General features: G+C 34.9%; 8 protein-coding genes and 1 non-coding gene across 17 annotated transcripts in view; 3 read left to right on the top strand and 6 right to left on the bottom strand.

Annotated features, from left to right (window-relative positions):
• LOC18611477 overlaps positions 1–11,794 on the top strand; it is a 12,109-nt gene extending 315 nt beyond the window's left edge. Inside the window, exons 2-23 of the mRNA XM_018114147.1 lie at positions 431–503; positions 686–1,273; positions 1,853–1,950; positions 2,041–2,112; positions 2,212–2,349; positions 3,259–3,377; positions 3,469–3,759; positions 5,084–5,171; positions 5,315–5,420; positions 5,511–5,621; positions 5,834–5,997; positions 6,088–6,202; positions 6,672–6,896; positions 6,983–7,173; positions 7,767–7,934; positions 8,088–8,193; positions 8,573–8,710; positions 9,212–9,370; positions 9,452–9,652; positions 10,005–10,199; positions 10,347–10,418; positions 11,358–11,794. Of these exons, the coding sequence (XP_017969636.1) occupies positions 456–503; positions 686–1,273; positions 1,853–1,950; positions 2,041–2,112; positions 2,212–2,349; positions 3,259–3,377; positions 3,469–3,759; positions 5,084–5,171; positions 5,315–5,420; positions 5,511–5,621; positions 5,834–5,997; positions 6,088–6,202; positions 6,672–6,896; positions 6,983–7,173; positions 7,767–7,934; positions 8,088–8,193; positions 8,573–8,710; positions 9,212–9,370; positions 9,452–9,652; positions 10,005–10,199; positions 10,347–10,418; positions 11,358–11,480 (3,516 nt within the window). The 5' untranslated portion in view covers positions 431–455 and the 3' untranslated portion in view covers positions 11,481–11,794. The remainder of the gene's footprint in view (positions 1–430; positions 504–685; positions 1,274–1,852; positions 1,951–2,040; positions 2,113–2,211; positions 2,350–3,258; positions 3,378–3,468; positions 3,760–5,083; positions 5,172–5,314; positions 5,421–5,510; positions 5,622–5,833; positions 5,998–6,087; positions 6,203–6,671; positions 6,897–6,982; positions 7,174–7,766; positions 7,935–8,087; positions 8,194–8,572; positions 8,711–9,211; positions 9,371–9,451; positions 9,653–10,004; positions 10,200–10,346; positions 10,419–11,357) is intronic.
• On the bottom strand, positions 16,714–18,294 carry LOC18611476 (mitochondrial uncoupling protein 5). The gene has a single exon (XM_007047745.2). It carries the CDS (start codon positions 17,917–17,919, stop codon positions 16,954–16,956), a length of 966 nt encoding a protein of 321 aa, XP_007047807.1. The 5' UTR covers positions 17,920–18,294; the 3' UTR covers positions 16,714–16,953.
• Positions 19,741–19,822, bottom strand: TRNAS-GCU. The gene has a single exon. It is a non-coding gene; the product is annotated as a tRNA-Ser (tRNA).
• Positions 22,821–28,750, top strand: LOC18611475 (ubiquitin carboxyl-terminal hydrolase 17). The gene is made up of 11 exons (XM_007047743.2): positions 22,821–23,352; positions 24,506–25,472; positions 25,564–25,652; positions 26,025–26,110; positions 26,195–26,357; positions 26,451–26,565; positions 26,691–26,848; positions 27,223–27,307; positions 27,398–27,610; positions 27,715–27,776; positions 27,857–28,750. The coding sequence occupies exons 1-11, from the start codon at positions 23,090–23,092 to the stop codon at positions 28,479–28,481; spliced, it is 2,826 nt and encodes a 941-aa protein (XP_007047805.2). The 5' UTR covers positions 22,821–23,089; the 3' UTR covers positions 28,482–28,750.
• LOC18611474 (IMPACT family member in pol 5'region) lies at positions 29,795–31,902 on the top strand. The gene is made up of 5 exons (XM_007047742.2): positions 29,795–30,205; positions 30,289–30,404; positions 30,489–30,594; positions 30,693–30,746; positions 31,430–31,902. The coding sequence occupies exons 1-5, from the start codon at positions 29,903–29,905 to the stop codon at positions 31,586–31,588; spliced, it is 738 nt and encodes a 245-aa protein (XP_007047804.2). The 5' UTR covers positions 29,795–29,902; the 3' UTR covers positions 31,589–31,902.
• LOC18611473 (transcription factor bHLH131) lies at positions 32,227–33,980 on the bottom strand. The gene is made up of 3 exons (XM_007047740.2): positions 33,283–33,980; positions 32,938–33,189; positions 32,227–32,774 (listed from the first exon to the last, which is right to left on the bottom strand). Exons 1-3 carry the CDS (start codon positions 33,298–33,300, stop codon positions 32,370–32,372), a joined length of 675 nt encoding a protein of 224 aa, XP_007047802.2. The 5' UTR covers positions 33,301–33,980; the 3' UTR covers positions 32,227–32,369.
• On the bottom strand, positions 35,245–48,905 carry LOC18611470 (GPI ethanolamine phosphate transferase 2). Of its 9 annotated transcripts, none has more exons than XR_001927606.1 (19): positions 48,506–48,905; positions 48,312–48,405; positions 48,162–48,206; positions 47,902–48,069; positions 47,500–47,584; positions 47,287–47,393; positions 47,109–47,189; positions 45,481–45,533; positions 44,152–44,254; positions 42,767–42,898; positions 42,195–42,291; positions 41,486–41,711; positions 41,294–41,387; positions 40,061–41,080; positions 39,415–39,507; positions 38,961–39,244; positions 38,208–38,739; positions 38,048–38,114; positions 35,245–35,711 (listed from the first exon to the last, which is right to left on the bottom strand). XR_001927606.1 is itself a non-coding variant. In XM_018119793.1 (17 exons), the coding sequence occupies exons 1-17, from the start codon at positions 48,628–48,630 to the stop codon at positions 38,604–38,606; spliced, it is 2,943 nt and encodes a 980-aa protein (XP_017975282.1). In that variant the 5' UTR covers positions 48,631–48,905; the 3' UTR covers positions 38,021–38,603. The 9 variants fall into 9 exon arrangements, 1 of the variants encoding a protein (XP_017975282.1); XR_001927610.1 differs by having other exon boundaries at positions 38,048–38,739; positions 40,061–40,174; positions 40,547–41,080; XR_001927595.1 differs by having other exon boundaries at positions 38,048–38,739.
• On the bottom strand, positions 36,399–37,133 carry LOC18611471. The gene has a single exon (XM_018116884.1). The coding sequence runs from the start codon at positions 37,131–37,133 to the stop codon at positions 36,399–36,401; it is 735 nt and encodes a 244-aa protein (XP_017972373.1).
• Positions 48,999–64,906, bottom strand: LOC18611469 (kinesin-like protein KCA2). The gene is made up of 23 exons (XM_007047735.2): positions 64,454–64,906; positions 62,914–63,037; positions 61,995–62,081; positions 61,677–61,847; positions 61,424–61,530; positions 60,625–60,756; positions 60,335–60,513; positions 59,772–59,933; positions 59,043–59,134; positions 57,900–58,051; positions 57,275–57,448; positions 56,586–56,732; positions 56,186–56,368; positions 54,950–55,021; positions 54,689–54,744; positions 54,372–54,588; positions 53,632–53,823; positions 53,345–53,536; positions 52,763–53,116; positions 51,752–51,850; positions 50,719–50,859; positions 50,466–50,624; positions 48,999–49,720 (listed from the first exon to the last, which is right to left on the bottom strand). The coding sequence occupies exons 1-23, from the start codon at positions 64,682–64,684 to the stop codon at positions 49,265–49,267; spliced, it is 3,879 nt and encodes a 1,292-aa protein (XP_007047797.2). The 5' UTR covers positions 64,685–64,906; the 3' UTR covers positions 48,999–49,264.

Below are 70,117 nucleotides of genomic sequence, written 5' to 3'. Positions count from 1 at the left end.
TACTCTCTGATCACTGATTGGCATGTGAAGTCGAATTACAGAATCTTATTTTGTCTGTTTGGTTGGTGGGAATTCTCTAACAAAATAAAAATGCCGGTGGCAACTTATAGTTTTTTCCACCTTTTTCCGTTGATTTTCCTTTCATGTATCAAATAACAATTAAACAAAGTGAGGCTTTTACATTTTGGATTATTTTTTTTTTCTTTTGCTGGTTTTGGTAAAGTTCGAGTTTTTCGTATGGAGTATTGGACTTTTGTTTTTTACCACACTGCTTGGCTGGCAAGACAGATAGAAAAGACGCCGCATTGGAGTGTGCTAGTTTTTGATGAGCGATTTAGTTTGCTTTTGCTCTTTTACTTGTGTGTCTTGGCTTATTAGTTCTTCAATTGTCGTTTGGGTGTTAAAATCTCTCTCAATTGTTGGATTTTAGGTGAAGAAGAAGAAACTATACTACAATGTTCACGCGAGGCCTTGACAATGATGTGCTAAGATGGGTTCGCGAGGTGAGTCATTTCGATTATATACTTGCAGATTCATATATCTGTGCGTTTGTTTAGGTATTTGGTGCAAACATATCTTTATGTGAATATATATTTCGGTGTTTAGTGATGTTAATGTTTACAGTAGTTTGAGTGTGGTCTGAGGTGCTGGAGAGTCTGATCTTAATGTTTTAAACTTGTTTTAGGGGGGTGGTGCCAAGAGCAGAGATGTTTTTAGTATGGCAATGACTGCGAGACAAAGACCTGATCCTATTCCCAGTTTAAGAAATGCTGGATGGCACTCTGGATTGCCTCCAGCGAAATTCCATAATGGACATATATCTTCAGGTGTAATTCCAGTGTCTGGGGGAATATCTGTTAGTGGCAATGATGGTGGTTCAGGATCAGACATGGACACGTCATCTGATTCAGATGAGTGTCCTTATGACAGGCAGTACTCATTCATATCATCTCCACAAGATGATAAGGTGCCAACTGTTGCAGCTGCTACACGTGCTGCTTCCTCGCAGAAATTGGAGGCTTGTGGTAATAGTAAAATTGAGCTGAAACTAGGAAATAGTGCTCAGAGACCAGCACGGGTTTGTGGTGGGAACCCTTTTGGGAAGCCTGACAGTCAAGAAGAGCAATTGTCAAATTCTGCCAGTAGCACTGAAGTTTCATTTATGCAGTATAGAAGCAGTGATGGTGTTGCACCTCATAGAGAAGCATATAATACAGAGAGTTATTCTTCTACTGTTACTTCTAGGGTACGCAATGAAATAACATCTAAACAGGTTTGCATCTTTCAATGAACTTGTTTTGGATGCAAAAGCTTTTTCAGTACTCTGTGGATCAGTGCATTGTGATGCTAGCATTCTGTTACAGCTAGGTTTTAGTATGTCCTTTCTCAGAAATTTGCTTTTTTCATTAGGTTCCTCCTTTTACTTTTTCTTTGTTAAGTTGTTGTTCATTTGATTAAGTTGCTTAATTTGTGCCACTGAAGCTTTAAAGTTGAAAATTACTTGGCATTTTTTTTTTCCTTTTTGTTCTTGGTTATACAAATTTAGGGATATATGTAGCCTTTTTTTTCCTAATGCAAGATATATTGGGTGATACCACCAGGTCAATGGGTAGGCCACCTGGGGTTTAACATCCCAAGTGTTAATTTTCTGAACTTTCTAATTGCTTGAACCGGTTACGGGCCTGAAGATGTTTAAATGGCTTTATTAAGAGGTATTTTGTAACTTGAATACATGTGCAATCTGGAATTGATAAGATTGAAATAAGAGACTTCTGTGATGCTTGACTTAATTTTATTGTTAATCTAAAGTCATTACACTTTGTGTTGTACTCAACTATCTAAGTGCATGTAGGTTTTTCATAATGGAAGAATGCAAAAAAAGAAGCCTTCTTATGATGATACCATTGTTCAGGATAACACCAGGGATGAGATTCTCAACCCATCTGTCAGGTGTGTATGTCTACATCTCTACCCTAGTTGCCTTGCTGTTATAAACCAAAAGTCATCAAGACACTACAATCATGCAATTATGTGTTACAGGACTGCAGACAGTGGAGGAGTTGATGAATCTGCTAGTAGTTTAACCACTCGTCACCCCATTTTTCATGCAAGGTTAGTTAAATAGCTAAGCTAAGCACACATTTCTCTTGGTTTAGACATTATACTTTCGTACAGTTTAGACAACTGACTGCATTGATTAAACTGTTCCAGTGGGCTTGGCCCATGGTGCGCAGTGCTATCTTATGATGCATGTGTTCGTTTATGCTTAAATTCATGGGCCAAAGGTTGCACAGAAGAAGCTCCCTACTTCTTGAATGGTGAATGTTTACAGTTGCGGAAAGCATTTGGGTGGGTGCATATATTCCCTTCTTTGTTTCTTTTGTATCTATTTTTGGTACTTATACATTATTTGTGGGAAGGGAGATTTGAACCCAGCTCTTTGAGCAGGGGGATACATACACCTACCATTGAGCCACATGCTCGGGTGCTGGCACTTGTGCATTGTTGATTAAAGGTTAATATGTGATAAAAGACACCAGGATAACTCTTGAATGGAAACTAAGATTAGTTGATTGAAACTGATCTGATAGTGTAGTTCTAATAACTTGATCTGCTTTCTGGGATGAAAATATGATTTATTATGCACATTATGAAATATGGGGTTTTATATAAGGATTGATGGAAGTGGGCTTACCATGTGGTACTGCTGTCATGGTTAGCTCCTTGCCTTCCATCAGAAAACATGTTATAATCTTTGGAAGAATTTGCGATGTGGGGTGGTTATCACTCATGATTGATCAAAAAACCATAGAGGTGATTTGATTCTTGGAAAATATTTCATGTCCAACGTAACCAGCAGGGTAAAGTTGCTAAATATATGTAGGTTTTCTTTGTTTACCGTTGAAGGAATAGACAGAAGTTGATGGTTAGCCATGAATTTGTTAATATCCATTCTGTAAATAAGCATTTTTAGGATGTACTACATACATACAACCAGATTTATTGCATCTTAACCAGAGCACTTTGTAGAAAAGCCCAGTGTTCATGTGAGTGCACATGCCTTCATTTGTGCATCTGTGCATGCAAGGTTCAAACTTTGTTGCCTGTATTTGGATATGCCACACATTCACATCATGCTCTTATTTGTTAACTTAAGCAGGTCTTGCTACTGCTTTATGATGTAATGCTTGCTGAATATAGTTTTTTTGCTGCTTGACTTTGACTGCCTGTCTCTGACTATTTGATTTAAATTTCTAGTTTACAGCAGGTATTATTGCAACCAGAAGAAGAGCTGTTGGCAAAACAATCTTCTGAGTTAGTCAGTGAGGCAGCAGCTCGTAAATCGAAGAAGACCATTGGCAAAATGAAAGTGCAAGGTACTGTCATGTTTCCAAAAGTATTTCACCAAGTCTTTAGTACATTTTGCATTTTTTAGCCTACAAATTTTATCCTCTTCCTGTTTGACAGTGCGTAAAGTAAAAATGGGTTTAGACCCTCCTCCTGGCTGCAATCTTTCTATAGTAAAGATGGAATCTCTTCATCAACATTTCTCCAATGTAAACTCAATGTTGTATTCTGGATGGGAAGCACTTCGGAAAGTTCGTGTGACTCCCAATACTCCTGCAAATGGTTCTCTTTCAAGGCAAAGTCTAGCTTATCTGCAGGCAAGTGGTCAGTATATAAAACAGGTCACCAAGCTCTTGAAAACTGGTGTGACTACTTTTCGCAGCAGTTCAACATCATATGAAGTAGTTCCAGGTATTTAAACCCCTTTTATGATTTGATATTTAGCACTACTAATGTTTGTTTGCTTGACGTAGTCAACAAGTTTTAACATCTAATGCTGTTTTTTTGTTTGAAACGGCAATCACTTGCATACTTGATGATTCTAGAGTAGTTTGATCAAGATCAGACATCTGCATCACTGACAATGATTTAGAAATCTGCTGCGATGAGGCCAATACTATGACATGGTAGACAAATTGGTAATCAGGGTATTCATTACTCTTGAACATATCCGATGTCCATACAGTTCAGTGGTTTCAACATCCTTTGCTTGGTCATGATGTTTCTCCTAATATTTGTTGCTTCTCTCATTATCACCTAATAACTCCTTAAAGTTTCCAAGAAAGAATGTATCACTAACATTAATGTGGTAGTCTCTACAGTTACTCCATAATTTTAGTGAATTAATGTTGTGGTATATGAAGACATGTCAAACTCATCTTTTAATGATCTCAACAATTGGTACCAATTATGTGAATCTTTGGCACTATCAAGGAGTAAATAGTTAATGTTTAAGAAATAACTTGACCAGGGTGAAATGCTGCTTAGGTATCCATAGCAGCTATCACCTGCAGCACCCTGCGGCAACTTGTCTGATACATGTGAGTTACAGGAAGCAAAATGCCACACATGTAACTACTGTAATGTTTCATTCTGAATGTTTAGATGACTGCCTTTGTTTCCTCAATTTAATTTCATTGACGGAGTGCAAAATAGAACCTGTCCTTAGTGATTGCAAATATCTAGCTATGGTAACTAAAGTTACAGTCAGCACTCTGATATTTTACACTGGGGGGTTGCAAGGGGATTTGTTTCACCTTCATCATCATTGTGTGAGAAGTTTTTTCAATAAAGCTTTTATCATATCAAGTAAGCAAAACCATATAATATTTGGAGAAATTTGAACTAAGAGAAAGTACTTTCTGAGGTGACTTGCTCTCACTCTAAGTTTGTAGTTGTACTTTAGCTGGCTGAGAATAAGAAGGCCATTGAGGAATAAATTAATTGTTTTGGTTATCTGATAACACTCTAGTTATAGGAATGTATGTCAATACATGAGACCTTGCATTAAATGTTCTTAGCAAGGATATGGTCCTAAGTAGAGCATGATTTGCATAATAGGATCTATTTTACCACCAACAGGAATATTGAGAAGGCTTAGGTTGTTGTTGTTGTTGTTGTTGATGATTAGTCTCCAAGAATAGGATACTATTTTCAGGTGCATTATCTCTTGACAGATTGATTTTGTACTTGCTTTTTGCACTATCTAACTTAAGGTGATAATTTTAATTCTCAGAAACATACTGTTGCTTGTTGAAATTGAAAAGTTCATCTGAAGAGGATGCGATCAGAATGCAACCAGGATCCAGTGAAACCCATATGTTGTATGTAGCTTCTCTGGCCTCTTATATATCTTTACCTCCCCCATATCCTTTCCCTTCACTTCTCCAAAAGGCTTGCTTTCGTAATACTTTTTTCCCTGCTTCATACTATGTTGAAATTACTTTCCTGATATTTTGCCACACAGCTTACCTGATGGTCTTGGTGATGATTTGATTGTCAAAGTTCATGACTCCAAGGGGCAGTATTGTGGTCATGTACTAGCACAAGTGGTTTCTATTGCTGATGACCCTGTAAGGACTTTTTGAATAAGTGCCTAGTCTTTAAGGCTTAGGTAGGAAGGCAGATGGTTACGCTGAAAGTTTAAAACATTGGTTATGCAGGGTGACAAGCTTCGATGGTGGCCATTATTTCATGAGCCAGAACATGAACTCGTTGGCAGAATTCAACTGTATATACACTATTCAACCAGTCAAGAGGAGAATAATATTAAGGTACATGCAAAACGTAATCATCCAATAAATTTTAAAATGGCTCCACTTAAGTTTTTTTTTTTAATTTTAATTTTTCTTTTATTTAACTGGTAGATTTATAGTTATGAATGTCTTGGCCACTAGCTACCTTTTTACTATTTGAACTGAAGCATGATGGCAAAAAACAACTACATTAGAAGTGCCAGTAAGACTGACTTTTTTTTGTCTTTTAGTGTGGCTTTGTTGCAGAAACTGTGGCATATGATTTTTTGTTGGAAGTTGCAATGAAAGTTCAGCACTTTCAGCAAAGAAATTTGTTGCTACATGGCCCTTGGAAGTGGTTGGTGAAGGAATTTGCATCATACTATGGAGTATCAGATGCATATACCAAGTTAAGGTATGGAGATGCACTACAATGGTAGTTGATGTCGTAATCATTGGCAGTTTTAAATTGCTTTGTTTTGTTTGAATTTCTTTTCGGCTGCAGATACCTTTCTTATGTCATGGATGTGGCTACACCAACTGAAGACTGCCTTACATTGATATATGAATTACTATCTCCTGTGAAGGGCAATAGCAAGCACAAATTAAGTCACCAAGAGGTATGTGTGCTATTTGAGCCAATTTTTTTTGTACTTTGATTTTTGAAGTGCTCTTTATTTGTTTTTAATGTCATGTGTCTGGTATGTTAAAAAATAACTGGTCACTTTCGTCTTATTAAGTTGAGCTAATCAGATAGTATCAACTCAGAAAAAGAATTGTCAAACAGTAAACAGCTTTTCATATTCTTGTCAGTTTGGATCTTCGGATTCACCACCTAATATACAAGTCACTTACTAGAATGTTTCTTCAATTTTTATCTTAATTTTGATTTAGTTCAGATGTGCCCCTTTCAATTGACATTTGGATGCATCTCTGTTACATTTTAATTTTTATCCTTTAATCTTGTAGCATATGACAGTGAAAATTACACGAAGGCACATACATGCAGACATTAGCTTATATACATGTTTTGAATAAACACAAACTCATTTTTTTTTCTTATTAATATAATACTGTAATATCAAACAGAACCGCATCCTAGGGGAAATTGAGGAGCAGGTCCAGCAGATTTTAACTTTGATCTTTGAGAATTACAAGTCATTAGATGAATCGTTGCCATCAGGGATGATGGACGTTTTCAGGGCTGCCACTGGATCACCACCTCCTTCCTTGGTCCCTGCTGTCAAGCTCTATGGCCTATTGCACGATATATTAAGTCCTGAGACACAACTGAAGTTCTGTGGATATTTTCAGGTATAAATGACTTATTTCTTCAGAGTCATGGTTTCATAAATTCCTTTCCTGTTTGTTCCCTTTATGAATTAGCAATAACCTTGCAGGCTGCTGCAAAAAAGAGGTCAAGAAGGCACCAGGCTGAAACAGATGAGATTATTTTGAGCAATACTGAGGGTGCATTGATGGATCCCTTGACTCTTTCAAATTCTTATCAGAAGATGAAATTGTTAATTTTGAGTATCAAAAATGAAATTTTCACCGATATAGAGATCCACAATCAGAATGTTCTCCCTAGGTGAGTTTTCTCCTTACTTCATGAGATCATATATACCAAATAAATATTATAGTCCTGGCACAATTGGCTTTTTCTTCCCCCCTCCCCCTTGTTGATCTATTATGACTGTATGTGTTCTTATGTTGAAATTTATTTACACATATGGCTATGCATTCAAACTTGTGAGCAAATGTTGGACATGGTTATGTGTCAATTTTTACTCATTTTTCCTTATATTTGGAGAGTAAAGATTCCATATCCATGTCCAGTTTGAGGTTTTAGATAGGTTTCTGACATGGGTACTTTAGGATAAATGAAGGGTTGTAGTAACATAGCATCTAGGGTACCTTGTAGCTGATTAGCATTAAAAGTTTAGCGCGCAAAAGAGAGAGAATTTCTTGTTAATAAGAAAGAGCAATGCAAATCAGTTCGAGGTGGAAGATTAAAATATGGAAAAAGGGTTAAAATTGGGTGAATGCAAGCTTTTAAATGTTTTAAAATTGCATAGAGTTTTGGTCTGTCCCTTCTTTGCAAATGTTTTCTGGCTTTGTCAAAAGACTGCTTGGATTCTTCTGTGCTAATATCTGTCAGTGCTCTATTTGACTTTTTTGCAGTTTTGTAGACCTTCCAAATCTCTCTGCACCCATATACAGTGTGGATCTTTGCAGTAAATTGCGAGCATTTCTTGTTGCATGCCCCCCTCCTGGCCCCTCTCCACCTGTAATAGAACTTGTTATTGCAACAGCTGACTTTCAAAGAGATCTGTCTTCCTGGAATATTAAGTAAATTTTTTTAATTTTTTTTCTTCTTTTACCTCATATATATATATATATATAATAAAACTTGTATTATTCTTGTTCTAATATATAATTTCTATTGGTTTAAATCACTTTCTGTTGATTTCTAGTCTTCTCTGATATTTTGACATTTTCCAGTCCCATTAAAGGGGGAGTTGACGCAAAAGAGTTGTTTCACTCTTATATAACCTGTTGGATTGAAGAGAAGCGCCATTCTTTACTTGATTCATGCAAACTAGATAAGGTACAAATCTTATGTTGTGGATTTATGTAACTGCATTATCAAGTTGATGGAAAATGCTGTGTCTATGATAGGTCATATGAAGTTGATTCAGTTTTATTTTTATCTTATTTTGTCATGGTTCAGGCTAAGTAGTTCTTGGGCATTTGTGCATTTTTCCCTTGTACTTGCTTATTATACATTTGAGAGAATCATAATTGATATTGCTTGAAATATAATTTGAGCTCCTCATTTATGTATGTATATATATATATATATATATATACACACACACACACTAGGGGATTACCAAGTGTGCAATGACTGATTAAAATTGATTGTTAGTAAACTTTTTCTATTTTTTCCCCTTAATGACAATTTTCTTGGAATTGATTTCTCTTAGGTTAAGTGGTCTGGTATTAAAACACAACAATCAACGACTCCTTTCATTGATGATATGTATGATCAACTAATGGAGACATTGAATGAATATGAAATAATCATTTTCCACTGGCCAGAATTCACTATCGTCTTGGAAAATGTACGTTCATCTGCTCTATTGTTTTATCTTGAATATTAACTGTTCTTCCAGATTTAAACATATATGGACTACAGAGATGGCATACATAATCCCAAAGTATTGATATTTTTTTTACTTGGATTTGGTGGATGACATATTATGTTTATATAATTTGTTGGTACTGCTGTAAACATTATGGAATATGGATCAGTAATATCAAATTTGTAAAATGGACCTGTAATATAAAATTAGGTAAGTTTTGATATTGAACCTTAAGTCCTGGTTTCAGCATAACAGTTCTGTTAGGTTCGCTCTTAATATGGCATCTTACTATTATAATGGTTTGAAATTTACAACTTATGGCATCCATACTTTTCATTAATTAATTCAAAATTTGGTAAAGAAGTGTCATTAACAAGTTATGGAGGTTTATATGATTAACCTTATTGTGTCTGTTCTTGTTTATTTTGCTTTGTACGAAGTGAACCAGTTATTTTCTTTGGTACTTGTGGCTATGAAAAGGCTATTGCAGATGTTGAAAGAGCCATTATTAAAGCTTTGGAGAGGCAATATGCTGATGTTCTAGCTCCACTGAAGGACAGCCTTGCTCCTAAGATTTTTGGCAAATATGTTCACAAATTCACCAAAGGAACAGCTAGCATCTACATTGTTCCAGATGAGGTAAACTTTTGTTCATTTACATGTTTTTCTGATTTGTACTGTTTTATCTCCTAGAACTAAAGAAAAATGATTATTTTTCAGTTGGGAATTCTTTTGAATTCCATGAAAAGGATACTTTATGTACTGCATTCCAAGATAGAATCCCAGTTCAAATCATGGTGTTCTTGCACTCCACCTGGTGGAAATGCAATCCCAGGAGAGCGTCTCAGTGAAATAACAGTGATGCTAAGGGCTGAATTCAGAAACTATATTCAAGCAATAGTGGAGAAACTTGCAGAGAATGTGAGTATCCTCTAGAATGCAGCAGATGCTATTTTTGGTTTATTTTAATGCTTTTTAGACTCCTACCATTAGTCATCCTCAACTCCTTTCCCTAATAGTAACTTGACATATGGACCAGACTTTATTCATATTGCTATCTCCTTGCTTTAGATTCCATTTTTCTTTTCCAGCTTGCTTTTTGGGTAACAGTATCAAGGATACTTATGCCAAGTCTTTGCACAGCTGGATGCATTTGGCAATGTTAGTATTATGGACATATATGAATGCACATGTATATACTTGTTATGCCCATGCATCGATATGCCTTTTTCAAATAATTGCTTATGCTTTTTCTTTCTTTATTTTTATGCAGACAAGAGTTCAAAGTGCAACAAAATTGAAGAAGATAATCCAAGACTCAAAGGAAAATGTTGTTGAGTCAGATGTAAGAAGTCGAATGCAGCCTTTGAAAGATCTCCTGATAAACTTGATAGAGAACCTCAATTCTGTCTTTGAACCTCATGTGTTCATAATTGTCTGTCGAAATTTCTGGGACCGGATGGGGCAGGTACATTTAGCAAATATCAGCATGCCTTACCCAAAATCATGAATTTATATACCAAATTCTATTCTCTATTTTTTTCACAGGATGTACTACACTTTCTGGATCTGCATGCCTTAACCAAAATCATGAAATATTCTCTATTTTTCACAGGATGTACTACACTTTTTGGAAAATCGAAGAGAGAACATGTCCTGGTATAAGGGCTTAAGGATTGCAATTTCTGTAAGTCTCACTTTGACCTTTGAACTTTCTGATATAAAATTGGATCCCTTGTATGAACTTGGCATTTTTTCTTTTGATTTCGAGCAAGTAACTCGAACTTTCATCACCATCAGGAAAAGTTTTGGGCTTTTGCTATGAAGATAAAATATTCTGTTAAAGCTTTGATATAATTAACTGCAAAAATAATATTGCATTTTTGTATAAAATGGGTATTTGAGGGGTTAACCAGAAGATATTAAGGTGCATTGTCTGATTGATACAGTCAGAGCTCCTTGATATGTAAACTGTAAAGCTTCAACTATAACCATCTTGGAGTAAATGGTTATGAATATGGCTTGTTACCACTGGTATGCTGAGATATTCTTTTTTACCCACTTGCACCACTCAATTACTTCTTCTTTTTTTTCAGTCTGAATATTCAGCTTGAGCTGAATACTTTGCCTACAGGATACTGAGATATCTGCTTGGATTAGCTTTTGGTGCATCCTTTTTTGTTATATCTGTGCTTGGTAGCTTGCACGGCATAAGCCATTGCTGCCTTTTCTTTTGGCATGATTTAAGAATGATATTTTCAGAAGTTGAATAGCTAAGAGTAATCATGATTGTGACATCTGCTGCCTCAAGGAGAAAATTATCCACGTGTCTGACATATCTAAATTAAATTTTGTTATATATTCTTTTCATATGTAAGCATTTAAAATATCTAATAACATCTTCAACTATCTTGCAAAATTTCGGTTGATTAATCTTGTGATCAGTGAAAGTTCTTTTAATTTGTTATTATTACATTATTCTAAGTTGCTTTTAAATCTATTTATTCTCGTAATAAATTGATTTGAATATGCTTTTATTTTGTCATTTTCCACATACAAGTTTTTTCCCTGTTGTTCATCGGCCTCTGTGGCTTATTCCTTGTTCATATGCATCACCATACTGCAGATTTTGGATGAAATATTTGCATCACAGATGCAGAAGATGCTTGGGAATGCACTCCAGGAAAAAGATTTGGAGCCACCTCAATCTGTGATGGAAGTGCGTTCTATGTTTGCGAGGATTTTGTAAATTACAACAACTACGATATCTAGGGTCGATTTTCCTGTGCAGATAAGTTGAAAATAGAAAATGGTTTTACAGTATTACTCTGCTAAAGGGAAGACAAACAGCGGACCTGAAGAGACTACCCAGGTGGATGGTTCAGCATAAATTTTGACCATGTTCTAACAATTTAGTGAAGGTTCCCCACCACAGCCTTCGTGGTGGATATCATTTCTTTGTCTTTTTATTGGAAAATATAGAAATTTTGGGAACTCAACAGTGTCATATCCAATTTTTTAACTCACCAGCCTTACATCCAGTTGAAGCTGTGTGTTTCTTCAGTTGAAAGTTATCAGACAGGAATCAGTTTAATTGCTACAGCCTCGTCGCATAGGAAGTGAAAGCCATCTCAGAAATATGAAAGTGTTCTTAAAGTCTATTTGGTTTGATTTTTTTTAAACTTAAAAGTTATTATGAAGTTTTTATGAAAAATAATAATTTTTAAAATTAAATTAAAATTATTTGATAAATTTTTTTTTATAAGTTAATATTTTGATTAAAATTATCATAAATAGTTTTTTTTAATAGATGAAGATAGTTTTTTTTAGAGGAGTGATTTGCAGAGAGAGGGAGAGGAGAGGGAGATTGATTGATTGAGAGAAAAAGAGAGTGATNAAAATAAAAGTTATTTTTTTTAAGAATTTTTTAAAAAATTTATGTTTGACTTGATTTTTATTTTTAAAAGATAAATAAATTTAAAAAAAATTAAACTAAACATGTACTTAGAAACACAAGGAATGTTATGTCTACAGCAGCCCTCTCCTTACAGACTTACAGAATTCATCTGTTATCTATCCAGTTCAGGCTTATGGAATTCATCTGTTATCTATCCAGTCCACCTGTTGACTACACCATGACTACACCATGTAACTTTGCTGCTTTTTTTTTTTTTATTTGAGTAATTAATTTAGGATTATTATTTTACATTGAATGTAGAGTTTTTAAATTTCACAAACGTTTTAAACAATTGATTTGTGCTCGTTTTTAATCATTTTTTTTAGTTTATTAATTTATTTAATTGTAGGTTAATGAATTCATAGTAACTTTTTAAATTCGTTTATGAAATTTTAAATTTTCACTGCAAATATTAAAGCAATTCAATATAGGATATTGAATATGAAAGAAAATTGTCTTGGTATTTCCCTAGGCCACGTCTTCACAACGTGGATGGCTCTCTGTCACTTCTGAAAACTTGTTGGTATGTCTTTTTCCATCTAAGCTTGGTGCTTTGTGACATCGAGCCACCTCTTCTGGAAATACTTGGACGGCGGGACTATGCACTAACACCATTGGTTAGCACACGCCATATTCCGCCAAATATTAATAAATACAACCGAACTACTAAAAGAAAAATTCAAACTTAACCATACATGTCTTCTGTTGATATCTTCCAAATCGTCTTGAAACAGATTAAATACATGTATTTATTGTTAAATTAAATGTTTTAGTGTCAAGTAAAGAAACTTTGATATAACTGAATAAGCAATAATACAATACTTTATTTTATTAAAAAAAAGCAAGCTAAACATTTAAAATTATTAAATGTAAAATCAAGAACAAATATTATTAGCAGACACAAATTTCACTACAAGGACAGTTTGATACATGTAAAATTTAAATTCTGGTCTCTTGTATATAACAATCACTAATTAAAAAATCTTATCTTTCTGCTAAGTTGTGCTTCCTTGTTTTATTGATGCATGTGATATTTATGCCTTTTTAAATAAATTTATTAGGTTTTGATTTACGTAATAAAAAATAATTTTCTGTGATTTAAAAAAATTTATTTTCATTTTTAAATTTTAATTGATGATGGTACAAAAAACTTTTATCTTTACGAGTAGGTAATACTTTCGTAACATTCAATGTTTGTTTATTGATGGAAAATTGGCATTTCTTTTTGCTTTTGGCTTTTAGAGTTGTTCGTGGGCGGGTTTAAACCTAGCTTTTACTATATAATTAATATGCCTAAACTATGTATCAAAAAATCATATGCCTAAACCTATTCTAATCTGAAAATTAGAAGTCAAGTTCGAGGTAGGCCTAACTCTTTAAAACTCAAGTCCACTTGTTAAACTCTTCGTTTTTCTTTTAATGAAGAAAGAGGTTTGTTTCAAATTGAATATTTATTTATTTTTAATTCGTTTCTAAATTATGTTAGGTTTCATTTTTTCAATACCCACATCTCTTTATTTTTTAAGATTTTTTTTTTACTTTTTGACATTAAAAATATATTTTATCAATGTTATTAAATAAATTTTTAAAAAAATTAAAAATAGTAAAATCGAAACATTTTTCTGAATCTCCATGTAAGCTGAAAGTGGACATCCAATTTAAAATGGATGGAATACCTATTTTAAACAAAAAATGGTACATGCATTTTCCATTAAGCAAAATGCTATAATAATTAAAAAATTTAAATTAAGAAGTGAGAGCCTAGAAAGGAAATTTTAGGACTTAGATTAAAGAGGATCTTGCAATTCAAAGTATATGAGAATAATAAAATTATACTTTCAAGCATTTGATTTAACAATAAATGTATGCATCACTTGTTTAAATAAATTTAAAAAAACTTTTAAAAAATTGAAAACTATTAGTAAATACATATAACGGGACACAAGCAAATATAAACTTTAAAAGGAAGAACAAATATAAACTTTAAAAGAAAATTGAAAACTGTTAAGTAAATAAATAAGTAAATATAAATTTTAAAAGAATATTGAAAACTGTTATGTAAATAAATATAACGAGACACAAATATCAACAAACAAAAAAGAGTGAAAGAAAATTAATTAAAGTAAGCAAATGATTTTATATTGAATTAACAAATGAACTCTATATTAATGTGACTGATTCATATATTTATAGCATAGCATGCTAATGATAAGATGATAAATTTTATTAATGCTTGAATTTGATCATGATAAGTGAAAAAATCTTATTTACACTTGAATTTAATCTAGATAATATATTAATCAGATAGCTTTATTTTGTTAATAACTTGATTAACCTCACCTTTCAAGTGTTTAAGATTCATAAATTTATTATAAATGAATTTCATAAAAAGAAAATGGTGATAATTGAATGAATTAAAATAATAATTGAAACACTAATGGAGGCGAGGGCGACAGCGCACATTGTAAAGTAATTTCCTTGAAAGTTTATTGGGTCCAAGAAAGTTGTCAACCAACGATTATAGATGCGGTAATGGTGCCAGGATGAGTGTTGAGCAAACCCGGCTGGTTGGTGCCACACATTCATTGTCCCCCCGCCTATTGTCTTGTCTGGACAGGTTTATGTGCCCACTACAGCCTAGTACTATGGAAAGTGTAGGAAGAACCAAACTCAACCTAAAAAAAAAAATGAAATCTTCTTAGCTCTTGCCTGATTTTTCTCTCTGGGGTCGTATTTGGATGAGATGTTTTGTGAATAATACTATGTAATAATTCAGTGATCAAATGGCGAGTTGTTCTTTTCAGCGTATAAAAGAAATTCCTTCAATATCTATGGAATTTGTTTGTAATTCATTTAATAAATTAAAAGATATAATAAGTTTTAATGTAAAAGAATGGAGTTTCAATTCGAATTCTCATTCTCATATAGTCAATGCTTAATTCGTACATGACTAAGGAAGGGGGATAAACTTCATTCTTTTGTTTAAAGCTCAAATCAGAGAAAAGAAAATTTCTACTCGATGGCAAAGGCAATAGACTTTCAATGCCAATAGGAGTAGGACCCAAAAATTGTGAATGGCTATTATATTCGGCAATAGTGACGAGTAACTGCTTCAAGATCGGCCAATCAGCGACGCCCTGTTTCACTGTTTTGGACAAATGCAACATTTTTTCTTGAAACGAACTCGTGTGGGGTAGTCTTTACTCGTCGGTAATTCAGACTCATCCCACATCAACCATCAGAGGTACCTAAAAGGAAGATACAAGTCGACATCAATTGATTGGGACTATCTTTATGATTGTTTGCTAAGAGCGTACAGTTCCCTTCATTTAGGTTTTCGCCGCGTAGTGATTAATGAGTTGGACACTAACAAAGTAGCAGTGGCCATCGTTTTAGGTCATTTTTAATTTTCAAAAACGTCCCCCCATACTTCATAAGGTAATTGCAAAAGAAGCTGCCCCTAAAAGCTCCATTTTCTCACCTTATACTCTCCAAAATTTCAATCACCATATCTCGAAATTTCCTTGGGACTACTTATAATTATTGATTTTCATCATCTGTGCCAAATAGATGTCAACTGAGAGTAATAGTACTATAATTATAATTAATTAAATAATATAAAAATGTTAGCAATTCTTAGTTCTGCATGTACCCTTTTAATGTTAGGGGAATAAGTTAAATGTAAAATTGGGAGTGCATGTTTTCTTTTTTAGTAAAATATCTTGATTTTTTAAAATTTTAATTATAATTCCACACAAATCTATTAATTTTTTAAATAAATATTTCATTTTAAATATGAAAATAATATTATTATTTAAATATAAAATATTTAAAATATTTTTTTTAATTTTTTTCAAGTTAGCCGGTGTCGAAACTGTCCAAATCTAACAATGCTCCGTTGGGGAACACTAGATCGATTCTCCTTTGGGGAGCACTACTCTGCTCCTCAGGAGAGCACCGATTTAAGCTCCCCAAGGGAGACGATCACCAGATCAGCTCCCCAAGGGAGCAACAGATAGGTGCTCCGTAGGGGAGCGTCGGTCATCTGGATTTGTTCCTCGGCTAGGTTTGAGCAGGAGATGACCAATCAATAGACAATATTTTATTTGAATAAAAATATTAAAAATTATAATTTATATAATAATAATTTTTAAATTTAATGGACGATAAATTTATCTAAAAAAATTATCATATCATTAAATTAATGAAAATATTAACTATTGATTAACAAATGCGTTTATGTGTCTAACAAAAGTTTTTTTTTTGAGACGGATTATCTAATTTAAAGTGATGAAGATATTTTACCTTTTTTTTTTTTGACTAAATGAGAGTATTCGTGGTTATGGTTATTCAACTTTGATCAGCCGTGTAATATTGGTACTATTGTTTTTGGAATTCAAAATTGTAACATTCCACATAAACAATGAAAACCACCCAGAATAATAGCTTATGCTAATATTTAATTCTGGGTTAAGAAATAGAATACCAGAAACAAAAGCTATAAAACGGCAAACAAAAGAATCTATTGGAAGCCAATGAAATAAGAGCAAATATTATATGGTGATCTCAGTATTAAAATAAGAATCCCAGATATAAACATTCTTTCATAATCAGACGCAAGACAAACTCTGCCTCCAGATTCCAGGGAATACTAATTTTCCCTTCGTTCCCAATTTTTTAACCACATAAAACGGAAAACCCATTACGTAACTTAAAACATAGAATTCCTAAGATTCTTTTTCATCATCGTCCTCGTTGATATATCTCAAAACTCCTTAAGCAACTTCCGAACCTGTTCCAACGTGACAAAAAGCACCACCGTAAAAGGTCCCTGTCTCGAGATCGTTGGTATAAATCCCTTATACAAAGCCATGGGCCCTTCCGCCTTCACCGTCTTGAGAGCACAATCCAAAGCGCCAGCATACGGCGGCTTTTGCCCAGGCTCCACCTTCATGTTCATAACCCTAGTCTTGATCACATCAACAGGATTCGAAGCCACCGCCGCCACAAAACCCGCCGAAAAACTCGCTGCCACGTGTGTCCCAAGCCCGTCTTTCATCAACCCGTTTTCTAAGATCATTTCTTTGATCTGATCGTAAGAAGCCAGCTGCGATGCCGTCACCAACATTGCACGGTTCACCGTAAGCGACGATCCGCGCCACAGGGAAGTGATTCCTTCTTGTTTGCTCATGCGGGTGATAGCGTCAATAACGCTGGTGTAGTTACGGCGTTGAGATAGAGGGAGACGGCCATCAGCTTGCATGCGAACCATTGCCACGTCAGCTGGGTTCCCGACGGCTGCGCCGATCCCTCCGGCAATTAACCCAGCGGCGATTTTACGGGACAGAGGCATGGTTTTGGTCTCCTTGTCGGTCCATTTTTGTTTCAGGATGTCGTACAGTCCCATGCGGGTGGTGGAATAGAGGGTCTGGCGGAGGACAGTGGCGGAGACGCCGGAGAAAAGAGCTGCCACGCCTTCGGTTTGGAAGATCCGGATTCCGGTGGCTACTGGTCCAACGCGCACTGCCGCGGATGGTGGCACGTGGATGGAGGAGGAGGTAGCGGTGGTTGTGGGAAAAGCCAAAGCAGGGCGGAGGGTTTGGACAGCAGGGTTCGGGACTTGTGTTTCACCCTGGAGTTGCATTCGGACTTTGATTAAGTCAAGCGGGTGGGTGGAACATCCGGCTACAATTGAAGCTATGCCTCCTTCAACAAAACCTTTGAATCCCATTTTAATTCTCCAAAAAAATCTAAACTTTTTGTTGTTTAGGAACCTGATTCTTTAACAAAGTTTGCTTGCAAAATAACAAAACAATGACCTTTGTTCAAGGCAACAGAATGAACTAAACCGATGGGTTTTGTTTTTTTTTCTTTTTTAAAAAAAGAATTATGGTCCAAAAACAAAGAGAAAAAGATTAAACTATTGAGACCAGTTGGAGTTGGGGTTCATCTCACTGGAAACCAGGAGATGGGAATGGAGACCAAAAGCTATTGAAGAAGAGTGAGGAACGCAAGGCCTTTGAGACATATGCTGGGAAGAAACTCTTTTTTTCTTTTTTTCTTTTTTTTGACAAAGAAAAACAGTAGAAGCAAATGAATGGATGGTTTAATTGTGAGACGAGGAAGCGTATTTATAGCTGCGCGGAGGCTGGTCGCGTGGGGGTTCAGCGAAGCCAGGTGGGAATGCGGCTGTTACGCGAAAATTGGAACTGGACAACATTTAAAAATTTGGGTGGAGACTCTGGGCTGTGTCTACTTGTTGACGCGTTTGTGCCTTTGGTCTAGTTGGGCTGCCTCAATTCTTCACCTCTCATCAAAGCATTTGTTTAAATTAAATTGGAAAGTTCCTTAATGTTTCTTTTTCTGAAGTTGCCATTTGCCAACGTTGGCTCGAGCCTGCCACGAGTCTATCAGGTAAAGAGCGGGTCCATGGCAATTTGAGAAGTTTTGTTAAATTCAAATTCAAATGTCTGGCCTTTTATTTTCATAAAAAAAATGTAAGACTTCTTAAGGTTTCTCTGCTTTTGTTTTCGTTTTTTTGGTTGGTGAATGACTCAAAATTGGGGGACTCTTGCTTCTTATGATTGGTCGGTCTCACTTCTTACGTGCGACCTAATTTTAGCTCTTTCATATCATACTTCGTTTCTTTGTTATTAGCGAGAAAAAAGAAAAGGGAATCAAAGCATCATAATATTCTAAAAGAGAAAATCACAATACAATTCAATATGTCAATTAAAGAATCGGCTTTGAAAGAAATTTAACCCTTGATATATGGTTTTTATCATTAACACTAACAATTTCTAAATTTGTTGTGATTCCAATTTGGTACTTGCAATTTGCAAATTCCATTGTCAAAATAAAATTAATTGTACTTAATAACTAGATAAAAAAATTACTACTTTTTGGTTCAAAATTGACAAAAACATTGATGGCCTTTTAATTAGGCTTAATTATCAACTTCTACTAAAGAAAGGACGCAAAGAAATTAGTACAAGCCAGAATCACATTTTTATCTCACCAAAGAGAAAACAGCCCATTTTCTATGACCATTTGTCACAGAGACAATGATGGATAGAAAATACAGGGAAATTATATACTTATCGAAACATTTTTAAAAGCTTGAACAGATCCCAGCTAATTAGTCAATTAAAATCATCATAATTTTTTCAGTAAGTGTTGAAAGAGTTTGGGGGTTAAAAGTGACAATTTATGGCCATTAATTTAAAAATCAATAAAAAAATATATTGAAGGGAGAAGTGTCCAGTGCGAGGGGCCAAATGCTATTATTGACTGACTGGGATTCCGATTTCCCACTTGGAACTTGGAAAGGTCATTTTGGGGCTTCTGCGGTCCTCTAAACGCCATCCACGTGTACGCATTAATTAAGTGTTGACAAATACAATCTTATCAAGGATGGACTTGACTGACCGGGTCAGGTATGACCCGCTTTTGGTCAGTCTAGGTGAGATTTGGGGCAGGCTTTCGAGCCGCTTGACTTGAAGCCGTTGGGGCCCAATTTTTGAAAAGAAAAGTTATAAGTTGAAAAATTTTGCGTCGCCTGAGAGATTCGAACTCTCGCGGGAAAATCCCATGTACTTAGCAGGCACACGCCTTAACCACTCGGCCAAAGCGACGGGTTAGAGAGAGACACTAAAGTATCTGGCTTTAACAATACATTATAATACTAACATTTTGATGATAGTTGACATAGGTAATTGGTGGTGGATACAATTGGGAAGATAAAAAAAGGGGCCGAATTAATATTAAAGTTATACTATTAGCAACATTTAGAAATAAAGGAGAATTGGAGAAAATTAAAGACAAAAAGTAGTATATGGTCAAATTATGAGAAAGCATATATTCTTTTCCGTCTTTTTTTATTTTATAATGCATAGAGAAATTTGAATATAAGTTTTATTCTATTCTTTGCATTCGTAATTTCTTTTTATTAGTCAATTTGCATGATTGCAAATTTTTTCCATTTGCAGATCTTACAAAGTTGTGCTCTTCTTGATTTTGATTAGACAACTTGATTATTTCAACATAATACTATAGATCTATAATTACAAAAGTAAGAATATTCAAAGTAGGAGGGAAGAGAAGAACATATAAAATATCAATTTCCTTTTTCACTTGTCTCCTGTTTAAGGCACCCTGTGACCTGTAAATTTCAATAAAAGAAATTAGAAAAAAAAAAAGACACTCGTTTTTCTGCCAGCATATCCCAAAACCAGACATTTTGATTGTGGAACATTATGTTTTTATATTTGACTGACGAGACATGTTTTGCCAGTAAATTTCATCCTGATCATAAATCCGCTGCCTTGCGCCGTCTAAGGAAAGTCGAACATTCTTTTATGAGTGGAGTGCAAAGGCTCAAGAAATTCTTTCCTTTAAAAGGTAGTGGTAAGCTTCTGTAACACTCCTGGCCAAGGAACATTAGCCATGATGCTTGGAGGTTGTGGTAGTTATTGCTTTTGGATTGGCTCATGGTTTGATACCATTTGCCGGACTTGGGTTTAGGTAAACATCTAAATCAACATAAACGAAGGACTCCATTTTCACTCTTATTAGATTTTAGCTCTCCCCACTCTTACCCTTTACAACTAGATACTTGAAAGTCAAATCGGAACCAAACACAGGCTCTGTTGTTGTGAGAATCGGGCTGAACACCAGTGTATATTGATTACTAGAACAAGATTTAAACATAAACAAAGACAGGCCTGAGCCTAATGATATTCGGAAGGTCATCAGCCATAAAATGTTTCATTAACTCAGGTGTAAAATCCCATAATCTTTTTATTGAAAATCCAGAATCATCACTTTTTTAGGGAAAAAGTTGCACTATATGAAACAAAGAGGGACACGGGGTGCATGAACAGCAGCAGGGTGGAAATTGGCCAAAGCCAAAACGGAAACGGGCAAAAATAGTGATGAAGAGTTGTTCATGTCCGTCCAAATGCTTGAGTTTGTTAAATATATTAGAATAATACTAAAACAATCGTACTCTAACAAAATAAAATACAATTAAACTGGACAGAGGCGGGCTTAGACTTGGAAAAGGAAAAACATTGTCCGGGTTGACCTGAATCGGGCTAAAGTTTTTCTCCTAGACAGGCCGAGGGGCCCACGATCAGCTCTACTTAACCTGCACAATTATCATTTTTTTCTATTTAAATTATGTTTAAATTACTACTAATTATTATTTTAAAAAAATAAAAAAAAATTTCGAAATTTACTCTTCAAACAAATAAGTCATGAACCAACAAATAAATTAAATGCTCAAATATTATTATTATTTAAAATAATTTTTTCGATTTTTTGTGACCCATTGCAGCATCCGGGTGGAAAGTGCGCACGAGGTAAAGGAATCTGTCCGCAGCCCACTATCATTCCAATTGCCAAATGCGTCAACCTTTCGCTCATAGACTGCAACAACGAAAGTCCTCTTAATTAAAGTTCTACACGTGATTTCCAAAGACAAAGTTTGAAATAACGTCGGGGAAGAAAACCACATATAATGTTCTGTTGGCACTGCGGAAAGGTTAAAAATTTAATATATAGAGTGTACTTCATATCAAATAAAATAAAATATACAGAGTCTGGCACTGGGGTTGGCCCTACCCACTTATAACCGCCCTTTTTGCCAGAGGAACAATGCGGACTCCGATGAAGTTCATTGTCAGAATGGACGTGAATAGATCTTGATTGCTTTTCTACTTTGGTGGCTATTAAATGCAGCACTGTAGACTGTACTTCACAAAGCTCTTTCAAATTCCAAGAGCATGGACTTAAGCGTCGGTATGCCTACAATTATAAACACTTGGCTTTAGCTTATCTTCTTAAGCTTATGTATTTGTTTTTAGTTAATATGTTATTTGGGCCACCCACACCTGTTGTTCAGTTCAAATGCTTGTAATAATTTTTGTTGTGGTGTTCTTTGTTTCTTTGCCACCTAAAACATTCTTTATTTATTTGTGCATACTCTTTTTTAGTGGACGGGTTGGGTTTGAGACGAGCAGTTATCTAACTTGCCTATAAAAATTAGTAGTATCTACTCATATTTTTAGAAATTAAGACATTATATTGTTGTTCTTTATACTTCTATTTAAATTTCACTTGTCTAAACTCATTACTATAATAAAAAAAATCAAATTTAATTAAAACTAAGCAAGAAATAATAAAGTGTATTAGCAATTTAAATTTATGACTTGATTTAAAAATAATACTAACCGATTATTTCTTTAGTTTTTGGGTTACTATTTTGCCTTTCCCATATTATTCAAAGAAGAAAAAAATCAAAATTGATTTTGTAAAAATGAAATATTTTGAACATAATATTTTTTAAAAATTATTAAATTATTAAAAATATTATTTTATTTTATTTTATTAAAAATTTTATATTTTATTTTAATTTAATTTTTTATAATTAATTATTAATTAATTAAAATATAATTTATTATTTATATTTAAGTGATATTATTGATATAATCTTGACTTGACACAATTACGAAACAATTTTGTAATTTACCGGTCTATGCTGAGGGAGGCCAAACACGGTAGACAGCGAAATCCGTTGTCAAACGATAGAAAAAATAGAAGTTTTTGTCTTTAACACGACAAGACAAAATAAGAAACCCCCGTAAAAATTAATAATAGCAAACGGTCAAATTTGCTTTCTCTCTTTCAGATCCGACCAGATGCTCAAATCCTCGCCTCACCCTAACCACCGCCTAAATTTCCCATTTTGCCCCTCCAACCACCAGCACTGTCACCGCCAGCGTCGTCGTCGCAGAAATCTATGTATAACAAAGCCACCATCATCCTAGGTTTTCTCTGTTCAGGACTGATCCTCGGCGCCGGCTAAATAAAGTGGAATAGAATAAAATCTTAAATAAAAAATGCTGGTTCCTGGATTTCTGGGTTTCAACGGCGTCTTTTTGGTGTCGTTGCTGGTTGTTTTTCTGGTAATCCGGCATAAGTTGAGGAATGCGGCGGCGAGGAAAGAGGAGGTTACGAGGTTGCTCGAAATGGTCTCGCATGAAGCCGCCGTGGTGGAGGCTCAAGCCACCAATGAGTACGGTTACTACCCCAAGAACCAGTGTGCTGTTTGCTTTGCTCCTACCACAACGCGCTGTTCTCAGTGCAAATCTGTTCGTTACTGGTTCGTTTTTATTTTTCCCTTTTCTTCTTCTATTTTATTTTGACCTAAATTTTACGAATAGGATTGTCATTTTGGGCAATTTGTTTGTGGTTGGTAGAGAGTAGGAGCTACTTACTTAGTTTCAAGAATTTACAGTTGGGAGTAATTGCAGCTGTTGAGGGTGAGTTGAATAATTAGAAAGATGAAAAATTTATTGCGGCTTTAGAGGTGGAATGGCAGGATATATGTTTGAGGGGAAGAAGTTAAAGCCTTTAATTTTGATGGAAATGATTGGGATTTTCCCATTTTAGTTGCGTTTTGATAAACATTATAATTGGGCATGGTAGTTGATTTTAGTGAAGTTTTGATCTTAGGTTGTGTAAACGCTTGTTAGATTGATTGTTCTTTTAATCAAAGATTAGGGAATAGATTGAGCTGAATTACTTCATTTTCCCAGGAATGGTCTATATAGTTATCAGATTTATTATAAGGTTTGTATGGTGGTGGTATTCTATGTTCATGATATTAGTGTTTATTGGGATTGTTTTGAGAAGGAAGTTGGGAGGCCTCTTTTTTCTGGTGTTTAGATGAGTGGGTGAGAAATAAAAATCTACCTTTCTGGGGATGGACATTGGGTAGATTCATCTTAGGAATGCAGGTCGTATTATGTGCTTATCAGTAGCCACTTCTGGACCATTTATTGAAATGCTGCTTGTCAATATCATATTGCTAGATACGTGTGCTTACTGCTTGGGTTCTGTTGTTCAGCATCATTCTTGCTGGTAAATGGTAGTCTTCATGCCCTTGTATTATAGAGCTCATGGCACCATGAGAGAAAGAGTGCTTCAAAATTTAAAGATGTAGAAGAGAAAGCCCGGTGTTCATCTTCCGTTTAGCTTAATTAAATTTTCATTCAACTAGTGGATTGGCTATATGAATCCCTTTGCTTTAGCTTAAACAAAATTTGTGCTGCCATTCTTTTTAAAAGTTTTGGCTGTGCTTTATCATGTTGTTATGTCAGTTTTTATCTCCCTTAGTTTGCTCTGCAAAATAAAATACAAGATGCATGCATTTTCTTGTAAATGTCTTTAGTAATTGTACTGGATATTCAGATATGTTATTGTGCCATTTTCACCCTTTTTTGGTATTGACTTCTTCGTTTGTTCGCATGTAGTTCTAGTAAGTGTCAAATAATTCACTGGAGACAAGGCCACAAGGATGAATGTCGCCCCCCAACTGATTTTGCAGTAACAAAACAGTGTGGAATTCACAGTAATGATTTTGAGGTGGAAAGAATATTTAGGACAGCATCTGACACTTCATCAGTGGTAGGAGATGATGATATTGATGCTAATCTAAAGCCTAATGCAGATGCCAAAGCAACACATAATGGTTTTGCTCCACCCAGTTCCTCATTGTTAGCTGGTGTGAGTCCATCTGGTGCCAGTAGTGAATCATTGGTTAATGTCTCTCCCAGCAGGACACTTCTGTCTGGCCCTAATGACGAGCTCGGGAGGCAACTTCCTGATGATATTGCCACTGCTATATCTAGAAGCAAGACTGCTGCTAAGAAGATGGAAGAAGCTATCTCACCTTCTTCAGAGTCTAATTTGACCTATTCTGTAAATAATCTGACCAACTTAAATATGAAGAAATCCACTCATAACGCTGAAGAGGTTGAATTTCAAATGCCATTTGCTAAGGGCAATAATCTCATGTCTGATGATGTCCATCCTGCAAAATCTGTCTATAAGAAGTCAACAGTAGCAGTTTTGTCTGAAATGTTAGTTACTGATGCATCCAAGAAAAGTAACTCAGCATCCCTGAGCTCTTCAAGGCCTAAAACTGTACCTAATGATAGGGAAGATGATTTGCAACCTTGTGAAACCAAACCTGTCAAAACTTCCTCATGTAGTGCTTCTGATGATCATTCAACTTCAGCTGCTGGAGGGCATTCTGTTCCCAGTTCTAAGTTGGGCTTGCCGGCAAAAAGTAGTGCTACCCCTACTTTGCCACAGACTGGTAGTAATGGCTTAAAAACATCAATGCGGAAAGCTGTACAGCAGTTTAAAGCCTCCAAACAGTCAAAGTCCTATCTTTTTGGTTTTGGTAATGAGTTTAATGTAAAACACAATTACAAGGTAGTTCCTTATTGTTATGTGTTTTTGTTGAGAGTCTCATAGTTTGCTATGTTGTATTGTGACTTGAGCACTTTTTGTTGTGGTTTGACAGATAATCTTTCCATATGAACTATTCATGGAACTTTACTCTTATGATGCGGTGGAACTATGCCCATTTGGCCTTAATAATTGTGGGAACAGGTAATCTTGATATTTATATAGGTTTTAATTTCAGCTCATAACAGGTATGTTTTGTCCAGAGAATGGTTTCAAGTAGTGTGCATTTTGTGAAATTTATTTTGGTGCTAATTTAGCGTGCTGGAACTTATGTATAGCTCTTCACCTTTAAAGTGCAAGACAGGTAAAATGATACACTTGATGCTTAGATATGATATGTCATGGAGTTCTTGTCCCCTTCTCCCCCCCCCCCACCCCCCCCCCCCCCAAATATTAACCTCTTATCTTTTGAATTGTTGTTTTTTCCTCTACTATGATTTGGTGAGGCATGTTTTCTGTTCAATAGTCAGTTTTTGAGTTGCTAATTTTATACTTTTCCTTTGAAAATTACTGCAGTTGTTATGCTAATGCTGTGCTTCAGTGTTTGGCTTTTACTCGGCCACTTACCTCATACCTTGTCAGAGGGCTACACTCTAGAGCATGCAAGTTTCTGGTCATGACTTTTTCATGATTTCATTCCTCATTCATACCTCCTCTTTAATATGATGTTCATTGTTGCTGTGCAGGTCGAAAAAAAGAGTGGTGCTTTATTTGTGAGTTTGAGTGTTTGATTTTGAAGGCAAAGGAAGGGGAGTCCCCTTTGTCACCAATCAGGATATTATCCAAAATACAAAAAATTGGAAGTCATCTTGGTCCTGGGAAGGAAGAGGATGCCCATGAATTTTTGAGGTGAACCAACTGTTAAAAGTACTTTCTTTTTGTATACTATTTTGGTATAACCTTCTCAAATGTGAATTAGACTTCACATTAGTGAGATGGCAGGTATGCTGTTGATGCCATGCAATCTGTTTGCCTCAAGGAAGCAAGGGCTGCAGGTCCTCTGGCAGAAGAGACGACTCTAGTAGGCCTAACTTTTGGAGGTTACCTTCATTCCAAGGTTGTTCAAAATTCTGATGCTACATTAATGTCCATTTATTCATATAACTTATTGTTATTTGATGGACATGAAGCAATTGTGATTTTTGCTACCTTGTTCTTAAATTATGATGATTGGGTTTTCAGATAAAGTGCATGAAGTGCCTTGGTAAATCTGAGCGGTATGAGAGGATGATGGATCTACCTGTTGAGATTGATGGGGATATTGGAAGTCTTGAGGAGGCACTTGCACAGTTTACAGCTACGGAAATCTTGGATGCAGAGAACAAATATCATTGCAGTAGGTTCGTTGCTTTTTAATTTGCCATGTCATTATGTTGTTAATATTTTGCATGTTACCATGCTTGTTGGCCATTGTAGCTTATTGTTAGATATCCTTGATTCTAGCCTGTAATTTTAAAATCCCAGCTGATCTAATATTGTGTTATGGCTTTTCCATCCCAGTTTTGGCATAAATGAACTCTGACTATTTGACTGTCATATTATTACAGTGATTGTTGAAATCTCACTTCTGTGGCATATTTGGTCCTACTGTGGGAGTTTTGTTAGGATTGGCACGCAATTGCTGCTCCATGTTCAAAGCAAATATAAAAATTTCTAGGGGTCACTGTAACTGTTTGAGCTTCTAGTGATAAATTCTCCATCCTCTTGTTATCAGGTGTAAATCTTACGTCAAAGCAAGAAAGAAGTTGACAGTATTAGATGCGCCTAATATTCTCACCATTGTTTTAAAGCGGTTCCAGGTAATTTTATGATGGCAAGTTTCTATTTTTGCGCTTCCATGTACTTTATTTAAATGTCAAACTCTTGCTCTACCATCCGTGCTTTTGCAGTCTGGCAACTTTGGGAAGTTAAATAAGTCGGTTCAAATTCCTGAGGTCCTTGATTTAGCCCCATATATGAGTGGAACAAGTGATAAGGCTGCAGTTTACAATCTCTATGCTGTGGTTGTTCACTTGGATGTTATGAATGCTGCCTTTTCGGGACATTATGTGTGTTATGTGAAGAGTTTCCATGGGGAGTGGTTCAGGATTGATGACAGCACAGTATGTACCTTCTACTTACTAATATATATGGAAATCTACCTATCTGAAATCATCATGAGATGTATCACTGTACATAAATTTGACTTGTGCAGCCTATTTTGTAGGTAATACCAGTGGAGCTGGAGAGGGTCTTACTTGAAGGGGCGTACATGCTCCTCTATGCGAGGTAATGTGTAAAGAAATGGTGGGTTTTTCTAAAGTAATTTTCTTTTCAGCACAAATAACTTTAGTTCTTCAAAATTTTAGGCGCTCTCCAAGGGCCCCTGCTTTGGTAAGAAACAATCTTGAGTGTCATGGTTTGAGGTTCAAGAAAAGGAATTTGGAAGCTGTTCCTTGTAGCCAAAATACATCCAAGACGAGATCTGACTCTAATTTTTCAAGGTTGGATCCCTCTATAGCACAACGGAAGCATAAGTATCCTTCTGATACTTCAACCCGAAAGCACCTGTTTGATCAAGAAGATTGGAGGTTTCATTCAACGCAAAGAACTCCTCCAGCTGATTCATCGAGTGAGAGTTCTTCCATCTTCAGCGGCTCAGATGCAAGCTCTTGCAGCACAGCAAGCACCAAGGACTCTTCAAGGAGTGAAGACTTCTCTGATTATTTATTTGGTGACATGGGACCCGAATGGTACAGCCAATATGGGATTTCATCAGATTCAGGGGCGGAGATGGATGGCCGTGATCGGTGGCTGGAGAGGGATGGGAACTCCACATTTTTGTACACTGACTCAAGTAGACATCGTAGGAATAGTAACAGTAGAGCATCTGATTTTGAGCAAGTCGGCTGGTCTAATCCTTTTGATGTAAGATCATCCGGTATTTCATTGAGGAGAGCAAGCGTCGATGGATCATCTCAAACGTTTTATTGAGGTTTGAGCTGACATAAAATCGAGCTTTCAGTTATTTACTTATTGTTGTAATTCAAAAAGCAGTAATCATCATTTTTTTTATCCGTAAAATTACCTTATAATCGTCTACTTTAAACTCTCAAGTTTGCTGTCCATGGGCGGTTGGCCTGCCCAGGTCCGTAGATCAGGCCAGCTGCACCTTTTGACTGACTTTGGGGATAAGATTTTGAAGCTCAAGCCTCGTCCGGCCCAAGCTGTTTATCGTGTATTAAAAGAAAAATCTACTTAAATTTAATTCTAAATTTTATTTAATAGTAATAAAAATATTATTATAAATTATATGTATTTTTTGTTATCTTATGATGATAGAAGATCAAGAAACACAAAATAAGTTTTTATACTTGATTTAAATTTTCAACTAAATTTTAATTTTTTTATTGCATCCAATTGAATCATTTAACATATATTTATATTTATTAAAATCCTTATTTAGACAAAAATTTGTCATGCGAGCTATGTGACGTAAATGTCCATCAACTGTCTGTCTACGTGGATAATTTAAACTAGTGGCATGTCTTATATGGAAAAATGTTTGCCACGTGGAGGACCCAACTATTGGGAGGAAAGTTAGACCTCCTTAGAGACACATGGAAATTCTCATAGACTAATCAAATTAAATAGAAAAATTATAGAAGGTTAGGATTGGACCTAATTTATTATTGTAGTATGATTCAATATTACATTTTATCATTGTATTTTGATTTCATTGAATTTTATCACCGTACTTTCGTAATAGTAATATTACAAAATAGAAAAAAAAGAAAATTATTATGATAATAATATTAAGATTCTTTTTTCTCATTTTGTCTAACAATCTTTTTATACTATCTCAATTCAATTGGAATCTCGTGAAACAAACAGAAAAATCATCTAACTCATTTGATATTATTTTTTATTATCTCATGAACATTTGTCATTTATGAAGTTTCCATACTTATTTGATCAATAATACTTTTTAAATGTATAAAAGTTAATCTTCGTAGTCTCGTCGACTAAGTTTTGATTCCAATGATGAGTTTTTAGAAGCTTTATAAATATCAAAATCAACTAGTTTTATTTACTTTATAAAAACATTACAAGTAAACATTTATACCCTTTTATTTATTTATTCAATTTAATGATTTTTCTAATAATCGGAGAAGGCGAGAAGCCCATTCATTATTCATCCATTTTGTTGGGAAAGAAGATGAAAAGAAGCTCCAACCAGAAAAAATAAATAAAAAAGAAAAGGAATAATATTAAAATGGGTGCAAACGTCGTCGTAACTTTGTCCAAATGGAAATGGTCTTTCCACTTGAAACGGCGGCTGGAAAAGAAACAAGAGCCTATGAAGTTTTTGAAACGACAAACAGGAGAGAAACTAAAGGCACCAAAACAAGCAAATGCCAGTGGCAATAACAACAACTGGCTACAGCTACTGCCACAAGCTCAACCACCGACTCTCCGCCTCGCTTTCCTCCCTCTGCACCGCCAAAAACCCAATGGTCACCACCGCCAGCAGCTCCAGCACCGCCTCCAACGCAGGCGCGTACACCACAATCAAAGAAACAGTAACATGCGAGAAAGAAATAAAAAAGAGCAAATTCATCGCCATCGCCGGCCCTATCTCCAACGAACAATCCGCTCACTCTTTCCTCAATCAGGTTAAGGATCCGCGCGCCACTCACAATTGTTGGGCTTACAAGGTATCTAATACGACGCCGTGTTGGTAATAGTTATCCGATTCAATTCAATTCCGCTCATAAATTGACGGGTCAAAGGATTATAGGTTGGGGATCAGTACCGGTCAAATGATGACGGCGAACCTTCAGGAACGGCGGGGAAGCCGATTCATTCTGCCATTGTTTCTTCAGGTTTAGACAGAGTAATGGTGGTCGTTATTAGGTAAATTTAATTACTTTGACAATTGATTTTTCGCCATAATTAAAATTAAAAGGACAAATATGGATTTTTTTTATATGAATTCAGGTATTTTGGAGGAATTAAATTGGGAACGGGAGGACTTGTTAGGGCTTATGGTGGAGTGGCTTCGGAATGCTTGAGAAATGCTCCGACTTGTCTTGTAAAATCTAAAGTAAGAATGGAAAAGACTTTGTTGCTTTTACATTTGAAAAGTTTATTTTTATGATTTCAATATTTTGAAAGACTAATATTTTATTGGAATTTTTGTAGGTTCCGATCGGTGTGGAGATTCCTTTCGATCTTTTGGGAGTTCTGTACCATCAAGTGAGCATTGTTTTTGATTCAAAATATGTCTCTTTTCTATGTAACTTGATGTTTTACGGTTGGTTTTATCGTCTCTGTTAAGCACTTATCTGCATAAAATGTTTACAAATAGAGAGCAGCAACTTACCATTTTTTTCTTCTATTAGTATGCTATAGAGTTTTGCCTACTTTAGTTTATCATTCACGTATCGCCATTGGAATGTGTATGATTCGTGTAACATCCTTGAGATGTCACTTGATTGTTTCCTCTGACAATGGCTCACTTTTGTAGTAAACCAATTCTTTCATGTTTAGTGGTGGTATTGCTTTATCTGAAATTTTGTGAGTAATTTTGTGACTTTCTCAAATTAATCGTTAGCTGGGATCAGTTAGTTAATAGTAAAGGAAATAAGCTTTCATTTACCAAGGGATAGGATGATGTTAAACTATTGATATTTTGAGGGTGACATGTTCTGCTTCCTGTACTCTTGCTCTGGATTTTTCATTTATGTGTGATATAGGTACATTGATGAAATAACTAATTACAATTGGCGTGTGTAAGTTGCAGTATTGAAATTTTCTGAATCCATTCTGTTGCTCCCATTTGCTTATTAATTTTCTTGGTCTTAAAATGGAACCTTCGATGCATCACAGGCTGAACTGAATGTTTGACTGTATGGTCATTTTGTTCTTCTTTGTTGCAGTTGCAATCTTTTCAAGCTGAGGACATCAAACAGGATTATGATACTGGCAAAGATGGGATCACCATGGTTTCCTTCAAAGTTGATTTTGATCGGGTCGAGAAATTAGAAGAAACTATTAAAGCCAATTGTAGCAGAGAACTTGTGTTTTATAAGCACTGACACTGACTTTGCTATTTACCATACACAGAGATTGTCTACAATTATTCAAGCTTTGGACCAACAGATGTAGGATTGGTATGTGCTGTATATCTCTTTTCCCTGCTGAGGAGCCAATCCTATTTACATCTTCTTAGCATCTTGTTTGGGGAAATGCCTTGTGAAATTAGTCAAAAGCTAGCACAAGAAACTACTAAATTCTTTCCTGCCTAGAAGTAAAAGTTTGTTCTTGGGCTATGCCTTGATTAATTTGTTGTACATAGTATTCAGTTTGACAGTAATAATAGATCATGGGAAACCCTTTTTTACAGACTTCATCACAAGTTTTTTAGTTTATAAGTGCTGAGTAATAACCCAATGTATTGATGCATATTGCCTGCCATGAGCTGGCTCAATTGAATATAAACCCCCTCCCTAGTGGAACAGAAAAAATAAAATAAAAAACTTTTGTTGATGTTCTTGCCAATTCAAGACTCAAATTTAAGCGACAGGTTGAACTCACATGTTGATGGTATGCTAATGCAATATATTTACCATTCATCAAGGTCTTGGCAAAGGTGCTTGAATTTTGAAGCACAAATCTACCCGAAGAAAATTAAGTCGTAGTTTTATACAAAATCTTAGTAGAATTGGGGCAATCATGTTTCAAAATCCTGTTCTTTGTCATAGAACTGCAACTGCAAAAATGATTACACGAAGCACTATTTACCATTATTCTTTAAATATACTCTTAAACCTACCCTTTTCCATTGCTCTACAACTGCTAGAAATTACAACAGAATAATCAGTGAGTGAAACGAGGCTTCCCATTTTTCATCTTAGGTCTATCTACGGCCATCTTCAAAGCCCTCTTAAGCATACATATACCTTCATTTCCACTAAGCCCTTTTACCCACAACACACTTTTATTCCTTCCTCCTACAAACACCATCTCTGCTCTTACAACCCTCCCATTCACCGTCCTCACTGCCCGTGTCAGATCAGATATCAGCTCTGCCCTGTCGTCACAACTGAATGTTGCCTTCAACAAACTCCCATCGCTTTCACAATAACCCAAACTCAAGTTGTCTGACTCACCAGGGAGCACACCCTCTAAGCTTCCACGACAAACTGCTTTCGTTTCTTTTAGTCTCTTTTTCAACTCCCTCACCTGCCTGATTGTCTCGCCCAGCACGGATGCCTTGTCCATCTGTTGCATGAAATGAAACGATTGCTGAGTACCCTTTCATTATCGATGAGCTGGTTTTTTTTTTCATTTGTTCATTAGTAGAATTCGAGAAATTTCTGCAAACAAAATATAGAACTTAATCTAACCTTTGATGTAATACTAATTGTGTTCTATCATCACTTACTTTGATCAAGTTTGGTAGGATGGAACGGAGTATGTCATACTGTTGGCAGATACGCTTTCTTCGATGCCTCTCAGCAATTCTATGTCTCACAGCATTGGCTATGTTGGTCTCAGCCTTTGATTTCGTCTTCCTCGGCAAACTTTTCAGGAGGATGTCAATGGTGGGAATCACTTGTTGCGAAAGGCTGTTTGGCCTTGAGCATAACGCTGAACTATAGTAACCCCCAAGAGGATGTTGTATATCTTGTTCTAACTACAAGTACAAAACCAGAAGGTAAAACGCATGGTTTTGAGAAGATAGCTTGATAAAGGAATCAGAAAAGGGGTAAAAACAGTAAATCATTACCTGTTTCAGACGGACCATGGGGGACCTCAGGTTTGCCTCCAGTAAAAATTGTTCCTTCGAAAGAAAGAGGAAGAACAAATGTTTGCTCTCTATGGAGAGATTGGTAGAGAGATTTTGATCCAAAGAGCATCGTACAAGGTTATTGCCCTTTACAGGTAATTAATAAGACGGGCATATGTCTGCATTAAAGACAGGAAGAACAAGAGATATTACACCTTATAAATGAGAATCGATGTATCGAACATGGGATGATTTTATCTTATTTATAAGATGTTGTAATCTTAAGTATTTGATAAAATCCTGACATTTAATTCTAAGATATTGGAATGTGAAATTGTTGGTGTGATCTGATATTAACTCTATGGATTATGCAGCCGCGCCACCTCTCTACAGCCGGTGGCTCTCCGGCCTTTCTTTCCCTCTTCTGTCCCTTTTTCCCGATCAATTGCACTCAAATCTCCCTAACTCAAATCCGGGCCGCAGCTCCTGAGTTTCAGGAGGCAACTTCCCATAACCATCCTTTCTTAGCTCACTAAATTGATTTAGACGCCAGACTAGCTTGATTTAGACGCCAAGTCAGTGACTGATAGCAACCATACAGATACTTTGCCTAAACTCTAAACTCTAAATCCCTAAATCTTTAACCTGAACTCTAAATCCTTAAATCTTAAACCCTAAACTCAAATCATTTCTCAAATATAATACATTTTCAAATCTCATTTTTTTTTGCTTTTTTTGAAAAAGTTATATTATCATGGCTGATTTTGTCTTCGAAGTCAAAAAATACAAACATTGATAAGGGCTAGCAAGGGTTTGCCACTTGATTTCAATCCGAGTTACGATAGTTTAGAAGTATATTGTCACCTATCTAATTTACAAGTTTGCTTCTATGCAAAGCCTCTGCAAAAAGAAGAAAGATATAACTAAAATCTTGTGTTCAATTCTCTTTATCGAAAGGTTATTTTTTCATAATTAATATACTGAACTTTTAAAAAATTCTCTTTATCTGATCACAATAAAAATAAAAAAAATTAACGGAAATGAAGTTGAATCTTCTTCATTCCTTTTTCTCTGGTTTAGATTAAATTCATCATTGCTTATACTTAAAACTTTTATGAATAATACGTAATTAACTCTTATTTTGTTAAAAAAACAAAAACTCTATCGACTATGAATAGTCCTGAAGTTTGTTCCACAAGTTTATCATATCATTCCTCACAGACTCAGTTCAAAGAAGCGAATATGAGAGTTGCCACAATATTGGACAATGCTCAAGACAGTCGAACACCATTTCTGCTGCCTATATACCATGAAATTTTTGCATGATTTACCACACAATAAATGAAAAAAAAAAAAAAAAGGAAGTCCATGGGTTAAATTATCTACTATTGGATTATCAGGCCTAACAATTTGGTCCAAGCTTTATAACTGCTCATGAGACAAATATTTTGCACTGATTAAAGGCACCAGACCATGACAACCAATCTGTTAAAACAGGGACTTGGAAAAGAAGAACAGGGGATTTTGTTAGGTTACTAGGAATGATCATATAGTTTTTCCTTTTCTCCTTCCTTGAATGTTTAGTTTTGACCCATGAAATGGTAGGAATTCCATATGCAAGCAATATTCTGACTTTACCTTGAGAACACGATCTGGTGGAATTCATCGTCTGCAGGGAAATAATTTGCTGAGATTGATAGTTCTGCTGGTGGTAATCACCACAATCATCTTCTATGGCGTTATCTGAATAAACCACCATTTTTTTATTCTTTTCCATTGAGCTGTTTCTGACATGAAACTGTCTTGCTCATTATTTGCCATTTTATCAACTACTAATTCACCTCTAACTATCATTGTTAAGTTCCATTGGGACCAATCATAACTAAATCAAGCCAGCCAAAAAATTAAAAAAATTGTCCATCAGCTATTCAGCTCTCTCACAACCATGACAGAATTAGCAAGTTCAACTAAAATCAAGGAAAGCTTTAGAAAAATAATTTGTGATTTGTGACTAGATACAAAGACCATAAGATAAATGCATAGCAAGACCAGCTTAACATAAGAAATTGCTAATGCCATCTAGGAATATCAAACTGTGTCTGTGCAATATCACCAACAGCAGGTATTACTGGAAAATCTAAAGGGGACCTTCTGCAAATTCATACCAAAAGAAATCACAAGTGTGAATGAAGACCAACGAAGCAAATAAGAACATCTCATGAGAAACCTGAAATCAGAGAAGTATGAAATATATTAGAAGACTTCATTTCCATTCACTTGGAACCCTCCTGTTTCATCAATCTTCTGATAGATATAGAGATTTGTGGAGCGTTTCCATCAACTTCCTTCTATCCATTTTTTCTTTCTTTTTCCTCATAGTACTTTCTAAGAAAGTGGACCCATTGTCAATTGACAAAGCTGGAATGAAACTGTTTGAGAGACAAGGGAACCAACCTTCAGTGTCCACAAATTCATTCATATCTCACAAACCCTTAAGTATCCACAAATTTATTCTTACCTCATAGATAGGCATTTTAATCAGATGGAACCAGCTTCTCTAGAAAGGCACTTTCATAGATCTTAATATGTTTATATCAGTATCTTCATTAAAAGCTAAAATTGTTTAAACACTGAGCATGCAAAACTTGAGAAATATTATCAGGAAATTCAGCTTTAGTCCTCAATCAAGCTAAACTATTTGATGCGTACAGACAAATGTAAAGTAAATCCTACACAACTGGTTATAACAAAATTTGTTCGAGAAACAGAGGTTGACACTATAATCGCCATGGCTATCGAGTCCCTTGTAACATGTCATCTAAACAGTGAAAAACTCTCCCTTCAAGGACATATAGTTAAACAAGAGATCAAAGCACATACTTAAGAACCATAACACAGTTTCCATTACTAATAACCATGAAATAACAAGAATTATCAAGATTCAAGAACATTACAACTACTGCATTTCGTTTTCAACTATGAGATTAGGAAACACATTGTCAGCGCCCTACACAATTTTGCTTTCCTGTTGAACTGTCTACTGTTAAAACCATATAGGCACAGAGAGGACTCCCTTTACAACCTTCAAATAACCATACCCTCTCCATAGACTTGGATCAATATATACCCTTCAACCCAACAAATATATCATCATCTCCCTCAAAGAACTCCAACTCATTCTCAATACAACCATCCTGACATCCACTTCCAACACCTACTCCTCCACCACTTCCACTTCCACAATCACCATCTCCAACTCCATTCCCAAGCTCCACATTCATTTCTAGAACACTCATCTTCTCAACTTTCTTCCCCTTTACCCCTTTGCCCATCATTTTCTTTGTATTCCTCGGCACAGATTTTACTCTCGTCATTACACGCCTTCCTTCACCAGTGTTCAAAACTTCTACTTTCACTTTACTACCCTTATTTTTCACATCCATATTTTTCGTCTCATCAGCACTATCATCAGATATCTCCACAACCTCATGCTTTTTCCCAGTATCTCCCCCACCAACCTCTTTCTTGTCACCCAAGAAACTATCCCCAAAACGACCTAATGGAAAAAACCCATATCCAGAATAATACCCACCATCTTTCCCTTTCACCAACAAACTTTCCGGAGGCGCAGCCACCGCCACTCCATGAAACCCTTTTCTACAATTCTGACAAACCAAGCAACACTCTTCATACTTCTTTTCATACTCATACATGTAATAACAGTATGGACAAACAGTCCAAAACGTGCCCTTCTCATTTTCACTCTCTAAAGGCGCTTTGTTTGGCTCTTTTTTTCCACTTCTTTCTTGCTTTAAATCATTCCTTTTGAACTCATTGCCATCGCAACCCATGTTAAAAAAATGGCTTTCCTGTTTTTGCTCGTATGAAATCTTTGTTTTGGAGGTATGGGTCATTGTTTTGCGGTGGGTTGAATGTTAGCAACTTGTTGAGTAAAAAAGAAGCTAATCAGTCATGAGGGTTTAAGTCCTAGAATGGAGAGAGCGGGTTCTGATTACGGGTCGGGTTTTCGAGAGTCGGATTTTCTTATAATAGAGGAGGAGGAGGAATTAAAGCAATAGTGGGGACGTGACAAGACAGGCGGGCGAACGATTAGGTGAGGTCCGGCTGATTCGGGTCGCATTCTTATTGGCGAGCTAGAGCGTAGGGAGAGGGAGAAACTGCAAAGATATTGAAATACCGAATGTGGACATGGAGTGGTGAAGTAGGATATGAGGGTGTTTTGATCATTTCTCAGCCCTGCAATCTGTTCATCCAAGGGGACAGTGAGTATCTGAGTGACGCAATTCTTCTGCTTGAGCAACGAGGATAATACCCAACGGTTACCTCTCATCAATCGTCAGTACAAATTTTTGTTTTATTTTCTCTTTTCCTACACTTTTATCATACGAATTTGGAAAACAAAACAACTTACAATTATCTTCTAGATAATAATAATTATAATAATAATCATTGTAAATTAAATTTTTATACATCTAAAATTTATTTTGATTTCATTTAATTCATATTTTTGTTATTTATTTAAAGTACATCTAAACGAATCTAGCACCTTTACTTCAACCCCAAGTAGGAATGCGATGCACATCTATATTTTTCTTTCCAGGATGATTCATGTGCTGACGCAAGTAAAACAGAGGTCCAACTCCTATTTCATCCTTTAAAATCCTAAATCAGCTACCATTATTTTGCCACATCATTTAAATATTATTGAAAAACTAAATTTTGATAAGAAAAATAAAGACAATACCATTCACCCGGTGTGAATGCCAATGTTTGTCTGCATTGTTCCATTTGCTAAAATAACAAACTCTGACCTGAAAGCAGAACAAATAAAAATAAAAAATCAAGATTTAAAAGCCAGTTTCAGAATGATCCTTCCTTTCTATCATGTAACCATAGGCATTCACCTGTCTCACCAACAAAATATTCAGCTTCATTTGACCCCAGAAATGATGTTTTTATGTAAACAAAGACCACCAACTGCTTCAGGAGTATCTTCTAATATTCCTATTACTATACTTTCTTCATCTGATTCCTACATGCAATATCACATCCATTGAGGAAGCTAGGGAATCTTATGAAACAACTAGTTACACCAACTTAGTTGGTTTCGAAGAATTCAAGATTGGGTCGCCCGTTACTCTATCTTGTGTTGTTGCTAATGGCGAGGTGCTTACTTTTCTGCATGGCCAGTACCAAATGCGTCTATGGAGGAAGTTAGTGAAATAAAAAAGAAACAAGTATTAAATGACCTTCCACCATATTGGAAGAACACAAAATTGGGTTGCTAATTGCTCTGAGTGCTATCTTGTGTTGTTGCTGATTGGTACTTGCTTTCTTTTCCGGATGCCCAGTACCAAATGTGTATAAATTCCAGTTGCAGCCACAATGGAGACCCCTATGTAAGTGCATAGGGTTGTTGCACAGACATACAGGTACCTGGACATATTTGTGTCATTAGTTTTACCACAAGCAAAGTAAATAACACGGATTACAGTAAATCAAATACTTCTATGGTTTTTACAAAATAGGTTAAATGTTACTTAAGAACAAGAACACCAGCTATCCATGCAATTTTTTGACATCATTGAAACATGCTTGCAGACACATTTGAATCATCTAAAAGCGGCAAAGTTTTTCTGATGAGACTTAAAACTTACTTGGGTGAGAAAACACTCCAAACAAATAAATGATTCCTCATCAACAGCAATACAACTGTGTACGCAGTCAACAGAATTGAATTGAAGACCAGAGGAACGAGGCAAGGAAAACCAAGCATCATCGTGAGAAGGTCTCCAGCATCTGCTTTCTCAGGAATTACAAGATGGGCAGTATTCTTCATAGAGATGTACATTACCAGGCTAAGAAGAATAAACATGGGGGACGCATAGGTGATAATAAACATTAGAACGCCAGACAGCAATGTTGAGTGACTTGATATGCCCTTGCAATGAGCAAAAAACAATATTGGGAAAGTTAGATAATTTAATTAATATCAATATCTTAAATTTCATATGTATAGCAAAGATTAAGTTTGAATACAAGTCTTCCAGTAAAAAAAGGTCTGCATTCGAGTGTATATTAACAGTGAGCAAGGAAAAAGAGAGTACATACAATGAAAGCTCCAGCAACATCAATAGTAGCAAGTGTATTGCTATTTCCTAGAGCAAAATGACCAGCCATTCCCAAGTAGTACAATGCTGCAATCTAAGAAAACAAAACAAAGTCCTGACATTAGTACCAGAAAACTGTTGGTCATTTCATGAGTTCCTAAAAGCACTTCACACCTTTTCAACTTATTTTTGTTCATGTACGTACAGGCTTAATTTCTACCGTTTGATTTTAAACAAATTTAGAGTTTCTTTGGCAAAGAGAGAAAAAAGCAAAACACAAACTCCAGAACAACAGAGGGGGGTGGGGGTTTGAAGAATGAAAAAGAAGAGTACTAAGTCAAGTATGTACTAGTGCTCACCAAGGAGAATGTCCTTATGAATTTAAAAATGAGGCAATGAACACTGAAATCTAACTCTCACAACTATGAACATCATAAAATGCACAAACTAATCCTTTAGAATGAAACTATGAGGGGGCTCTCAACCCTCAGCAATTAGCATATGCTCCTTTCATCCAAAAATTCACTTGAGAAAGTTCAACATGACTCCTATCTATTTATTGGGATAGTAGCATGCAAAATTACTTGTCTTCAACACAAATGAGAAAATAAAATAATTAATCAGGAAAATATAAGGTAGCAACTGACCTCTATCCACTCTTTATATTGGGTTCCATTACTAGCAAAATAGAGCAAGCTGGCCAATATTTGCACAAGCAGCAATAGTATGGGTGTTGAGTTAATTGGCTGTTGGAGCAACAGCTGCAGAAGACACCAACAATATATGTATGACCACCCAATCACATATAAAGAATCTCTTAATTCCACCAACGGAAACTTCTCTTGAATGCTAAGAAAAAATGAAGTAGGTGAGAGGGTATTATCAGTAGGGCAAATCTTAAAGGTTGAAAAAGGAATAAGCCATGGCAAGGCCACAACAATCCCCATAGTCGCAGCACCAAGAATTGCATAGATTATTTGTGCCAATAAGGTAGCTCCATAATTAGTTGACGAAAATGTATAATCCTGATATCTTATGATATGCAACAAAACCAGCAATGCAGACATCAGAAAGCTAAGTCTGACCATCTGAAAAAATTTTCCCTTTGATTCTATTGAAAATAGAGCACATACACCTATGCTGATCACCAGGAATGCAGATATTAGCTGAAGCAATTTCACATAATGACTCCCAGCCAGTTCAAGCCATTTAGAAATGTCAGGTAGAGTAGTCCAGTTTACACCACCTTGATGCCAGCCTCTCAAAATCCTTCCGGAGATAAGCAGCAAAAAGATTAAACACATTCTAGAATAAACTTTTCCACTTAGTACTTTGTGAATGCCAAGAGAACTTTGGACACCAACTGGTGCAAGGGACTGTGCTGTTTTACGGAGTAGTAAGAGATAGAATGTGGATACCACAAAATACCATATGTAATGCTCTTCCTCTACCATAGAACTTGATCCCATACTTGTAACAAGGATCAAGATAACACCAAGAATGAATGTCTCATCTAAAGACCAGCCATTCATGCTATCATTTAAGTTGGAGGGCTGTCGCTTTCCTCCCAGATAAATTTCTCTAACCCAACAAAACATCAGGCTTGATAATATTACACATGAGATAAACATTGTTGCTAGTCCAACAGCAAGTAGCTTAACAGGTTTCTGCCCAAAAGAAAAAAAAAAAAGAAATTGTTCAAGATCAAAATGAAAATAAGGTTAAAAGGATAGATAAGATCTTCAAGAAAAATAAATAAAATTAGTCAATGTTTTTTTTACACCACTCCTGGAATATCACTAATTAATTTTTATTTTAATACGAAAGAGACTTAAAATTTTTCAATCAACTCAGAAACTTGTTAAAATAAATATACATACATCAGTGGATCTGCGTGATAACCACTCACTTGCAGATTTCAGAAACTTGTAATATGCTGCTGCAGTCCTGCTGTACTCTTTGTTGCTAGCAAACCTACAAGTTACACAACAACAAATGGTAGTAAAAATATTTGTAACTGGATAATATTTAATGATTGTGATGCTAAATAGTGTAACATGCAGAAAACCCACTCAGAGCCCCCCTTAGACTTCAAGGAGCTGTGTAGAGCTTCCGCTTCCATATACAAGCAACAAAGCATATTCGCTGCACTATGATTGCACTCACTAGGACCAGAACTCTGATGATTACTGAATACATCACAGGGGAAATTTCTGCATGGTAAACCTGATAACTGAGCTTGCAACAATCTGAGCAACTGCCAAGAATTTAACTCCAGAGCCCTCAGACGTTGGTCCTCTGAATTCATCAAGAAGGAAAGGAATTAGATGATCACATCAGCTTAGACAGCGTATGGGCCTAAAAGGGAGTGATTTATTTTCTAATTTGAAACATTCTCTCGCTAAAATTCCATCCCTATTTATCACTTCGGGCTAGAGGTAATAATTTGGCCCAAACTCCACCGGTTTCAAAAACGCACATAATGTATACTTTAAGACTCTTCTGTTGCACCCTGTGCATAACTGTAAATGTGATTCAATGAGTCCATCAAGAACAGCATCTTATGGAAGATGAATAGAGCAACAAATATTTGTAAAAAATTTCCATACTCCAGGCTACAGAGGAAAAGCATGCCACTATGATATCATCTAGGAATAAGGCAGACATAACCTTCAGAAAAATTATATATTTCTTTTGCCAAATAGTATCCACTTTTTCCCCTTTTCCTTCTACATTTTTGTTACTACTTCATGACTGATCAAGAAAGAAGTAGAGATGAACCTTTTAGAGAATCAAAAGCTTCTGTAATAAGAACACCAACATTGTTCTTAGGGATTGGCATACCAAATAGAAGAGCCAAGGTGGGTGCAATGTCAACCTGCATCAAAAAAATTTTAAAATTAGATAACTCTATCAGTCATTATACTACAAAAATTACAATAGCATGGTTAACCAAGCTCTTGAACCCTGATCTAATATCTGGAAGTTCTCATCACTGCTAAAGCACTAAAACGTTTCTTTCACCTACTGAGGGTTTCCATTAACATATAAGGAGAAACTTGCAAATGCTCAAATTTCCTCAACTGAAGGGTAAGAGTAAAAAATGATGAAAAACCTAAATGAAGTTAATAGGATCCCATTCTAGCACTGACAACTTTCAGTGGAAGAAATGATGTTTAAGTCCCTATTAAGTTACAGAAGAAAATGATAAAAGTGGTATACTGGTATACTGGAACACATATGCACAATGTAACAGATGAAGAGTTTGTGATAGAGCTTGAGGAAACATACAGAACCATCAGAAACTATCCACAGCAACAATATAATGTTGTGAAGTTTCATCATTTAATTACCTGGTGAATGACTGATGCATAGTCAAAGACATGATTCCTCAGGCCAATAAAAAGAGCTAAGGAGTCAGTTTCTTCATATGAAGAACCCCCATGATTACCATTTTCTGTCATGCCATGATCACTTACTACCATCTACATGTGAAATAAATGCAAATATCAGTAAATCCCAAACAACAGATGATTCAAAGGCCATAAACAAACCAAACTCTCAAGAGCAACAAAAAATAGATCTGAACATATATAAGTAATCACATCACATGAAAGCAAGATGCAGCATGAAGTGGTAAGAGGATCAATCAGTCACCACCGAATATCTCATATTTATTTATGAGGAGACCAGTTTTAATGGGCCAGCAGTGAATATGTGGGCATGCATACATGCTAATGCAAAGGGCTTACTAAAGCAAGCCAAATGCACTTGAATTGTAAACCAAATTTACCCTAATGTTGCCATGGATGGAAAGACAAAGCTCTACTTTAAGAATGCTTACTTGACACGAAAATACTGCTGTAAACTAAGAAGCCTTCACACATAGAGACACTCAAGTCTCTGTGTCATTTGATAACATGAAATATAGACGTATTAAAGAAGTCTTGACTTCCTTATTGTAATAGTCAAGTCCTTTGCTCGCATATAGAGAAAGAAGGTCAAATCAAAGCTCTATAGGTGTCTATGTGAATAAGTGTTTAAACACCTTAGTTTGAAAACCAAGAACTAATGACAATATAATGGACCAATATTTAGTCACAAGGCTGATTGACAACATCGATAGCTTGCTAACACCAAATTCCCATCACCAATTGCCTAGCAAAAGCTTATATATCATTTCCATTTCCATAACTGTTAAATGACTGTCATCAACAAGAACTTGCATGCATGCAAATAAACACACCCACATTCCAATTAGTAATTGGCTTACAAAAGCTTATATATGTATTCCCTTTTCCACAAACATCAATGACTGTCAAGAAAAAGAATTTGCATACACACATATAAGCATATATAAGCAAGCATATTCAAGCATACACAATCACAATGCTGCTCATCACTATCTAGTCTGTATATCATTACAAAATATTTATTGAAACCTCAAAAATCTTTCTACCAAATACATAGAGGTAGTTTCACAAAATGATAACCACAATTTTAAATCCAGGTGTCATTGTCAAATAACGATCATAGAAAGTGCTGGAGACAAATCCATGACTGGGGGCCAATTTTGCTGCATTAAATCCTCCAATTTTCCCCTATATGTTAGGGAACTCTCTGATTATACATCAAAATTATCAATCTTACAAGATTCCAGAAAAGTAGGGATCCAATTATTTGGAGCCAGTATATCAGTTTGATATCAGTAATTCAAGAAGAATTAAATAGCACAAACCAAAAGTGTCCGCCCTCTGGCATTTCCTTGGGACTGAGTGGTACTTGAATGAATCAACTTCACCACCTCATCCATCTCCTTTAGCTTTGGGGCCATCAACATACTAAAACAGATGAACAAACATGCAAATGAGATTCAAAAAATACAACAACAACCAAACAAACAATCTTTTTCCCACCATGCAAACCAATATGTATATCAAGTAACAAAGGGAGAAAAAATCATATTAATAAGATGGTTAAATTATACTAGCATCCTTGAGTTTTGATCATATTAGACTTCAAACATGCATTTTGCTCAAAAAGGTGATATAAGGATACTGAATTGACAATTACACCTCATTTCGACACAACACAAATCAAATATTTTACACTGCAAACACAAATTGTCCTGAAAATAACACTAAAAATGAAAAAGAAATTAAAAAAAATAGAAGCCAAGAGACACGGTGTGAATCATCCAATAAGTAATGCTACTGGGCAAAGAGCAAATAATAAGTAATGTCCCAAAAAATGCACCAACCTATACTTTAAAAAGGAAATGTGTCAAGAATTACACTATTCATATGTGTATGTGTAAAATTAGCCAAATATATGTATCTTCACTTACATCTCTTAGTAAATAAAATTGACCAAATATGCTAATAAGCTCACATTATAGCTCATGTTCATGACTCATATCTTTTTTATTTTATAAGCGTTCATGACTCATATCAAGATTTATAATTATACTGCTCTCTACTTTAGTCTTTATGTATCATTATTTTATCCAGCTTTGCTTGTCATCTAGATTCACAATTACAATTTGATCCAAAGCCAATCAAACAAAAGAAAAATTTGAGAAGGAATTAGTCAAGAGAGAGAAAAAAAAATTGAGACAGAAAAAGGATATAATTTTAGTGACCATATTTATCCCAAAAAGAAAAATTCAAAGTAAAACAACATATTGATCATCATTTAAAACACAGCTCATGCCAAAAGGCTGCATTTAGATCATAATGAAATGTAGGCAGTTCCACAAATATGTATAGCAACAAATGTTACTCATTTAGGTTCTAATGACAATGTTTTATGCAAATGTTAGTCATATGCATGTATGTACACACACACGCGCACGCGCGTGCGCGCGCACACACATGTATATGCATTTAGCACGACGGACATTAGTCATTTGCATTTTGAATTAAAATCTCTTATGCAAATGCTGAGGATGGGAAGTGCATCGCAAGAACATGTTGCCTCAGAATCCAATTATAGCCTGAATTGAAGAATAAGATTGCAATTTAGCTCATATGAAGATAAAGGCATAACCTAACCATATAAAAAGTACCTGCTCCGGCCACCGATATGTCCAACATGATCCAAGCCTAGATAATGCAGAATCTGGAAATAGTACCAATTAAAATCATGCCACAATGGAGGTGAAGTGTACCACCAAGAAAAATATAATTCAAAAATCAAATTTTCAGCTTAGCTTTTGGAATAACTAAATATAATTACTAATGCAAATTTGTATTTGGACACTTTCATATAACCAAAACAGTAACTTCTCATTCTCATAATACAGAGAGTTTATCAAGAGCATCAGCATGGGAAATGCAAAAGTTCTTACTAAGGTGTGATCAGACCACTGCTTAACATTAGAATAACATAAGAGATGTAAATCAAGGTGAGCCGTACAGAAGTACAAAGTGAAGAGACTACAACCAATAGGCAGGCCCAACACAACTCAATAAAGCCTAATCAAACTACAAAGAGAAAACCACACAAACAGAAAATCTTACTCTCATTCTGCTCAATCTAGGGCCATTTTTTTTTATTGCATCATGAACCATACTTTTCTTTTCAATATAGACAGTACCAGAGTCCCCTTCTAATTATTGGAGTACTTGCATTAAATCATGCTACGTTCATGCCACTCTCAAGTTTATACAACATAATCACTGTTTTTCAAGTATTTGCAAAGAGAAGAGTTCTAAAGAGGCAGAAATCTCTAAAAGACAAGATTCCCATATCAAGAAACACTGGAAGTAAATTAACAAAGAACATGCACTTAAATTAAGACAATGAAGGAAAAGCATCCCTATGCTTTCAATATAAAACACCAACAAAGTACATAGTATTGGCATATTATATTAACCTTCAAAGTAGTCAATAAAAACTACATTAACTATAAGGAATTTACATATAAAACAGCTCAGCATACAGGTTGGAGCCAAATAAGACAACAAACACCTGAAGTGTGTAACTAAAATGTTTGACAAGAAGCCCAGAAATAAACCTGTCCTTGGGCTGGGCGCCCACCAAGCAGACAGAGGCTGGGCCTTGACAGGATATTCTAGGTAGGCCCAGCCTGACCTGGGACAATATAACATTAATAAGATTTTTTTAATTTAATTTAAAATCTAAAATATATTTAAAAAATATGAAAATATTATTATAAATTTTTTTCTATTTTAATAATAAATTTAATAAACGGGCTTAAATGGACAGATCTGGATAGGTCCGGCCTGGCACTAGCTTTTAGAGGTGTCAACTTGGCCTGGCCCTGCCCATGAACACCTCTAACACAAAGAAACACATGCTCAAATCCCAAACAGAAACCTATAAAGCTGAAAATGAAACTTCACACCTTACACAGGCCTTTATGTTACTACAGTTTATACTGAATGTCAAAGAAATGCACCAGAAAATTCTTCATTAAAAGCAAAATCAAAGACCACCTTAACCACCGGCACCAGAATAGCATGAAAGGAAAGATGAAGTGGTAGCCATGACCTTTTTAACTTTAAGAAAGGTAGAAAGTACTTGAGTTGGCACCCTTTGGTGTTTATTGTGTTAAGTTTCTCCAATTATAATAATCAAAAAGTAAATAAAAAGAAACTGAGACAAATATCACAATAAAAGATATTACAAGATATTTCTATTTAGATCATTTAAAAAAAAACAAATGCTAACCATAAGATTCCAGTCATCTCTACTAAGCTCATCTCCCAAATGTCGCGAAACATTTTGATCTACTTGCACGGTATCCTTAACCTGTATCAAGACCAAATTTAAGTAAATGTCACAAATCAGTTTACTTAATTTTTTATACTTCAAAGAGAAAAGACTGCATGCGAAGAATGAGAGATACATAGAAGCTGCTAACACCGTCATGCCTTTTGAATACCCCAGGAAACAACTTCAGCCATGTTTCATCACCAAGCATCACCATTTCCCAACCAATCCTGAAAAACTGGCCTGCAAACCATATGAGTGAACAATGAAGTTGTACCCGTCAATAGATTCCTTAAAAACAACAAGTAGTCATCAATTACAGAACTTCAAGAAAGTTATATGATCTAACCAAGAAGATTGTCGTCCAACATAGCCTGTGTGTTAAAATTGAATGCCACATCCAAGAATCCTCCAATTGCACCGGACACCATAGCCTAGAATGACAAGCTAATGCTGTGAGGCCAAAACCATATCCCCACAAAACTTATACTTTTTTCCTACATCTTTAACTAGGAGAAATTATTACATAAGTTCTAACCCAAAAATCAGAATGCAAAACCTCGTAAAATTAGTCCTATCAGCATATATGAATCCACATTTTAATAACAATAACTTTTTCAAATAAATGAAACGTTTGGTCTGGTGAATTCTGCAATGACCGAACTGAATCCTGATATGCTGGGCTGCGGCTGATGTAATTGGACGGATGTATGTAATATTTTCCTTTAAGAACATGAATAAAAGACCACACCTTCAATCTAGGCATTGTGACAGTTGGAGGGGCGGCCTTAGCATGGTAACCAACAGCCAATCCACTGGCTAGCAATGACTGAGTATAAGGCATAGCTTCCAAAAATTGCTTACTAGGAGGTTTCCCATTCTTGCCAAGCACGAATTCTGCTGGAAGACCATCAATAACCTAAACTAAACTAAAATCCTTGTAAATTATACAACAAAAACTCAAACTTATCCTTAAAAATTAATCAAACAAACAAACCAAAACTAACTTACCATTAAAATTAGCCTATCAAATAAAGAAGGAATCCCCGACAATTCCTATAATACAGAAAAAATAACTTCAAATTTTCAGAACAATTAAAAAACAAAACACACAGTTTTTTGCTTTTTTTCATTTTAGTTATAACTACTATTAGAACGAACTTTATATAACGATCTGAGTTGATCGGACGGCAGAGTCGTTTCGCTTTGATTCCCAACTGAGTTGCAAATAGGTAAGTGGAAACTCTCCGAGCCACTGAATATAAAGCAAAGCAATGTCGAAAAGAAAATTAAGATAAATTTTAAATTGAAAATGACATTCTTTTTTGTTTGTTTTTTAATGGAAAACTGTTTACCTGGTGCCGGTGAGAGCCGGTTTGACGGGAAAAAAGCCGAAGACGAAAAGAGAAAGGCCAATGATTTGAATGATGACTCCGGTTAGAGTGATCAAAGCCAGTTTGGTGCAGGTGAGTGGCGGCATTTTTAAGGAGTTTGAATTAGGAAATGCTCAAAATCCCTAAATTGCTTTAGTCTAATCAATGGAGTTCGATCAGAGACGAACGAGAGAGTGAGGAACAAAGGGACACATACATAGGGAGAGAGTTCGAACATGTATAACGAATTTTGGAGTTCTTGTCTTTGAGAATGACTTTATAAGGACATTTCTGTCAATAGGCTTTTTCCTACGAAGTGGCCAGGTTCGTACAGAGGATATTATATTTCTCCTCTTTGATAACCTTTGCTTCTTTTTTTTTTTCTAACCAATGGCAAGTTGACTGGAAACAGATGGTATCAAAAATAAAAAGGATTGTTTGTTGCTGCAGCTTGCATGGAAATGATGGTAACAAATTGCACAAAACTGCCATGAAAATTAGCCGCAATAGCAGCTGTGGCGACGTGTGATACAATGGGCATCAACAGTTTACTAACCAGCTTCCAATACAATGATTCCTTCGCAAATCGCAACAAAGCACTGCAAAAAACAGGTTTACAAACACCAGACCAGGTTGTCCCTGCCAAACCAAGCTCCCTAAATATAACAAAAAAACCCCACCCAAGCATTCCACATTAGAAAACAAGGTATTCTCTAATTTATTTTTAACTCCCTTTTGCATTCACGACTTCACATCTTTCAGCACTCCCCCTTTTTCAAGCTCGCCGACTAGATCCCTTAGTGATGGAACCTTCATTGCCAAAGTCCTGTACAACCTAGAATACCGAGCTCGAGTGCCATCTGCAGTCCTAGCTAATGCAAGTAAGCTAAGAGCCTCCGGGAGCTCTGAGAATACTTGTTTCATTTCGTCCAAGCTCATATTTTCTAAAACAGATGGTCTTGGAACAACCCTCACAATTTCACCACCCTTGGGTTCCTGAACCCGGGCATCGGCTTTGATGACCAGTTCAGAATTTGAATTCGCTCCACACTTGATGATAAATGGGGTTGTTGAGCCTGTGTTGAATTGTAATACGTTCCACTGTGCCACATCAGTTTCAGTACCAGATCCCAAATCTGCAGATGGCTTTCGAGCATGGTATGTCTCCTGCATGTGATCATCCTCTTCATTGATTGACTGCAGGAATGCATGGCAGATTAAAGAGCAAGTGAGAAAAACACTTGAAATACCATAAATGGAAACTACAATAACATATCAGATGCAGCATGAGGTTTGGAATCTAGAAAGCATTTGTACCGAATTTATCATCAAAATTCAAATATTAAATTGCATTTAAAATATTTAGAAATTCCCCCTTCCAGTTTTCCCCTGGGACAAATAAAACCCACTTCTACAACTTAGCATCTTGCCAATAAAATAAACCGTAACTCTTCTTTGCTATTCTTTTAGCATTCACGACAACTGTAAAACTTTGCAATTCAATTATCAAAAGTATTAGAGTAAAATTATCTTAAAAAGAAGTCATTTTCCTACTGGAGCACTGGACAGTCTACTTTGTTCATATAGTTTTGTCAATCTTGTTACTAACAACCCTACAAATAGAAAGCCCAGGTTCAAACAGTTACTCCACATGCAGGATGCAGCCAAATACGCAAACCACATGTCTCATTCACAACACAGAGAGAATGATTCATACTGATATTAGACACCTTAAACTTTTTTGGAAAATAGCAGCATAGATTTCAGACATTTTAGGAATGATGACTATTTGGCAAACCATCCTGATCAACATATAAGAAAAAACCATGGAAACCTAGTATCAAATCATTCCCATTTCAGATAATTCCTTTAATCAACAAGTACGAAGCATAGGTTGAAGAAAACTTGCAGCTCTAGAAATACTAAAAAGGCAACTTCATACCTCAACCAGGCGCCGAGCATCTGCAATTTGCCTCTGAGCACATGGATGATCAATGTCAAGAAGGGAGGGCATCCGTTCCGTAAGCTCATCTAGAGATGCTAGCATCGCTTTCTTCTTAGCTCTACTCATGCTGCTCACAGAGGACTGCCTCATTATATCCTGTTCATATATAAGAGTAATGTTAACCTTCTTTTTATTCTACTGTAAATCATCTAGTAAAGTACACAACAATTTTTAGAATATAGCTAACAACCTTGACTTGCTTCAATATACCATCAAGAGAAATCAGAGATGCTAAACGGGCATCTTCAGCTGCAGTAGAAGGATTCTGAATGGGTGAACCACCATTCTCTAATGTTAGCAAGGCTGCATCACTTCTCATTTGTTGCAAAATCTGCTCACAGCAAAGAAATAACATTTAATCTGTCAGCAAACAATTTTGGACAAAAACAAGATATTAGCTGGTTTCAGCTTATGTTCATCCTCAAGCAAAATGCAGCTAACAATGGTACTAAAAGGACAAAAGCAAGCAGATAACGGTACACCAAACAATGTCAACTGGAGTTGAAATTAAAAATGTTAAAGAACATGAGATCAAAACAGATGAATCATTCAATCTAATCCAGAATTCTTATTGAGCTTGACAGCAATTTCTCAGCTTTCCCATAAAAGAAGAAATATCATAGACAAGAACAATGGGGAAAAGGATATTGAAAAGAAAGAATAAAAATTTATTATTCTTTCATCCAGAACAAATTAGTGAATCAATATTTTTATTTACTATCCCTTTTCCTGATACATGAAGCAATCTAATTTCAGCCCATGATGAACAAATTTCTCATTTAGCAGGTCAAGGTAAGGGTGATGGGCATTCTGATTTAGGCAATCTCAACAAATTTGCTCAGCAGCCACAAGATTTCTCTTGCTAACAAAGATGAATTTTTTACTCATGCTACAATATGAAGGCTAGCTCCAGAAATATGACTGTAAAAAAGCTACCTCAAATGTTGGATAGAGCATTTAGTGCTTCTAATATTTCAGCTCAAACAATATAAAATCCTCTTTCTTTTTGTTATCTTCTCAACTTCCATTACACCCACAATGATGTAAGAAAACACCAGTAAAATGGCCTAGTTAAACGGAAGAAGATAACCAACAGTATGCACAACACATCTATTAAAAAGTATCAACTTTGGATAAAACAGTGACAATGCCATGTAGGAAAGATAATTATAAAATATTTATGGGGTAGAAAAAGGAGTACGATGATTGAAAGAAACAACTACCTTTCTTCGTTTGTGATCAACAGATTCAAGAGCTGAACGCAGCTTTGCCACATGGGCAGCATCATCGGCCTCTTCCGTTGCTAGAGTGCCAGCAATATCCTGACAAAGGAGAGTGATATTAGGAATGTCTACATTAAATCGTACAATTGGGGTTTTTTATCTTTCTTTTTTTTTTTTGGGGGGGGNTTTTTTTGGGGGGGGGGGGGTTGAGGTGGGAGTGGGGGAAGAAGAATTTGTAGGAAACAAGTACAAAGTCTTGGGAATTCAAAATAATAATAAATAAAATAAAATATGACATTGTAGCCACTACTAGGCACAATATACAAGAAACATAGCTAAAAAGCGCATCTAGCGCCATGTATAGGCCACTATTAGAGCAAATCCCCAAAAAACACAAAGCTAAGACAAGAATTAAAAAAACGAAGAACAGAAAAACTGGAACACCATAAACATGGCCAGATAAAGGAAAAATATATTCGGTGAACCAATCCTTTCAATTTGAAAGTCGCAATTACAAAATTAAGGTAATGGCAGAGGAAGAAACACATTTACATTAAATCTAGAATTCACCACCTTCCAACTTTTTATTAGTTTTTCAAAATCTAGCCCAAAAGGCTACAAGGGAATGTTTTAATTGGAACTTCATCAAGGCAATGAAATTTACGCTATTTGTGGTTAAAGAATAGTAGCAGAAATTCCTCCCACCCTCTCACTAAAGGTGACTGCTTACCATTATTTGTTGAGTAAAAAGGTAAATGGTAGTCGTTAGAGATGTATGCACTTAGATGTGAGGTCCAGCATGCTGAACTTACTGTCAAGAGTTCATTCTGTTAGTTTTAAGGATCATACAGGTGTAAATAAACATAATGGACACGTTTCTTTTTCTTCCTGTAGGTTATACTTGTACTTTTCCCACATTCTATACAAGGTTCTTTTTCCATGAACTTTAAGGCCTGTATGATTGCACCCAAACAGATAGCTAAACACCAATCCCTGAGGTAACTGCCATACCTTCAAGTGCTGCAATTGAGAAGTGAAGACCCGCTTTGCATACTCAGATAAAAGCTGACCAAGAGCATCTGTATTAGGAGGCAGCGCAGCACCAAGTCCAGCCATCCAACCATCCATAATAGCAGTTGAAAGAAGCTCTAGCTGACCAGTGGTCCCCCCCGATGCTTCATCCCCTGTAACAGAAAGAAACTCAAAGTTTTCTGCAAGCCAGGACCTAATTTGCCGCTGCAGCTCACCAGCAGGAGTATGTACAAAAAGAGCAGCAAGAGCCTTGTTTCCAACTGCAAAGCTTTTGGCTTCCTCTTGTATTTCTCTGAGCTTTCCACCAGTAACCTGCTGCTGCCTCAGGGAATCCTGCGCATTTAATTGCAGTCTTGTTAAAGAAACTTTTGATAGTCACCATGCCACATCAAGATATTTTCAGCCAGACAAATGTCTCCAATATATCATAGGGGTGACACATATATAACTATTTGTTTTTTTGAGAACAATTGATAGTAAGAAGCACCAGCAGCGACAGGGCTAGGGTTTTCTCCAGCCCACGCACATAAAGGAAAAGAACCAAAGACTTGTGGCACATACCTGATCAAGTCCACGTATCCTTGAAACAACCGACGACAACTTTGATTTCTTTTCTGGCTTTATATTTACTTTAAAGCCTTGGATCTGCTCATCAACATAGCGCACAGGAGATCTTCCAGGGCTGCTACTCCGGCTGGAACTTCTACTACGTCCTGAATTAGGCTTTTCTAGAAAGCATTCAACAGGAGAAACCTACAAATGAAATAGATGAAATACACATACACCTTGATAAGGATGCAAGTGACTATACAAGGTGATAGAGAAACCAGCATCTAATATATTGTTACCTTGATGGACTGCAGCTCAGGTGATCTAGCAAGCAGAGATCTTATATATAAAATTCTAACACGGGAAACAAGCATGGTATCCATGACTCTCTTTGGTTCCATTTTCCGGATGAAAGCAAAAACTGCATCTCTGATTTCAGCAAGAATTTCGTGCTCTCTAGAAGCACCTGCTTTAATGACTGCTGCCAAGACCTGCAACATTGTAGATAAACATTAGCCGTCAAATTTTGTACATCTCCACCTTTTTATATCAGAATGCTATAAAGTGATAAAATCAAGATGCAGAGATGAATGGCTTCCTCAAGTGACTTGTCCTAACGTTGAATCATGGATAATTTGAGAAATATTGGATTATTCTAGCTTTTCACCAGGGAAAGAATTAGAAGATAAACGGAGTACATGCTTTTAGAAAATAGCACAATAATCTTTATTTGTATCAACTCTTACAGGACTTGCTATCATTTCCAATGAAGGGAAATCATTAAACAAATATAGAATACAAATAACCTACAAAAAATCTAACTACAAAATAGTAACAATACTTTTTGCAATAAATCCTCAATCAAAAGCCAAGAAGCCTGAATATATAAAGTATGACAAAATAAATACACAAACGGAAGTTGTGTTTCTTTGTGGCCCCATCCATAATGATAAAACATCTTTCCCCCATTTTGAAAAAGAGCACATAAATTTTACAATCATAGTTAAGACCAAATGATTAAACTAATTGGGAAGTTTACCAGCATCAAAAGCTTGTTTGCTCCATCTGAAATAGCAGCAACACTGTCATATTGGTCAGGCTCAAAGTCAATCAGTGCAGCAGTAAGATATTCTCCAGCGGGTGTGGTTTTAAGTTTCTCAGAGCTTGCTTTAATCAAAGCACCTGCACCCTCAGTCTTATCCACAGCCAATTGCAAAGGAACAACATCCATGGAACGCCCCTTGTTATAATCGTTCCTGTTTAAAGACAATTATAAAGGAGTTGAACAACCAGCTATGAAGGTAGTAAGAAACAAGAACAATTGAAGCTACTGCAAAAATGAACTGAAGTTAGCACCTCCCCAGGTCTCGAGGCTGAGCATTTTCTGCTCCTTTAGAAAATGGACTTGAAACCTGTGGTCACAATATTTCAGCCCAAATCTTAAAATACTTCCTGAAGAATAAGACCTAAAGTAGCACCTAAACTTGTAACCAAAAAATATAATGATGGAACAAAAGAACACAAGTTACAACAAGGCTACTTATTGATGCTAATCTGAAACATAGATGTTACAGTATGACAATCATGCTGATTTGATGCATAGAAAAGAAAAAATACCTGTGGTGATCCAACAGTGGATGCTTTCTCTGTTAATCTATCAAATAGTTTCTCATTTTCTTCATGCAACCTCTGCACAATCAATAACATTCCTATAAGAACAAAACCAAACTGTAGGGAGAACGTCTTCTCTCATCATTTAAGTGACTGAAAAAAGGGATTCAAGAATAAATAAGTGATACACTTTGAAAAGCTAGCTGGCAGAGTTCAAAGATATATTTCTGGACCCAGCATCTAATAGCTCAGGACGGAATTAGATACTTTCCTATCAATGATCTAAGGGCCATCACTTATGACTGATTGTTGGATTGAGGGTCAATTTCTTACCTTTACTAATTTGATGTAATAACAGAAAACTCATTTATCTCACCTCTTCTTTAGTTAAACAGTGGAGTAACTAATTCTATACACAGACACACTCAAGAGGTGTTCGTATTTTTATCAGCCCAAAGTCTGCAAGGCAAAGGGAATAACTAATTCTCAGCACCCGAGCATTTGGTTTAATGGTTGGTGTATAATTCATCCGCCGAAAGAGTAGGATTCAAATCCTCCCTTTCCCAAATCACAAAAAATAATAATAAATAACTAATTTCTCAAACTCATATTATCCTTATCCAACCACTGAGGACTTCGTTTCAGTAAATCTTTCACCATGTTGCTGCATCTAGAGCAAATTACTGCAATACAAGCCTGCTACCCATGCTTAGCTTGACTAATAAGGGATTGGTACTGTTTTTCAGAATAACTACAACATAGCTCATATGGATGGGTCTTTTCTCTGAAAACATATACCTCAGCATCCTAATTCAGCCACTCTCTCGGTCCCACTCCATTCTGCCACATGTACATTCTACGAGGTCCCGCTACGTTGTCCTCTTTAAAAGTCAATGACGCATTCAAAACATTCCTAATCTATACCCCAAATAAAGAGCACAAAATTTATAGAAAATTACAAAAGAAAAGGTGCAATAAATGAGTAACAAAGTTTAATGATGTTTCCTAATTAATAGATAGATTTTCGACTGGAGTACAGTTATTTTACATAGGATTTCCTGTTTTGTTTCTAGCCTTAAAAAGCAAGCAACAACCTCTGACATCACATCTTATATATCCAACAAAAAGATAAGGTGAACACCAAAACTTTTGAAGTAACGCACATCACTAAACATAGTACTTCAACATAAATGAACAACAAGAATATTAAAATTCAAGGATTTATGGTGAAGTTCAGCAGACCTCAATCAGTGCATCACGTTTCTTGAGTTCTTCCTCAAGTTTCTTGGTTACAGCGGAAGAATCCATACCATCTGCTGCTGTTTTGGATATTGTTGAAACTCCAGCCATTTCTGAGCTAAAGGACTTACCCTCACTAGAATGAATGGCTTCATTGAGTTGTGATTCAAGACTTTTAAGTTTTGCCTATATCATGAGGTTTATGTTAGAAAGCAACCATATAGACATGAAATATCTTGATATGTAGAACAGAATATGGATGTGTGAATTCCTTAATCACAAATTTAAACCAAATTCATCTTTTCTCAGTTTTATTTACACGAAAAGTATATGGATCCATACATACATACAGAGACACTAATATATATATGTGGGAGGTCATGGGGATTGATCTAAAACTAACCTGCAATGTCTGAATCATTGAATCATATTGTTGCATTTGCACTTTTTGGTCTTGTTCTGACTGTAGCAATTGAGCTACTTGATTTCTGAGCTGTGCATTCTGTTCCTTCTCTATCTTATGCTTGTCGGCAAGCATAACATTCTCAGACTGCATCATGAAATATTACTTAAATAGTTTAGCAAGATGCATGCCCAAAGTCAAGACAAAATAGACAATAGCATACAATTGTCATGCATAAAACAATATATAATGCTGAACCTGAAAGACAATACTTCAACCCCCTCCCCTTCTTAAAAAAAAAAAGGAAGAAGCACCAATTACTTTATTACTTAAACCTTACAAAAATGCCCCTAAAACAAGCATTTCTCATTTGCACGTGGGTAAACATTGAAGAACCAAGAATGCATGCCATCTAAACCATTCTGTCATGAAAACAATATGAAATGGTCATGAGATAGTCATATGATGACTTAAATAGTAAAAGGAACTTCCAACAGACAGTTGAAAGTCATAAAGCAAGAGGAAAGGGGAGGATGGGGCTGACATCACCAAAAACAAAAATAGAGATAGGTGCTAGGGGGTGTAAAGTATGCTAGCAACAAAAAGATCCAACCTGGAAATGTCAAAAACAAGTCAACCTGTCACGTAATATTTAACATCAGAAAAACCAAACTCAGAAGTTACAAAACCTTTAGATCTGACTGCAGAGTAAAAGAAACTTTCCACGCCTTCTGAACTTCATTGAATAGTAGGACACACTGATCATTTGACTCCTTAAGTGCTTGTTTTAGCCCCAAAACCTCTTGTTTCAGATCTTGAATTTCCTTGTCCTTATCATAGAGCTCCTTGCGTGCATCATTTGCCTAGGAGAAGAATTGCAAGCTATAAAGATGTACATTCCAATAATTGTTCTTGCATCAGTGATTCAATGTATTGGCAGCAAGAGAACATTTCTTATGGATTTCAGAGAAGAAATTTCATAAACTTTATTTCTGAGGAAAAGGAAAAGGGAAACAAAAACTGAAGTGACATCAAGTCAATTCTCGGCTTCAACTTTGTTGAACTACTACTTGGTTTATTTGTTTCTCTTACTCCCCTAAGGTTGTTCCTGGCCCATCGGTTCTCTCTTTCTCCTAACCTTCAAAATGAGTATTGACCAGCTAGTAGGTAAAACTCTTTCCTTCAAATAAAATTTACTAACTTAATTCTGCTTGCAGCAGCATATACCAGTTCATTGAAAAAGAGCACATACACAAACACTAGTTGATAGTGTAAAATAAGCAGTTTACTCAGAAATCAATAATAGTGACTTACAACATCTCTCCATTTCTTAATAGTATCTCGATTTCCAAGGCTTAGTACAGAGTTTCGAGCTCGTGCAGCAAAATTGAGAGATGATAATGTCTCAGACAGATTTGGAACATTTGGACAAATGTTAACTATCATCAAACGTTTTGAGCTTCCTCCTGCAGAAAGAAATATGTTTCAGAAAGATGGAGGGAAGAGAGACAGATTAACAATGATAACTTGGTTCAGAAAGTTGAATTGGTAAAAGGTATAAAGAAAGAACTCTGTGGATTACGAAAGAAACTTTGACATACCAAACATTTATGATTAACCAGTAGAACAAAAAGATAAGAGGAGTGCGATAGCCAGCCCACATGATTTAGGATGCAGGGTAGTTGCATTAATGAGACCACTTAGATATTCTAGACCGCTTGGTAGAATTTCTGTTTGGTAAATTTGATAAACTTTTAATAAATGACAACTTTGCCAGTGAGCAAGCTAGACTTCAGCCATATAATGTGTATGACAAACCAAAAGAATGTTACTTGATCAATTAAATTCAGGTTGCATAAATTCAGTATAAATATGGGACTAAAATGAGGGAAAACTTATTTCATGATAAAGCTATAAAACATAAATCTTTTACAAAACCATGTACAGAATTTTGCAGTATGTTTAAAAAGAGGAACGCCAGGGTTTTCTGAGAGCATAATGAACAAAATTATCATATGCTATAAAGGTAAGACATGCAGCTCTTTTACATAATTGCGCATCTTATATTCTGTTTGACAGGTAGGGAAGATTATTACAAATTTTTGTTCCTTATTATTGAGAATATCTATCCAGCATAAACCCTTCTCTTAGCTGTTCTACTCTCTTAAATCCTGTTGTTTGCAGTAGGGGACAGGAGAGCCAAAATTAACTACTGCAGCAAAATAGACCTCAACAAATAGAAAAAAGAGGCAATGAAACCAACAAATTCTCCTTTTGGCACTCCTACCACCACAACTCTGGCACATTTTGCCATCAGACTCTGCTTTGATGTAAACAACTATACACGTGAAAACAAGGTGGAAGACAAAAGCATTAAATGAAATCTAATTTTTCAGTGCCATTCTAAGCATAACAAAGTGACAGTAAAGCTCACATATATAAGAATCAGCAGGATACCTAGCGAGTCTGCAAGTATATTGGTTAGCATTGAATTTTCATAAGGAATAGTATCCTTCTTTGAGGTCAAAGAAGATAAAACATCTCCCAACCTACACATGCAACAACGGGGCAGAAATGGTGAAAGTAAAATCAGAAAAACTGGAAAGCAGTCTGAAATTGAGAGAGATAGATATCATTTAACATAATTAGATAAAAAGTACAATCTCCTTCTGCACATACTTCACATGAAAGAGAAAGCAAACCTTTCTAATAAATACTAGCAATAATTTTATTTCCAAATCACAAACATAAAGTTGAGATAGCTTGTTATTTGACCAGAAATGGTTGTATGAAGAAAAAGGGAGCAGAAAACCCAGTATACACATGCACTCCCTCCATCTTTCAGTAGCTGTCTCTGTTCATTTCTACTTTGTGGTGTCCAAAAAATATTTGTCCATCACCAAAAGAAAAAGACCAATTATCTTGAAACTTCCAACAACCACCTTTGATATAATAACATTTTTTGTCAATTGAGAACATAGAAGGAAAAAAAGGCTACTTCATTTTTTTGTAAGTTGTCAGCAATAATTAGTCGAATGCATTTAATGCACTGCCTTAATCCTTGAGCTTTTCCAAAGAGGAGGTAGCAGAGCAATGAAACTTCAATGCATGCAGCCTTCCATGATCGTTAAGCAAGCAGAAAACATGATATCAATACAGGAAAAAATAATAGTCAAGATGACATACGCTGAAAGTGATTTCATAACATGCAGCAAGTCTGTCACACGCTCCCCACTATCATCTTCCAAAATTTGACCTTCACTTCCAGCCAAGTCAACAAGAGAAAGCTTGCTGTATATGTTTTCTCCACTGATCAGATTGTTATAATATATGTGCAACGTGATGATCCTGACAAATGCAACACAAGAAATCCACAAAACTTAAATATATGACACTCAGTATGAAAACTATAGGTGATTAATGGACAAAAGAAATAGAAGAATCAATTGTTTTTCCACATCTCAACCAAAATGTTGGTATAAAACCAATCAAGCTAAAAACTTTGATAATGCGTTTAACATAAAATTTTATTCCCTCAAATAGACATTTTGAGTGAATGGTTTGATCATTACTGGTCAATTGACCATAAGTCTACATATCAAAATATTACTGATCATGCTAGAGTTGAGAGGACTGGGCAGAGGAGAAACAACGAACAATTTGTTTTCATAGAATTAACTCTATCAAATAGCATGCCCAATACTTTGAATGAGGAAAGAGAGGTTGAAAGTACAGGCTTTAGGCCGTACAAATGAGAAACATTGAACTTTGATGTGTCACTTCCCCGGCTTTGGAATGCTGCTTTCAGGACTTTAGAGAAGTCCAATGGGTTATCAACTTTGTCCTGCACAAGTTCTACAGAAGATTCTGGTAATCCCAAGTGAACCTTTGGTAAAGTACTCCCTGATTCTGAGAGCAAATCCCTTATCTGTAACAAAATTTAAACAGTCTGCATTAACATACTTCAATAGGACCATGTTCCCATTTAAACAATCAGTAGAGAAAGTAAGTATATGGTGAGTGAAAACAGTGAAGACACCTGTTCATTATAGAGATCAAAGGCTGTGACTGAGAAATTAAATTTAGAAGTTGAAGTTGAATCTGAGTTGGCTAAATCAAATAGCTCCTCAAAACAACGAGCATATAAGCCACGGTCATGGCTAGATCCTTCCTGAGAGAAATGAAAGCATGTCAAAAAAAGACAGGCCAATATTAATATTCTAGAGATGCTGTCAATAGACAAAAGTCCCATGACACTAGGCACTCCATTAATGAAAGTGAAGACCTCTTAGTCAGGTCAACATGAATATCCTAATCAATTTGTTTGATATAACCCAACATAAAACATAATTTAAAAACCAAAACAATAGAAAAAGGGGGAAAAATGAAAATATCATATAGAATGATGACGAATCACCAATCCATCCAAAGTACACTAGTCATTCTAATCATCCATACACAAACAGACAGACCGGTCAAAGACAGCAGACTTTCCACATTAAAAACTCGGAAGACAGAGAAACCATAGATATAATAGAGAGGCCTAGAAAGACATAACTTGTGATACAATGTGCTCCATTGGAGAAAGTAAACACCACTACTTTGACAAACATGCATATCTAGACCATCATATTTGATGTATCCAGCATGTTTATGAAAATTAAAAGAAAAAAGAAATAACCTTAGGATGATTTAGAATCACCAATCCATCCAAAGTAAACACGTAGTTAGTCTAGTTTTATATTTATAGATACATACATACATACTTGTGCACACACAATATATATATATATATATATATATATATAGAGAGAGAGAGAGAGAGAGGGTGGAACAACCATCGTGTGTGTCTTTCCCGACCGCGTTTGTCCATAAGCAAATATGGAAATATTATATCCATCCAAAGCTGATTGCACAAATGGCTGAACATCACTGAATAGCTCAGCTGCAGAGAAGATTTTGAACATTGTATACTTAAGCAATACATATAAACACTATCAAAGCAATAAAAAGTACTGTGCATATTATGCCAGCCACTCATTCTGTTCAATTCCTTTCTTGCTTAAATTATAAACAAAATTAGATGCTGACCTTGTCCAACATGAGGCCCATAAACTCTATCAAATTCAAAATCTTTTTTGGGGTTGGCGATTGAATCATCACCAGTATTTACGCGGATAGTGCAATCATCAGGAAATTCAACAATGGAAGAACCTTCTTCTTCAAACAATGGTCTTGTACGACAAAATACCTTTATGTTTCCTGAAATAAAAATCTAGTTTCTCAAACAAAACTACTACCACCACGACATTTTAAGTTCACTATGCAGAAACATAATGGGTGCTAGTGAATATCTGAAAGTGAGAAAGGATGGAGAGAGAGTTTAGAAAGCACAAAGCTGAAGAGTACCTTTGGCTGTCAATAAGTCATTAAATAACCTTCTCTTCTCATTGATCAACGGAGAAATCCTAGCCTCACTTTCAAGGGCAACTTGATCTGCCATTTATATTTAGATACAGTTTAAAACCATCAACAGAACCCAGCAACAACAGAACCTTGCGAGGAAGATGGGAAGATTGTGCAACCATATGAAGTATACAGATATTTTATGAATTTGCAGTAATGTACAAGATATAATGCTATTCACTTTGTTTTTCCCCTTTTTGGGTTACTGATATAGAGAATACAAACTGTTATATCTAATCACAAATACTAAGGACAAACCTAACAAAACGGTGCCATACCATTCAACAGCAAATGCATCCTATTGCAGATAAACTCATTATATTTTGGTTAATTACCACATTACCAATGTATTTGGTCGTCACACTTTAACTCCCCTCATGCTTATATTTCCATGCTTTAGCAAGAAACTTCCATTAAAGGGTATTAAAACAAGACTGAAATGGCATCGTTCAGCACCCCCTTAAGGAAATAAAGAAAAGGGTTTCCTTTTTCTATTTTTAATCAAATAATTAAATTTTATTTTGCTCTCCTCATTTTTTCTTAGTGCTTGGTTTAAAGCACATTTCTTTTACATCTTTATTCTTTTTGAACAAGGAACCAACACAATGTGCTTCTAAACTTTTCTTTTTAAGACTGTTATCCGAAAGTTCCTCGCATGAGCACAAAATCATAACCAACAGGACAGCACAGTGTTTGTATTAAAAATTACAAGGTGATTAAGTGTAACGAGTAAATAAAACCAAACTATAGTGGAGTATATATACTTTACCCATATATATGCAAACGAAGCACTAAATGGCTGAAGAAAGAGGAATGAATTAATGTGACCCAAACAAACTTGTACTAAACCTTAATATCTTACCTAACTTACGAGTTTTCTCTGCAAGAACACCTAGGTAACGTGTAACTCGATCAAGTTTAGCGTTTGAGTATTCTTGCAGATCACTCGCTTCTTGTCTCAATTCCAAGTAGTCTTCTTTTGCAAGCTGCCAAATTAATATTAAACAACTTGTATCAAACACAAGAAACTACTATCACATGATAAAGAATGCTTGCTAAATCACCACATAACAGCATCCATCTGACCCAAAATAGTTTTCACTCAAACCCCAATATAGTTTCTGATCTCAAAGACATCATTTGCAAGCTGCAAAATTAAAATGAAACAACTCATATCAAACACAAGAAACTACTATCACATAATCCAGAATGCTGCTAATCACCACATAAGAGCATCCATCTGATCCAAAATAATTTTCACTCAAACCCCAGTATAGTTTCTGGTCTCAAAGACATCATACAGCACCAGTCATGATTCTAGCCTTCAAAAGAAGGCTGGAGAACTTTTAAAAGAAAAAAAAATCTTGCATTCAGATTTAACTTATATGAAATGAGTCAAAAGCTATTACTTAACTCTTAATTTGTGCTCAATTTCAACTCTAACAATCACCTAAATTTGCATGCTATCTATTCAGACTTCAAAGCAACAAAAAAACTCACGTGATAACATTGAAAATAATTTTTTAATAGAGTCAAACAAACGTATCACATCAGACAACCGGATACAGATCCCTTAATGCTTTTTCAAGAAAAACAGGCAGAACTTGTAATCAATATTAACATGAGACTAATTGACTTTTGAATCATCAGCCAGCTATCATGGTTCACAACCTCAAACTACTGTTTGGGCATGACTCATGTAGTCATGTTATTGCCCCTCTAGGATGTGCATACATCTATGTCTGGATTCAATCTCAGAACAATAAAACTGCCGCAAGGGAGGGCGGAACATTTCTCTTCACCATTCATTGGGCAATAAAGTCTACACAAACATTGTAAAAGCTGGCCTATCAAATGGCACTTGACACAGTGCACAATCTTACAACAGTTCAAACCAACTCAATATGGATTACTAAGCAGGACCCGTAGCTTGGGTAACAAGAATTTGACCAGCATTACAATTTCTCAACTAACTGAGTTTCCTTTCCTACATGAGTACTAATTAACAGTTCCAGTCCATTTTTACAACTTCTAACACTTCAAACTAATGACTAAGCCGATTTATCAGGATTTAGTTTCAAAATTCGCTTAAAATTTTGTACTGTGTTTTAAGTTTCTCAATTAATTTTCAATAATTTTCCAGCAAAACTTCATTTCCTTACCGAAAATGACATGAAAAAGAAAAGCATTTCCTACTTTGTTAAAAAAAATGATAGATTAAAAGAAATTACTTTAAAAAAATTGCATTTTAATTCATGAAAAATAGTGCTTTGTTAAAAATCTTATTGTTAATGACTAAAGCGACTTCTTCAACTCCATCAAAACACATTGCAGCTAATTCACTCAAAACCACCACTAATCACTTGAAAACTTCGCAATCCGAAACAGATTTTCACCGTTACCTTTACTTTATCCTTCAACCGCTGCACCTTAGAAGCCAAAGCCTGCTTAGAAAACTCCGAAGAATAAGGCGACAAAGACGCCGCCGAGATCGAGTACCGCCGCATCATCGGCGCAGCACTTAACCTCCGTTGCTCCTCCGGCGACGATGGCGACGGCGACGACTGCCGTGGCTCGAAGCCACTCACTTCCCAGTTCCACCGGTTATTGTTGTTACTCCTCTGCTCCCCCATCACTCAAAAAAAAATTAAACTAAAAATCTTAAAAAAAACAACCTAGCTCAAAAAATCAAATCTAAAAAGCTTGGGTATTTCAAAATCTTGTAGTAGTAGTACTGAAGTTTTTGATGAGCTTTGTTTGGTTCATTTTTTTATAATTCTTTATTTCTCATTTTTCCCTCTTCTGGGATTATAAACGAGGGATGGGAAAAACTGGGGGCAGCGAAACGAAGTCGTTTTGGACAGTGGGGCATTGTCTGAATTTTATGAGGGGACAATGTGGGGAGATTTCGGACGCAAGAAACTGTGCGCTCGGAAATGCTTTGGGACTCGCTCTCACGAAGGGGTTGTTTTCTTCTTTTTCTTTATTTTTGTGTTTTATTTTTAGACAAACTTTAAAGGGGGGAGTGGAGGAGCATCTGAATTTCGAGCGTGTGCTTGCGTATTATTCTTTCCTTTGCTTTGCTTTTTTTCGAAAATTTGAAGGTTTTTTTGGTTGGGTGAGAGGTGGGGGGAGTTTTTTATTTCAGTTATGTTTCTTTGTTGGATGAGCTGGCAATAACGTGATCTTGTGATTTTGTCTCGTTGGAAGGCCTTGGTCCTCTTGGATATGGGGTAAAACCCGCCTAACTTTATTCAATTTCAAATGTTTGTCTTATATTTATTTACACAAATATAAACCAATTTGAGAAAACTATTTTAGTTTAAATTAAAAAAATAAAAGTTAAAATAAATATACCTCCTTTCTTTTAGTTTAATATATACTTTTAATTTAGATAATAATGAATGCTAAAAAAATGTTCTCCCTATATATATAAAATATACAAGTGATAACACATAGCATATAGAACTAATATAAAGCATTTTAAATAGTTCACCATCAAAAAAAAAAGTAATAATAAAGGATGCATGGCACTATCTTTGAAATGATGAACTTCACTTTCTTTGGAGTGTAGATGCCGCCATTCTGGGTTTAAGGAGAGTGCTCTCCCTGTTTATTTGTCGAAAAACAATATACATGACTTAATGCTACAATTGCACTAGCAATGTCTTTTTAAAAAAAAAATTAAACATTAATTATTTATCTCTAGATTGACAAAATTACTTCATTTATGTATGATTTCTTTGTTTTTGCATGCACAAAAAAATTCAAGTAAAACACTCTTACACTATTAATTTTTTATTAAAATTATATAAAAATTTATTAATTTTTAAAATAAACATTTCGTCTTGAAAATACAAACATAGTTAATAGAAATTATAAAAAAAATAAAATATTATTTTTTTTATTAATTTAAAAATATAATTAAATTAAAAAAAAAAATAGGGTGCTCCCTTGGGGAGCCCGATGCTCAGTTGGGCTTCCTAAGGTAGCTCTGGTACTCCTCAAATGGGGAGCCTTTTTTTAATTAAAAAAAATAAAATAAATTATATAATAATAATTATTATAAAAATTAATCAAATAAAAAATTACTTTGTTACATTAGCAAATTGACGAAAATGTTAATAGTTAACTAATGGTTAGACCTATATATTTAGTAAAAAATATTTTTTTTATGGAATGTCTACTTTAAAAATTAATAAACGTTTATATAATTTCGATCAAAATTTAAAAAGTAAAAATATTTTATCCATAAAATTAAATAGTACTATGTTTTGCATAATGAGTCTTCTTATGGGTCCAAATCCATGGATTCAAATATTACAATATTTCACCTTTATGTTGGTATGCACATAATTTTTATTATTGTTACAAATCTCTTGAAATTACGTAGTTGGTTTTATTATTAAGATGAAATATTAATTTATAAGTTAAAAATATTCATATTCGTTATGCATTAAAAAAAACATAAGTTATTATGTAGGTGCAGATAGCGTATGTGCTTAAACATTTAATACTAAATAGTTGGGTTGGATTTTTTTCAATTAAAAATATAATTATTAATTAAAATTTAATGAATTTATTAATTTATTTTCAATCTAATATATAAAACGAAAAGGAAGTAAAATATACATATATGTATAAAATGATCATAAATATTGTTAATTGGTTCTCATTATTCTGATTTTATTATTATTGAAGAATCATGTTAATTTTGCTTAAGTTTTGGTGAACCAAAAACAACATGATTAGTTCATTACCACTTACCAAATTGACAATTAATGCTAGACAATGAAACCAAATAATAATTTGCCGACCCCAGTGCTTCACTAGATCTATAAACAGTTTAATTTTCATGCTATGTAGGTGTGAATATCGAAGGTCAATAAATATGTAGGTTGATTGATACAGTGTTATAGATGTAGGGTTTAAGGTTGATTGGTTGCATTTTATTCAATGAGATATGTTTGTGTTACGTGTCAAACTTTAATTGAATCTCGTGTGATGTATGACTTGAATTTGCCAGCTGTGACAATTGTAATTCCATTTTATTGTGTGTTTGATTAAACTGGCTTTTGCAATTGTTTTTTTATGTTTTTTTGTATTGTCACCGTTTCATAAATCATAAATTGAGATAGTTTTACTTGGGGTACGAAAACTAATAAGGTCCTCTAATGTGAAATGAGAAAAAGTGTGATAATTGAAAAATAATAGGTACTCCAACCAATTTCCATAAATAAATCATCTTTTAATATTTTAAAATATAGAATATACACAATATAATTAATAAATTGATCATTCATCGCGAATAATAATATTGATAATAAGATAAATAGAAACACAATCAATTGAATATCATCACTTTTTACATAATTTTTTCTTTCAATTGTAAATCGCTCCACCCCTTTTATCTAAATTATTTGTGCCTCTAACTTGACTTGCGTGTATTAAATAGATTTAAGAATGGATTCTATTGATTCATGAAAAAAATCTACAAATTAATTAATTAATTAAAGTTATATAAATATTTGAAACAAATATTTTTTCTGTCCTTATCTGTGATTCAGAAATCAACTACAATTTCAATATTTGTCACTAATTGTAATTCAATGATTGATTTTCAATCTCATGGTTGATGGCGAACGGTTGAAGGACAATAAAGAAAGGCAATTTGTTATAGCTTTGTTTCAATAGCTAATAATAGACTTTGCAATGTATTAGATTTCAAACTTCAAAATTTATTATATATTGTTAAAACACCAAATTATAAAACTTAAAATTTGACTTCAAGGCGTATATCAATACCACAATCATTAAGGTTTTATTCGCCTCCATTTATAGTGTACAAAAGAGTTACCGATGTATAAATCTCGAAAATACAATGAAACTCAATGATTGACAACGTTTGATACTGATCGAATCAATTTATTAAGCATTCACTAGAGTATAATAAAATTATCAAACTTCTATAATATTTTTCTACAGGAAAATAGTATATAAGAAAACTTGAGAAATTTTGAAAAAAGAATGAAAGCTTTTGTTTTCTTATATACATTTTGTTCAATAAAGAGGGTCATATTTTATAAGATTAGATGCCTATTCTTAATAAATATTGTTTGTGTCTGTTTCAAACAGTCACTTTTGTTAATATTTTTCAACATACATGACTTATCTTTTATTTTATTTTATTTATTTTCAATAGACATAATCTTTCTCTTAATTTTAATTTTTAACAGACATAATTTTTTTTATTTTGATATCTTTTATTTGAAAATATCTAATATATATGAGTTTAATCTAATTGTGATTACAATTACTAGGACAATTAATACATATAATTTAATTAAAAAAAAAAAGAAAATGAGCTCCATGTTGCAATGCTATGCAATAGGAACCTTTTAAGCCCGAGAACACCAAAGACCAGCGCCAGTTACGAGCTCATAGTGGCCTACTGGCTGACGAAAGAATTTGGAGAAGTTTTGGGCCCTGGTCAGATCCCATTCAATTGGACCTGTACCAGCTACTTTTGCTAATTTGCTCGGTGACATAGAGGCTCGGCTCAATCAAGCTTGTTTGCTGGGCGAAGAGTGGGCTGTCCAAAGCTATGATAAGGGGCAATAAGAAAGAATGTTACTCTAGAGGATTGAAACAGCCCTTGTTGCGTATAGCCTTTTTTTAATATATTAATGGGGTCACGGAGATCAAGGGAGACGGTACTACTGGCACCACATGCCTGCCCATGTCTGGTAAGAATTGCTTTGGTCAATATCAATCAGACAATCAGTGGGGTAAAAAGAATAAAATAAATTGAAGGAATCGTGTCTGCGAATCGTACTTCACATCAATTGCTGGTCAATCATCCGATCAAGTACATTTCCTCCAAGGGGCGGAGCCTCCTATAGGTATGGGTGTGGTGTCCCAAATTTTTAAATTTTTTTTATATCATGTAAAATTTTTACTATATTATTTAATAATAAATATAAATAAAAATAAAAAATATTTCAAATTCCTCATTTAAAATTTTTTATTTTTTAATTTGTATTATTATTTTTATTCTATTTTTTAATATATTCTAAATCTAAAAATTTTCTTCTCTAAATTTCTATAAATCATTAATCATATTTTTTTTATTTCTTTTTTGTTATAACATATGTAATTTTTATCTTCTATTTTGTCATTTTTTTTATTATGTGAGATTTATTTTTTTATGAATTTAATTTTTAAAATTAATAATTATTATGTAATTTTTAAAATAAGTTATAGTATTAAATTATTATTTAAAATTTCATCAATATATCATTTTTTTATTAATCATGATTATGTAAGAGACAATTATTTTGAATATATATTGTTTATGAGCTTTACATTTTATATTTAGTTAAAAAGAAATTATCTTGAATATGTAATCTTTAAACAATCTTGATTATACAACAATAAATAATTAATTTTATATATCATATTTAATTATTTATATTTTATGTATTATAGTTTTATATTTAGTATTATAAGTTTAAATAAAAATAAAATAAAAATATTGTATATTGACTATATTAATTTTTTTTCGAGTTTAAATAAATTGAAAACTATTGATAAATTTTTTAAAATAAAATATGCAAATTACCCCAATGATCTCCTATATTTGAGTCATCAAGCCTCAATTCTTGAATTCATGGATAAAATACGATATATTATTCATTAAATATGATATATGTGGTATACATTTTATGGATAAAATACATTAATCTCTTTGATTTTATATCATAATTACATGTGAGTAAATTAATTTTCAAAATAAACACTCTATCTTAAAAAAATTTTATTAAACATATAAGTACTACTATTAGTCAATTATTAATATTTTTATTAATTTGATGACGTGATAATGATTTTAAAGTATTTTTTTTTCATTAATTTTAAAAATTATCATTATATAAATTATAATTTTTTATTTAAAATTTTTCTTTTTCAAGAAAAAATCTTTCCACTAACCACCCATGATCATAAATAGATGCAAGTGGTCAACTAGTATAAGGAACGTGGTTAGCCAACTTAAGAGAAAGGAAAAT

Source organism: Theobroma cacao, chromosome 1, assembly GCF_000208745.1.
Source record: "Theobroma cacao cultivar B97-61/B2 chromosome 1, Criollo_cocoa_genome_V2, whole genome shotgun sequence".
Classification (NCBI taxonomy): Eukaryota; Viridiplantae; Streptophyta; class Magnoliopsida; order Malvales; family Malvaceae; genus Theobroma; species Theobroma cacao.
This window is presented reverse-complemented; position numbering and strand designations above follow the sequence as displayed.

What these genes read in the sequence shown, in the direction of transcription:
- LOC18611476 (XM_007047745.2), bottom strand. Translation starts at nt 17,919, where the DNA reads ATGGGATTCAAAGGTTTTGTTGAAGGAGGCATAGCTTCAATTGTAGCC.
- LOC18611475 (XM_007047743.2), top strand. Translation starts at nt 23,090, where the DNA reads ATGCTGGTTCCTGGATTTCTGGGTTTCAACGGCGTCTTTTTGGTGTCG. An exon ending in TGCAAATCTGTTCGTTACTG is followed by an intron (nt 23,353 to 24,505) that starts GTTCGTTTTTAT and finishes GTTCGCATGTAG; the next exon opens with TTCTAGTAAGTGTCAAATAA. An exon ending in GAGGTTACCTTCATTCCAAG is followed by an intron (nt 26,566 to 26,690) that starts GTTGTTCAAAAT and finishes TTGGGTTTTCAG; the next exon opens with ATAAAGTGCATGAAGTGCCT.
- LOC18611474 (XM_007047742.2), top strand. Translation starts at nt 29,903, where the DNA reads ATGCCAGTGGCAATAACAACAACTGGCTACAGCTACTGCCACAAGCTC. An exon ending in ACAATTGTTGGGCTTACAAG is followed by an intron (nt 30,206 to 30,288) that starts GTATCTAATACG and finishes AAAGGATTATAG; the next exon opens with GTTGGGGATCAGTACCGGTC. An exon ending in GTAATGGTGGTCGTTATTAG is followed by an intron (nt 30,405 to 30,488) that starts GTAAATTTAATT and finishes ATATGAATTCAG; the next exon opens with GTATTTTGGAGGAATTAAAT.
- LOC18611473 (XM_007047740.2), bottom strand. An exon ending in TCCTACCAAACTTGATCAAA is followed by an intron (nt 32,775 to 32,937) that starts GTAAGTGATGAT and finishes TTCATGCAACAG; the next exon opens with ATGGACAAGGCATCCGTGCT.
- LOC18611471 (XM_018116884.1), bottom strand. Translation starts at nt 37,133, where the DNA reads ATGGGTTGCGATGGCAATGAGTTCAAAAGGAATGATTTAAAGCAAGAA.
- LOC18611470 (XM_018119793.1), bottom strand. Translation starts at nt 48,630, where the DNA reads ATGCCGCCACTCACCTGCACCAAACTGGCTTTGATCACTCTAACCGGA. An exon ending in ACGGTGTTAGCAGCTTCTAT is followed by an intron (nt 47,190 to 47,286) that starts GTATCTCTCATT and finishes GTCTTGATACAG; the next exon opens with GTTAAGGATACCGTGCAAGT. An exon ending in CCAGAGGGCGGACACTTTTG is followed by an intron (nt 42,899 to 44,151) that starts GTTTGTGCTATT and finishes TTTCACATGTAG; the next exon opens with ATGGTAGTAAGTGATCATGG.
- LOC18611469 (XM_007047735.2), bottom strand. Translation starts at nt 64,684, where the DNA reads ATGGGGGAGCAGAGGAGTAACAACAATAACCGGTGGAACTGGGAAGTG. An exon ending in GTATATTGAAGCAAGTCAAG is followed by an intron (nt 50,625 to 50,718) that starts GTTGTTAGCTAT and finishes ATATATGAACAG; the next exon opens with GATATAATGAGGCAGTCCTC. An exon ending in ATGCTCGGCGCCTGGTTGAG is followed by an intron (nt 49,721 to 50,465) that starts GTATGAAGTTGC and finishes GCATTCCTGCAG; the next exon opens with TCAATCAATGAAGAGGATGA.